The sequence below is a fragment of the Salvia splendens genome, chromosome 9 (genome assembly GCF_004379255.2).
Source record: "Salvia splendens isolate huo1 chromosome 9, SspV2, whole genome shotgun sequence".
Lineage (NCBI taxonomy): Eukaryota > Viridiplantae > Streptophyta > Magnoliopsida > Lamiales > Lamiaceae > Salvia > Salvia splendens.
In genome coordinates, this window is record NC_056040.1 from 22786245 (window position 1) to 22850384 (window position 64140).

General features: G+C 38.2%; 2 protein-coding genes and 1 long non-coding RNA gene across 3 annotated transcripts; 1 reads left to right on the forward strand and 2 right to left on the reverse strand.

The window, feature by feature from the left end:
• The first annotated feature begins 16610 nt into the window (after nt 1-16610).
• LOC121748392 lies at nt 16611-17502 on the forward strand. The gene is made up of 3 exons (XR_006039471.1): nt 16611-16620; nt 16694-16756; nt 17426-17502. It is a non-coding gene; the product is annotated as an uncharacterized LOC121748392 (long non-coding RNA).
• Nucleotides 17503-23291: 5789 nt separating this feature from the next.
• LOC121749315 (protein FAR1-RELATED SEQUENCE 5-like) lies at nt 23292-25824 on the reverse strand. The gene is made up of 3 exons (XM_042143895.1): nt 25148-25824; nt 23837-24717; nt 23292-23632 (listed from the first exon to the last, which is right to left on the reverse strand). The coding sequence occupies exons 1-3, from the start codon at nt 25822-25824 to the stop codon at nt 23292-23294; spliced, it is 1899 nt and encodes a 632-aa protein (XP_041999829.1).
• A 3049-nt stretch (nt 25825-28873) lies between these two features.
• LOC121747163 (SNF1-related protein kinase regulatory subunit beta-1-like) lies at nt 28874-36296 on the reverse strand. Its single transcript, XM_042141158.1, has 4 exons — nt 35968-36296; nt 33037-33212; nt 32778-32940; nt 28874-29545 (listed from the first exon to the last, which is right to left on the reverse strand). Exons 1-4 carry the CDS (start codon nt 36133-36135, stop codon nt 29228-29230), a joined length of 825 nt encoding a protein of 274 aa, XP_041997092.1. The 5' UTR covers nt 36136-36296; the 3' UTR covers nt 28874-29227.
• Nucleotides 36297-64140: the final 27844 nt, after the last annotated feature.

Sequence of the window (64140 nt, forward strand, 5' to 3'; positions counted from 1 at the left end):
ATATCAGTCGAATCCGGGCCAAGGGCATTGGACTGCCGTAAAGACCATACTCAAGTACCTTAAACGGACTAAGGACTATGCTCTAGTTTACAATGCAGCCGAGCTCTGTCCTTTGGGATATACTGACTCAGACTTTCAAGCTGATCAGGACTCGAGAAAATCTACTTCAGGATATGTGTTCACCTTAGGAGGTGGAGCCGTAATTTGGAAGAGTGTGAAGCAGAAATGCATCGCGGACTCGACCATGGAAGCCGAGTATGTGGCCGCTTCAGAGGCTGCAAAAGAGGCTGTATGGTTCAAGAACTTCCTTATGGATTTAGGTGTGGTTTCGAATCTGCCCAAGAGCATCACCATTTATTGTGACAATTCTGGTGCTGTGGCTAACTCGAAAGAACCTAGAGCTCACAAAGCGAGCGAACACATAGAGCGGAAGTATCATATCATTAGAGATATAGTGCAGAGAGGAGACATAAAAGTGGTCAAGATTGCGTCAGAGAACAACGTGACAGATCCTTTTACAAAGGCTTTGGCGGTGAAACCGTTCGACTGCCACGTTGAAGGGATGGGAGTTCGACTCATTCAAGACCTCAACTCGCTTTCAGTATAAGTGTGAGAAATTTAGACGTGTGCACTACCATTTTGTATACTCGAAAGCTGTTTTGAGTATAAGTGGGAGATTGTTAGGGTTTTGTATACTAGAAATCACCTTTCGAGTGATTGCATACTGTAAAACTCTAATGGTTATTTTCCAATAAATGCAACAGATTATTTTTTTCATAATGTTGTTATATTTTACATTTAATGGTTGTTTATTGCATATTTAAATGTATAAGCAAACGTAACAAAGTCTAAGTCTTTCTTTTAGTAGACCGGTTGTGGGCGTCGTCCAATTTAAGGTAACACGGTCAGTTCTAAATAATGAAAAATAAGAATTTCACAACCTAGATAGGCCTAGACTACCTATCGCGAAAGGTTGCAATGTCAGTCCGATTATTTCTAAGCCTTATTGAAATAAGATGACGTTGGTGTGGTATAGCACTGAATGGATCTAACAGCAAGACGAGTCTTTATGCTATCTACTGAAAGACGAGGTCTTGATAATTAATTTCTTAATCAATGTACGTTAGCATTGAGTATACGATATTAAGTATCCACTACTTTGACTTACCAAAGGTGCGGGTTTTTCGTAACCCAACGATCCAGGTATATTGGGTAGTGGTGATCATTATCTAGAGGTGCTAGGATTGCTATTATGTTGAAACGTGCGGGAGGAGAGTCTCGTTTGATAACATCCACAAGAGGAGCTCGAAATAAGGTTTTACTATTCGGAACCTAGCTAGTTGGAGTTTAATTACTCTATGAATAATAAATAACAGTTTCTTGTTAAGTCCACTCTTGGAGAATAAAATATGTTAATTAATTAAGTCCATAGCAGACAATAATTAATTAATGGATGTTTCTATCTTAAGCACGAGAAATAAATTGAACGCGAATAAAGGAAACCCAGAATACTTGTAATTTCGGATTTGGAAAGGCAGTGCAATATTACTTCTGTAGTAGCTGCTTGTAATATTCCAATATAAGCTTATATTAAATTGTGGGTTCAATTTAATTAGTAAAAAGTTAATTGGGTGAGGCCTGATCCAAATTCTTCCTTAGATCCCTGACTGTGCCCAATATGTGACTTATTTAAATAGGAGAATAAAGGAGACAAAAAACACATCTTTTTCCACTTACAAATTTTCGTCCACTCCTTTGAGAGAGAGAAATCGAAAATTGCCTTCCTCCGTGACCTGAGTCCTGTCTTCGTTATTCAAGTCCTAATACGTTGGTGAGATTTGCCCACACTAATATCGGCATATAGTCCGGGACACCAGTCAGAAGATCTGAGGTCTTGTATTGAAGATCTTCACATGGAGACGGAGCGAGCCATCATCGATTCTTGATTGAATCAACGAGGTAAATTGGCTAATTCCGTAGTAAGCATGTTTTAGGGATTTTATATGCTAAAGCATGTTTTAATTCAAGTTATGAGCATGATACATGTGAAAATTGCACGAATAGAATTTGTCTAAATAATCTGCTAAATAGATCAAATTCATGTGATCGGATATTGAACGCACGCTTCCGCTGCCAACCCCTTCAATTACCAGGCCCATGTTAATTTGATGGGGAGTTGGAATCCAGATGAGAGTTGGAATCAAGGGAGACAGAGGGATGCACCATGGAGAAACCATCCCAATTTTAGATGGTCTGACAATGACCCGACCCAACCACCTCGACAACAAAACACCCAGTTTACACAACAACCAGAGAGGCAGACTAACTGGTCTGGGAGAAATCAGGAGGGGCAGAACAACTGGAACAACCGGAATCAGGGCGATCATTCTAATTGGGGGAAAAGGAATCAAAATCACCAGGGGAGCTCTTACGTACAGCCACACCAAAGGAATTACCCAGGAAATTATCAGAACTTCCAACCTACTTACCAAGGGAATCAAGGGCCAGGAAATCAGTACAACAGCAGTTCAGGAGGTCAGGGATACTTTCACCAGAACCAAGGGAGTGGACCGAACCTGGGTCAAGGACCAAATCCCGGCCAACCCAATTCCAAGCCACAAAGGAATCTTGAGGATATGGTGCATGATTTAGTCAGTTCTTAACAGCATATACAAAATAACATGCAATCCAACAATCACATGGTGCATAAGCTTCAAGATGCTCAGTTGGAGCAGAAGGCAGCAATGGATATGTTGGCAAAGCAATTGTCCCAGATCGCAACTTCCTTGAACGAGATGCGGGGTAACGAAGGAAAGATTCCTGCCTCAGTAAGGCCACCAGATAAAGCTAACATCAGTCAAATCACTTTAAGATCTGGATGAGGTTATGAAGGTCCAGTGATGAAGATGAATGAAGAAACACCTTCCGAGGAAGGCAAGGAAGGGAAGAACTCAGTCCCTGAACCTGGAAATTCGACGATAGGGAGTACCTTAAGAGGAGATAACCTTCAGGAAGGTGATATGTGGAAACCGCTACCTAGTGTGGCTGAACCATTTTTCCTAGACCCAGAGCCAGAAGCGGAGAATGAAGAAGTGAGGAAGGAAACGGAAGAGCTTTCAGCTGGAGGGTCCACAGGTACAGGGAAACAATTGAAACCATTCCCGCACCGAGGAGAGGCTAAGAAGAAGAAGGATGAACCGGTGGATTTTATGGATATCTTTGGGAAGTTGGAGATAAACCTACCATTCTTACAGGCTTTGAAATTGCCGGTCTTCAGCAAATTCATAAAGGAGTTCATCGCTGGGAAGATAAGACCCAGTGGGAAGATACTGATTGGAGAGAACGTGTCAGCAGTGATTCAGAAACGCAGGATGCCTTCGAAACGCACTGATCCAGGTATGTTCACCTTACCTATTTCCATTGGTGATGTCAGAATTGAGCATGCTATGTACTCCCTCCGTCCCGAACTACTCGCACATTTCCTTTTCGGCACGGAGATTAAAGAATGAGTGTATAGAAAAGTCAACAATTGCGGCTGTAGGTGATAATTTTTACTAAAAATGGAAAGAGTGCAAATAACTTGGGACGCCTAGAAAGGAAATAAGTGCAAGTAGTCCGGGACGGAGGGAGTATGATTTAGGGGCATCGATAAATGTTTTACCGCTTTCCATATACAAAAAGTTGGTAGGAGTAGGAATGGTGGATACAAAAGTGGTGATCCAATTGGCGGATAGGTCGTGTATTTGTCCAGAGGGAGTTTTGGAAAATGTTATAGTCAAGGTCCATGATTTTCTGTATCCGGCTGATTTCCATGTTATTAAAATGAGTGATAATGAATCTGCTGAGTCTAGCGGCGTGCTCTTAGGAAAACCTTTTCTGCGTACCGCTAAAACCATTATCGATGTCTTTGATGGAACAATATGCTTGCACTATAATGAGGAGAAATATACATTTATCATAGATGAAGCAATGAAGAAACCTTTAGATGTTGAGAATTTGCATGCTGTCGATGTTATTAACCCCCTAGTCTAGGAATATCTTGAGACCGAGTTGATGCATGAGCAGATTGATAATTCAGAGTTAAGTCACTCTATTGACAGAGAGGTAGCTGGTTGGTGTGAGGCAATGCACATAAGGGAATTAACGGATGAAGAGTTAGCCGAAGCTATTTCAGAGTTTTGTAAAAATTCGGGGTCAGCCAGGTCAAGAGAATTAGCCCAAGTGGCTAGCATGGAAAATTCTTCTGGGTCTGCTAAGGGAATGATAAAAGATGTGACAGAAAAAAATCCCTTGCCCCAGGAAACAAGTACCCCCAAGAAGGAACTGAAAACACTCCTACCAGGCCTCAAGTATGCCTATCTGGAAGAGAATGAGACTTTCCCAGTCATCGTCAACAGCAACTTGACCGAGGAACAGGAAAGAGATCTACTGGAGGTAATCAGAAGGAACAAGAAGGCAATAGGATGGAATCTCTCAGACCTAGTAGGAATCAGTCCGGATCTCTGCATGCACCACATTAGGTTGGAAGACGGTGCGAAAGCCTATAGGGACCCACAACGCAAGCTGAATCCAAACATGAGGGAGGAAGTTCTGAAGGAAGTTTTGAAGCTGCTTGCCTTAGGCATCATCTATTCCATACCAGACAGTGAATGGGTCAGCCCAGTTCACATGGCACCCAAAAAGTCAGGAATTCAGGTAGTTAAGAATGACAAGAATGAATTGGTACCCAGTCGACTTGTCACTGGATGGAGGATGTGCATCGATTACAGGAAGCTGAATGAAGCGACTAGGAAGGATCATTTCCCATTACCCTTCATTGATCAGATGCTAGAGAGGCGGCTGGAAAGCAATATTTTTGCTTCCTTGACGGATACAGTGGATACATCCAGATCTATGTAGATCCCGAAGACCAAGAGAAGACTACATTTACTTACCCTTTTAGCACGTATGCTTATAGAAGGATATCGTTTGGGCTGTGCAATGCGCCAGACACTTTTCAACGCTGCATGATGAGTATCTTCTCGGATCTCCTGGAGGATTGTATCGAGATTTTCATGGATGACTTCACCGTATATGAGAACTCTTTCGATTCCTGTTTAGCTAGCCTGGACGTAGTATTGAGGAGATGTCAGGAAAAGAATTTGGTCCTTAACTTCGAAAAGTGTCACTTCATGGTACCCGAGGGAATCGTCTTGGGGCATGTAGTCTCGGAGAAGGGCATACAGGTGGACCAAGCAAAGGTCGATGTAATCTCGAAATTGCCCTACCCTACAAATCAGAAAGAAGTCAGGGGATTCCTAGGGCATGCAAGTTTTTATATAAGATTCATAAAGGACTTCGCGAAGATTGCCCAGCCGCTCACCCATCTTTTGCACAATGATGTGGATTTCGTCTTCAATGAAGAGTGTAAGAAGGCTTTTCAATTACTGAAAGATAAACTAGTATCTACCCCTATCATCAGGGCACCCGACTGGAGTCAGCCGTTTGAAATAATGTGACGCAAGCGACTTCGCAGTGGGGGCTGTACTAGGTCAAAGGATTGATGGAAAAAGTTACGTGATCTTCTATGCCTCGAAGACACTCAACCAGGCCCAGAAAAACTATGATACCACGGAAAAGGAAATGTTAGCAGTCGTGTATTCATTCGAGAAATTCCGACCATACTTACTGGGGTCGAGAGTGATAGTATTTACCGACCACGCGGCTATCAAGTACTTGCTGGTGAAGAAAGAATCAAAGCCAAGGTTAATCCGTTGGGTGTTACTCTTGCAAGAATTTGATTGGGAAGTGAGAGACAAAAATGAGACAGAGAATAAAGTGGCTGACCATCTTAGTCGGATTTTCCAGGGAGAAACGGAGGAAGCTATACCTGACGCATTCCCGGAGGAACATCTATACTACATAGGGAAATCTCCTAGACCTATCAGTTGAGAGAAAATAATGGCGATAATAGGTCCAGGAGATGCTGAAAAAGGAAAGTGTCGGTTGAACGCGGAACCATGGTTCGCAAACCTGGTAAATTATTTGGTCACATGAGAGGTGCCCAGTTCACAAAAAATTTCTCGGGCCCAGAAGATGAAGATTAAAAGCGAGGCTAAGTATTATTTCTGGGACGATCCTTACTTGTGGAGGATGGGAGCTGACCAGGTATTCAGGAGATGTATCCTTGAATGGGAGCAGAGGGATGTGCTTAATCATTGCCATGCGTTGGCGTGTGGAGGTCATTTTGGACCAAGGAAGACTGCGAGGAAAGTCCTAGACAGTGGATTTTATTGGCCTACATTACACAAGGACTCTTTTGAATTCTGTCAAAACTGTGAGAGATGCCAGCAAACTGGAGGAATTTCAAAGCGAGATGAGATGCCGCAAGTCCCAGTAATCGTCTGCAAAATCTTTGACGTCTGAGGGATGGATTTCATGGGCACATTCCCATCTTCGTACGGGAATACATACATCCTTGTGGCCGTAGATTATGTTTCAAAGTGGATAGAAGCCAATGCTACCACGTCTTGTGAAGCCAAAGAGGTGGCTAAGTTTCTTAGAGCTAACATTTTTAACAGGTACGGTGTGCCCCGAGCTATTATATCTGACCAAGGGACACATTTCCATAACCGAACCATAGAAGCTCTGATGAGGAAATATAGAGTCCACCACAGGCTTTCTACCCCGTACCATCCTCAGTCTAACGGGCAGACAGAGATCTCGAACAGGGAGATCAAGGCAATATTGGAAAAGACGGTGAACCCGTCAAGGAAGGATTGGAGCAAGAGGCTCGGCGATGCATTGTGGGCTTACAGGACTGCATATAAAACTCCTATTGGGATGTCGCCCTACAGGCTGGTGTTTGATAAGATGTGCCATTTGCCCGTGGGAGTGGAGCACATAGCATATTGGGTGGTGAAGGAGATTAATATGAGACCCCAGGCTTGTGAGGAAAAGAAAAAACTGCAACTTCAGGAGCTGGAAGAGTTAAGGCTGGAGTCGTATGAATCCGCAATGTGGTATAAAGAGAAGACAAAGCTCTGGCATGATAAAAATCTCCGGGTCAAGAAACTACAAGTGGTTCAGAAGGTTCTCCTTTTCCAATCCAGGCTCAAGCTGATGCCTGGGAAGCTGATGTCCAAGTGGATTGGGCCGTACACAATTATTGGCCTTCGAGCAAATGGAGCTGTGAAAATCCAGGGAAGTACCTCGAACTCTACTCCTTTCCTTGTTAATGGTCATAGAGTGAAAGTTTTTAGAGATAATTCGAAGTTGTGTGTGGTGGAGGAAGTGCCACTACGCGCACTCTCTATTATCGCCTAATCGGTATAGTGAGTAAGTGCTCTCGACGAATTCCTGGGTCAGGTAAATGAGAATGCATTTTTAATCTATACACTGAACCAGGGGATCTCGAGAGTACTCAATTGAAAGTGTAAATAGTTTAATTGCTTTCCAAAAAGTAAAAAATTACCAAACAAAGAAAAATCTAATATTCCAAAAATATTTTCGAAACAACAAACTTCTTAGGGAAATTGTTTTGTCACATATTGAATCCTTGACCTGGGAGTTTGTCGTTTCATTTTTGTTTTTCCAAGTGTGGTATTGCGGAGAATATCATTTACATGGGGGTGGAGAGATTTTCGGACCAAAATTTGGGAGGGAAGTTGTAAAATTTTCAAAATTCAAATTTTAACTTTATGGGAAGGCGTACGGTTGTTTACATCACGTCTGCAACCGTCCTGCAGCTGTGCCCTACCCTTACCTAAAATACCAATTTTCCTCCTTATTCTTCTTATTTTCCAATCTCCAAATTACCGAAATCTCTCTCTCCACTTTATTCTCCCCCAAATCTTTTTCTCTCGCAATACCCACATTCCGTCTAACCCTAATCACACAAATTCTTCCAAGTTCTTGTGTTTTTGCAGAATTAGAACATGTCGAAGGCACCTACTCACACCGAGAAGGCCGGGAACCCCCCACCTCCGCAGATTCCGACACGGTGGCGTTCATGGCGGATTTAACAAGGAAGTTTGGTAGTGCAGAGGAGGCGATGAAGGCCTTCGCCCTCTTCTTGGCGATGATGGAACATGCCAAACCTTCTGCAAAGACAATTGAAGCACCGCCACCGCCGACGATTCCAGAAGATTCAACGGCTCAACCCGCGATTTCGCATGCAGAAGCCGAGCCGACCGCCAAGGTGCCGGAGAAAGACGCAGCGGTGGGCGATGAACTGGAGGTCGAGGGTGGTTTGGCCGGAGAACTTGAGCGTATGGTGGTTGGTAAAGAGAGGACAACACATGTTGTTGAGGGGGAAACCCCTGTTACTGAGAAATTAGTTATCGAGAGGGAAAACCCTAATTTCGTTGGTGATTTGGAGGGGGAAACCCCTGTTGTTGACAGAACAGTTGCTGAGGGGGATATCCTGGAGAAGTTTGTGGGCGGAGAAGCCCTTGTTTTTGACCAGTTGGTTGCTGAGGGGGAAACCTCTGTTTATATTAGGGGGGACCCCTAGTTTGGAAGAGGAGGGGGAAGAGGCCCCCGTTCTTGCTGATATTTCGGTGCCCGAGGAAAGGGGCTGAAGTTGGTGGTAGATCTGGTAGAAAGTCTAGAGGATAAAGACTCGCCATTGGATCAGAGAGAGGCCAGGCGTAGGGCCGCCCAACCTACAGCAGAGGAATCCCTTGCCCCAGAGACAGGGGGCGGACAAGAGGAGGAGGCCACTTGGTCTAGCAGGGAGGAGGATGAGGCAGAAGAACGCCGCCTGGCTGCGGAACACAAAAGGAAAGGAAAGCATGCGGCTACCTACCAGACCAAGAAGGCCAAGAAGACCGCAACGGTCAAATCTGTTGAAGATCCACTTCCCGCCCCAACAAAAGTTCCTTTCGCTAAGAAGCAGGTTGGCCCTAGTCCGCCTAGTGAGTCTGAGGATGAAGCGATGGATGAGCAAGAGGAAGAGCTAAATTTCGAACCAGAGGAAGTCTGGGTGACAAAAGGGCTGTTAGAAGCGATGGGGAAGTTTGATGATCCAAAGAGGGCAGCAACCTACAAGGAGCGGAGCGGTTTTGGTAAGTTGGCGAAGTCTGAGAAGCAATACGATCCGGAAGAGCTGCGGGAGATTGACTCAGATGAGGAGTTCCGCCAGTATATTGGTGCTATTGGGTTTGATTGGCTATTGAAACATAGCACTGCGGAAGTGCCGGCAACGTTAGCACGAGAGTTCTTCTCGACATTCCGGCTGAAACCCACCACCGACCTTGACGCGGACTAGATCACCTTCCGGCTGTTTATTGAGGAGCACGAGATGAGTATCAGGGAGTGGTCCCTACGGATGGGGTTATTCACTCGCGCCGAGGATGATGAGGGCATTTGGAACGAGCGCATGGTAGGAGCTCCGAAGTACACCCCGGGGTTTAAGGCACAGTCGGCATGGGAATACGTTACCCACCCAAGGTGGGAACGTTTAAAACAAGCTATTGCAAGGGCTTCCATATTGAAAACCGCATTCTCCGTTTTGCCCAGACGTTTATAAGTTACAACCTGATGGGGACATCCAACTCTGCCTTGATCACGACAGACCTCTACTTTACTTGGTGCATGGCGAAAGGTGTAAAGGTACACCTGGGCTACTGGTTGGCTCAGGTTTGTCATCAGATGGCCGCCAACCCTTCTCGCCACACGTATACTTGTCATCTTCTCGGTGTTTACCTCCAGTGCAACACGATCATGAAGATCGCCAAGTTTGCACCCGGGGTAGTCATGTGCGAGCCCCCGGAGTTATTCAGCGTCGATTATTTTTTCAACAAGGGCCTACTTTACATGCACGGGAAGGATGTCTGTTTCTATGAAGTGGGAAGGATGGAACCCCTGGTGAAGATGGAGCAGGATGGTGTCGAAACAGTGACCAGCGTAGATAATGAAGAGATGAAAAAGGAGATGGGCATGATGCGGAAGGAGCTCGGTGGAGTCCGGGAGGAGATGATGGCCCTCAGGGGTAGTATCACCGACTTAGTGGGGAGGTCAACCGTGCAGTGCGATCGCATGGCGAAGCTGTTAAGCTGATGATGATGATGATGACCAATTGGCTGGAGAAAGTGTTTCCCCAGCCCCAGAAGAAGCTGCCCTCTGGACCCAGCAGCGTACCCACACAGCCAGGGCAGGGAAGCTCATCTCTCCAGCAACCCCCACCAGCGTCCAAGCCCCTGTTAGCCCCATCTGCGTCCAAGCCCTTGTCTGTGAAGAAGCACGTGTCAAAGCAAAGTGAGAAGGAAAAAGAGAAGCCGGCGGAAGAAAGTGAAGGTGACCCGCCCCTACGTTCCACCCCAGTTTGGCTCCCGCGGGGGCAGACCCCGAATTGAGACCCACCAATGACCAAGTAACTTTTACTTTTTCAGTTTTAATTTTCGTTTTCTTTCCGTTTTTATATGTTTACATGTTTGTCGTTCTAAGTTTGTGCTTTTGTGTTTGTTGTTCCAACATGCTTCGTTTTGTATATATGTGTATGTGTTTTCTCCCACTTAGCCCAATCTTTGGTCTAAGTGTGAGAAGTTTGTATTTTTCTGGCATGTTTTTGGTTTTTGTTTTGTTCTAATTTCTCCCACTTAGCCCGATGCTCGATCTAAGTGTGAGAAGACTGTCTTTTGTGTTTCTGTTTTGTTTGCATTAACTGCCTTTTCCCCCCCTTCACTAGGATAGCTTGGGGACAAGCTTGAGTGAAGTGGGAGGGGGATGGAGTTAGTGCAGTCTGTGTTTAATGTGAATATGAGTCTTTAGGTCTAGGTTTTATGTTTGTCGCATGAGCTAGTGAATACAATAAGACAAGATTCCCTTAGTAAGAGTAATTCAAGATAGGATACATGCCAACTTTGATACCTTTTTCCTTAATAAGCTGTGATCGGTTTGGATGAAGTAAGGACGATAGAGGATGCCTTAGATAACCTAGTTGTGAAGCCCCACTATAAAAGTGAGTTATGAGCCTATACACTTTGAGCTAACATGTATAATAAAAAAAGGGCCGCCACTGGATGTTTAGGGAGACTGCTAACATGTATAATAAAAAAGGGGCCGCCACTTGATGTTTAGGGAGAAGAGTCTGAAGGAGAAAAAAAATTGGGAAAAGGGTTCTGGAGGTATAAGCTCGACGAAGTCCAGGGGAGAAATAAAATAAATATTCGGAGGTATAAGCTGGACGAAGTCCAAGGGATATGAAAAATATATATATATATATATATATATATATATATAGGGAGATGATCAAAATAAGTATGTGTTTAAATCCAGAAATGCAGACCAAATCTCAGCCCTAGGATTAGATGATCTAATGGTTAATAATTAACCAAAAACACGGAAGGTCATAATTAAGCAATTTTAGGTCATATTATAATATTTGGATTTAATGTCATACTAAGATCGTTTTAGGTCATGCTTTGTTAGCATGACCTACAAATTACCTAATTATGACCTAAAAGTGCCCTAATTATGATATTGTTCTGCGTTTCTGTATTTAAATCCAGTTTTGCATAGATCAAAACCCTATATATATATATATATATATATATATATATATATATATATATATATATTGGGTAGTGATCTATGGCAAACACCCCTTAACCAAATAACTAGAGAACAAATCATAGCCACAAGATCAAGAAAATCAAGGGCTAGTATTAATATATGTAATTTTCTAATTTAAGGAGAAATTAGTTCCCTCAATCACAAATTTACTCCACAATAACAAGGCGGGGGTATAATTGTCACTTCACATACAAAATTGAAATGGCGTCGGTCGATCAATTCCAGGCCTTCTGGACGGCAGGAGATTTGCTTGGAATTTCAATTGGTGGAGCCATAACTGCAGGTGGCATAACAAGAAACTGATTAATGAAAGCTAACATGCTTGACAAAGAGTTCACTGAAACTCTGAAATGGATCTCGTCGACCTCCGGCACAGACAGATTCAGCCAATACTTCGCCCTAACCATCGCCGGCGACGGCGAATCGGCGTCATTGTCGGGGTCGTCTTCGATATCGATCACGTCGTTGTTCAGGATTGCGAAATTGAGCGTGGAGGCCTATTTCTCGCGAGTCCAGCTGCTACAATCGGCCTCGTCGGCGGCGGCATTATTGTTGGCGGAGGTCGTCGTCGTGGACGCCACCGAATCTGCAGCTGTCAACGTTGTATTTATCGTTGTTGTCTCATATTATAAGAAAACAAATTGTTCCATCAGTAGAAACGAAAGATGCTAATTTCAAATTAATCATTTTGTTCAATCAATTCCTCTCATCACAATTCACAACCACCACGTTTTATTTAATAATTATAGCATATCTAATTTTCTTTCATAATTATAATTTGAGTAGTAATTATTTTAGGCAGAATGAACATTTGATACTACACTACACTACAATGCACACTTGATGTGTTTTGTAAACAAGAGTGAAGTAAAATCATGCTAAGAGTGATGTGTTGTGTAAACAAGAGTGAAGTAAAATCATAATAAGAGTGATGTGTTTTGTAAACAAGAGTGAAGTAAAATCATGCTAAGAGTGATGTGTTTTGTAAACAAGAGTGAAGTAAAATCATGCTAAGAGTGATGTGTTTTGTAAACAAAAGTGAAGTAAAATCATGCTAAGAGTGATGTGTTTCGTAAACAAGAGTGAAGTAAAATCATGCTAAGAGTGATGTGTTTCGTAAACAAAGAGTGAAGTAAAATCATGCTAAGAGTGATGTGTTTTGTAAACAATAGTGAAGTAAAATCATGCTAAGAGTGATGTGTTTTGTAAACAAAGAGTGAAGTAAAATCATGCTAAGAGTGATGAGTTTTGTAAACAATAGTGAATTAAAATCATGCTAAGAGTGATGTGTTTTGTAAACAAGAGTGAAGTAAAATCATAATAAGAGTGATGTGTTTTGCAAACAAGAGTGAAGTAAAATCATGCTAAGAGTGATGTGTTTTGTAAACAAGAGTGAAGTAAAATCATGCTAAGAGTGATGTGTTTTGTAAACAAGAGTGAAGTAAAATCATGCTAAGAGTGATGTGTTTTGTAAACAATAGTGAAGTAAAATCATAATAAGAGTGATGTGTTTTGTAAATAAGAGTGAAGTAAAATCATGTTAAGAGTGATGTGTTTTGTAAACAACAGTGAAGTAACATCATGCTAAGAGTGATGTGTTTTGTAAACAAGAGTGAAGTAAAATCATGCTAAGAGTGAAGTAAAATCATGCTAAGAGTGATGTGTTTTGTAAACAAGAGTAAAGTAAAATCATGCTAAAAGTGATGTGTTTTGTAAACAAGAGTGAAGTAAAATAATGTTCCCTTTTCTTTTCTTTGTTAAACGAATTACGGTGCAAGAAATTACATTAATACTTCAATCCTACTTCGTCCGTATGCTCAACTATATATAGTACTAATAATTGAACTAACAAAATTATATTTACGAATTTCTTACGAAAAACTGATCCAAGCGATTGATTATTACTCGAATTTAAAAAAATTTATCTGTTTCGAGAAAATCAAATAACTACAAATGATACAATTCTAATGATCATAATTGATTTTCATAAATGACAAACAAATTCAATTCAAACAAAATGGAAAGAAAAGATGAAATAAAAAACTACTCCTACTAGCAATCTCATTAATATATAAGAACAAAAAAAAACCCGACAATTATGTGTGAATGATCACACGCCTCAAACGAAAAAAGCTACTACTATTAATTGAATGCACAATAATAAAAAACATAAATAAAGAAAACGATGAGGATAGTGGTTGATGCTTGAGCAGCAGTTGATGAAGACTGATCTTGATGTGGTGGCTTCCGGTAGTAATAGGGAAACCGCGGCACTATAGGCTCCGGCAGCGGCTGTGCGCCGCCGTAAGTAGAGGTTGGTGGTGGATCGTATGGGAAGATTCCGGCAGGAGGGGCTTAAATTTAAGTCAATAAATTTAAGATCGTTCCATATGCTGTTGGTGCAGCGTGATTGCAAGCAACAAGATCTCTTCATTCTCCTGATCAGGATACAGAAAACTCTTTTTTCGTAATGTAATTTCCAAAAATACCCTTGGCCTATTTTATATTATTAAAATAAATAATATTTGTCCCATTAAGATGTGTGGCTGAGATTTGTTCTCTAGTTATACACTTAAGATTAGTTATATCTTGATCACTACCCTATATATATATATATATATATATATATATATATATATATATATATATATATAGGGAGATGATCAAAATAAGTATGTGTTTAAATCCAGAAATGCAGACCAAATCTTGGCCCTAGGATTAGATGATCTAATGGTCAATAATTAACCAAAAATACGGAAGGTCATAATTAAGCAATTTTAGGTCATATTATAATATTTGAGTTTAATGTCATGCTAAGATCGTTTTAGGTCATGCTTTGTTAGCATGACCTAAAAATTACCTAATTATGACCTAAAAGTGACCTAATTATGATATTGTTCTGCGTTTCTGTATTTAAATCTAGTTTTGCATAGATCAAAACCCTATATATATATATATATATATATATATATAGGGGAGCGTTATTCTCCTTTTCACATCTTAGATCCTTTTTCCTTCTTAATATTACGCGTTAGATCTAAGGCATCAACGGATCAGATTGATTCTATAAAACTGGTTCCGTGTTGCATTATAGAATGTGGTTGTATGCATTACAGGGTTATTATTGACATTTGACGGAAAAGTAACTACCACATTTTGGTATCTGCGAATAATGCACCACATGGTCACGAGTAATGCATATAATTGACTATATAATGCACAATATGTGAACTGCAATGCATACGAATAAGATGTACCATGTTATGATGTTTGGACACACGTTTCTTGTTTCCCCTAAGGGTTTAATAAGCTTAGGGGCTAGGGTATAGTACGTAGACACGTATGTAATCTTCACATGGTAACGAGTAATAGATATAATTGACTATATAATGCACAATTTGTGAACTACAATGCATACGAACAAGATGTGCTTTGTTATGATGTTTGACACACGTTTCTTGTTTCCCCTAAGGGTTTAATAAGCTTAGGGGCTAGGGTATAGTATGTACGCATTAATAACAAATTATAAAACGATACGAATAATTCACCAAATTGTCACGAGTAATGGATGTTATTAACTATATAATGCACAATATGTGAACTGCAATGCATACGAATAAGATGTACCATGTTATGATGTTTGACACACGTTTCTTGTTTCCCTAAGGGTTTAATAAGCTTAGGGGCTAGGGTATAGTACGTAGACATTACTAACAAATTGTTGTTATTGGAATATACGTATGTGAATTATTTGGTTTAGGTAGTGCATTATGTAGCTGTTAATTGTCATTATCTCAGTATATTATGCATTATTAGAGGTATTGTGTATATGGGTTAATCAACGGATTGAAGATTACATACGTGTATTTAGTAATGTCTACGTACTATACCCTAGCCCCTAAGCTTATTAAACCCTTAGGGGAAACAAGAAACGTGTGTCAAACATCATAACATGGTACATCTTATTCGTATGCATTGCAGTTCACATATTGTGCATTATATAGTTAATAACATCCATTACTCGTGACAATTTGGTGAATTATTCGTATCATTTTATAATTTGTTATTAATGCGTACGTACTATACCCTAGCCTCTAAGCTTATTAAACCCTTAGGGGAAACAAGAAACGTGTGTCAAACATAATAACACAACACATCTTGTTCGTGTGCATTGCAGTTCACAAATTGTGCATTATATAGTCAATTATATGCATTACTCGTTACCATGTGAAGATTACATACATGTCTACGTACTATACCCTAGCCCTTAAGCTTATTAAACCCTTAGGGGAAACAAGAAACGTGTGTCAAACATCATAACACAGCACATATTGTTCGTATGCATTGCAGTTCACATATTGTGCATTATATAAGCAATTATATGCATTACTCGTGACCATGTGGTGCATTATTCGTAGCGGTTTCCAGCCTAGATTAGATTACTATTGTACCCTCATAATGCACAAAATAGGACAAATAATGCAACACGGGATTAATTACACAATGTTGATCTTGACCGTCCATTTCTCTAATCTAATGGCTGATATTAAGAAGGAAAAAGGAGGAAATATAAGAAAAGGAAATGAATACATCCCTATATATATATATATATATATATATATATATATATATATATATATATATATATATATATATATATATATATATATATATATATATATATGGTCATGATCTATGGCAAACACCCCTTAACCAAATAACTAGAGAACAAATAATAGCCACAAGATCAAAAAAATCAATGGCTAATAGTAATTTTCGAATTTGATGATATATTAGCTCTCTCAATCACAAATTTACTCCATAATAACAAGTCAGGGGTATTATTGTCATTACACCATCAAATTAAATCCAAAATTGTGTTAGTCATTCAGAAATTCGCGCCGATTCAATTCGTCTCTCTCGTTCTCCTCTGTTCAATCCGTCGAAAATCGCCGACTCAACCGCATTCAAGCCGTCGCCGTCGCCGATTAAACCGCATTCAACTCGTCAGCATCATCTACTTTGTCAAACAAATGGATACAAATCAAAATGATTTTTCGAAAAGTAAGTTTCCTACTGATTAACAATCATTTCTAGGTTTTATTTTATATCTGATTTAGATTTGTATTCTTTGTAGCTTTCGAACGAACAAAGAAAAAAACAACCGGAAGTTCCGTTTCACTTCACTCAGGCTCGAACCGTGAGTCATTCCTACTATTTATTAATTTTAATATACAATATCTTCGTTTGTTGTGAATATGAAAACCGTAGTTTCTGTGTTTAGATTTATAGTTGTTTCACTGATGTTAAGTGATTATGAAAACCGTAGTTTATGTAGTAAGATTTATAGTTGTTTCACTGATGTTTAGTGATTATGAAAACCATATGGCCTTTGTATTACGTTTACATGGTTAGATTTATAGTTGTTCTGCAAAAAAGAGTGAAGTGTTTTCTGAACAAGAGTGAAGTGTTTTCTGAACAAGAGTGATGTGTTTTGTGAACAAGAGTGAACTGAAATCAGAATAATAGTGATGTGTTTTTGTGAACAAGAGTGAAGTGTTTTCTGAACAAGAGTGATGTGTTTTTGTGAACAAGAATGATGTGTTTTTGTGAACAAGAGTGATGTGTTTTCTGAACAATAGTGAAGTTTTTCCTGAACAAGAGTGTAGTCTTTTCTGAACAAGAGTGATGCCTTTTGTAAACAAGAATGATGCGTTTTCTGAAAAAGAGTGAAGTGTTTTGTGAACAAGAGTGAAGTGTTTTATGAACAAAAGTGAAGTGAAATCAGAATAAGAGTGATGTGTTTTGTGAACAAGTGTGATGTGTCTGATTTTTTGCTATATTGATTTTTTTCCTCATATCCATGAAGTTGCTGCAGCCGGAAAAAGGTCTAAGATGCGTGAAGATAGACTGCTACAAAGTGCTGCACGTACAACTGAAATAAGCACAATAAATCAACAGGATGTTCTTCGAACAACAACTTATGCCGAAATAAGGTCAAAAAAGAAAAATGATATGCAGAAACCAGAGAGTGAGTTTTGTAATTATTTATGTATTGGGCATAGTTATTAATGTATAATTTTGAGCTATATTAAGTGTGTATTCATGAATTTGATCAAAAATCTTGTATGTATTCAGCCTCAAAGCGTGGGAGGTCACAATGCATCGTCAAACCAGAAATGCCTGCCAGAAAGAAACAGGCTAAAGCAAAGAGTGACAAATCTATTACTTGTAAAATCAGAAGACCTAAATTGGTCATTAAGATAGGGGTGAAAGTTCTGGTTGATGCCATTGAGAAAATGAACTCCAAACAAAAAGCTGCTCTGGAAGAGATGGGTTTCGGACAGCTTGTGCATTTGAAGATACGATGTATTCCTGCTGACATGGCATTTTCACTACTTGAAAATTTTAATCATGACAACTGCTCCAGAATAAAACTTGTTGATGATCAACCATTACACATCACTGAGGAGGATGTGTATGCTACGTTGGGACTACCAAGAGGAGAGTTGATGATTAAAAGAGAAAAGAAGCATGAAATGAATGATGTGATGAAGACCATTGTCAATGCTAAGAAGAACAAAGCAATAACCCCAGCTGATTTGCAAGAGCAGCTTGATAGTGATCTAGAAGGTGGTGAGTGGTTTAAGAAAATATTTCTTATTCTGTTGGACAATGTTCTGATCTCACCAACTGCCAACGGAAAATGTCTTGGCCGTATATTGGACGATATTGGCAACATTTCAAATGTGAGGCAGTACAATTGGTGCAGCTACGTCTTGGATACGCTAATCACAGCACATGATAGCTGGAAACTCAAGAACAAATCCACCCCATTCACTGGACCAATCACTTTCCTCTTGGTGAGTTTTCTATTTTAACCACTCCTTTATAGTGAAGTAAAAACATGCTTAGAGTGAAGTAAAATCATATTTAGAGTGATGTTTTTCACGGTTAAGTAGTAAATGCATGGTTAGAGTGATGTGTTTTTTATACATGAGTGAAATCAGAATAAGAGTGATGTGTTTTGCGAGTGAAGTAAAATGTAAATAAGAGTGAAGTGTTTTGTGAACAAGAGTGAAGTAAAATCAGAACAAGAGTGAAGTGTTTTGTGAACAAGAGTGATGTGTTTTGTGAACAAGAGTGAAGTAAAATGAGAATAAGAGTGAAGTGTTTTGTGAACAAGAGTGAAGTAAAATGAGAATAAGAGTGAAGTGTTTTGTAAACAAGAGTGAAGTAAAATCAGAATAAGAATGATGTGTTTTGCGAGTGAAGTAAAATGTGAATAAGAGTGAAGTGTTTTGTGAACAAGAGTGAAGTAAAATCAGAACAAGAGTGATGTGTTTTGTGAACAAGAGTGAAGTAAAATGAGAATAAGAGTGAAGTGTTTTGTGAACAAGAGTGAAGTAAAATGAGAATAAGAGTGAAGTGTTTTGTAAATAAGAGTGAAGTAAAATCAGAATAAGAGTGAAGTCCTTGTAATGCATTTTATTATTGATCTGTTTTTGCAGGCATGCTATGTAGATAGGGTTGTCTACAGAACAAGACTGGTGGTTAGAAGATTCCCAACAGAATTCATTCTTAAGGAGAGAGGACAGATGGAATTTGATAATGGAGGCACCATTGGAAGAGGAAGCATAGAAAGTATCATTGATCCTGTCTCCATTGAATCTTTATATGCCAACAAGGATTCAATAACTGTCACGACCTCTGTCCCTTCAACTGATGAAGCAACTTTACCTGTTGAAGCCCCCCTTCAACTGATCATGTTCCTTCGTCTGATGAAATTAAAAGTTCAATTAGGGAGGCTGCAGATGCAATTAGTAAAATGATGAGGTATATAAAGGTTGCTCCAGCAAATACCAATAACATCAATTGCTTCAAAGTTGCAGCTATAAATGCACTAAAGATGGTTGGTGTGGAGGTTGATCAAGGGGACCAAGCTGTGTCTAATCCAATTGAAAACATGACACAAGCTATGGAAGAGGATCAAGAAGATGATCCAGAATGGATTCAGCTTATGGAAAAACTGATGGAAATCCATGATGAAAATGCAAATTAGTGAATGAAGGCACAACAATTTTGCCTGATATTAACTTGGGAAAGAAACCAGTAAGTTCAAGATTTGGAACAGAAACCATGGATATTTTAAACAATTTGATTGTGGTCTGTTGTACTTTAACACTTGACATTTGATTCAGAGTGAACTAAAAACAATTTGTATTATGTTCTGTACTAATGCATAATATTTATTTACTTTTTTGACTTTTTATTCTTATGTTATATTGCATTTCACTATTTGCAGGAGACAAATGAATTTTATGAAGATGTAGCTAAACCAACATCACAAAACACACAGATGAAGGTATAAAAAAGTGCTTCGAGTGATGTGTTCCATTGTTAAGTGAGGTTTTTGTGTTGCATGTGTATAATGATGTGTTTGTTAACAAGAGTGAAGTGAATTCAGAATAAGAGTGATGTGTTTTGTGAACAAGAGTGAAGTGTTTTCTGAAAAGAGTGATGTGTTTTGTGAACAAGAGTGAAGTGTTTTCTGAATAAGAGTGATGTGATTTGTTAACAAGAGTGAAGTGAAATAAGAATAATATTGATTTGTTTTGTGAACAAGAGTGAAGTAAAATCGAAGTAAGAATGATGTGTGTTATGAACAAGAGTGAAGTGATTTCTGAACAAGAGTGATGTGTTTTGTGAACAAGAGTGAAGTGTTTTGTGAACAAGAGTGAAGTGAAATCTCAATAAGAGTGATGTGTTTTGTAAACAAGTGTGAAGTAAAAATCGTGTTGATAGTGATGTGTTTTCATTTCTTATTATGAAAATAGGACGACATTGTGGATGCCCAAATTGCATCTGCAATAGAAGCATGCATGGAGTTATATGCTGATGATGATTGTGTTCAATCAGAGTTAAATGTATCTGGCAAAAATCCTTCAACCGAAATAGTAGTTTACAATCCAGACATTGTAAGTGTTAAACAATGATATATCTCATCCATTCACCAACACTTTTAACAAACATCAAGTGAACTATATGTCTTATATAGTGATGTTTTCATATCATTCTTGCCCTGACAGGTAACTGCTAGGATTGAACAAATGGAGATACGTTCAAAAGCTGAGAAGAGAATATTAGCTGCATTGAAATCTCTATTCCATGAAAGAGTGGTTAAGGCTAAAACCAAGTTTACCTTGAAAGAGTCACAAGCCTTTTTGTGGATTATGACAACAAATGAATTAAATGAGTAAGATTTATATTATAGTTCTGATTTAGAAAAAAAACATACAAAAGATGTGCTAACACACACACACATGTTTGAACAGGGACACCATAGTGTATGATGATGATGTCATAATGGTAACAAAAAGAGAATTTTGTTCACTGTTGCCACATACGCTAATAGAAGTGGGTGTGATAAGTGCATGGGCTTCTTATTTAAATAACATGGAAGAATATAGGTCCCTATCTTCATCGAGGCGCCTCTTTTTCACAACATACCCAATGGTAAGAATAGAATAAATTTTGAACAGTATTGTGATTATGAAAACCGCAGTTTCTGTGGTAAGATTTATAGTTGTTTCACTGATTTTAAGTGATTATGAAAACCGTATGGCCTTTGTATTATGTTTACATGGTTAGATTTACGAGTGAAGTGTTTTGTGAACAAGAGTGAAGTAAAATCAAAGTAAGAGTGATGTGTTTTGTGAACAAGAGTGAAGTAAATTCAGAGTAAGAGTGATGTGTTTTGTGAACAAGAGTGAAGTAAAATCAAAGTAAGAGTGATGTGTTTTGTGAACAAGAGTGAAGTAAATTCAGAGTAAGAGTGATGTGTTTTGTGAACAAGGGTGAAGTAAAACAAAGTGAATTATTTCAATCCAAATTTAACTTGTCTCATCTTTCAGCTGTATACAGTTGTTCACCGGCTTGATGGGGTCGACCTCATGACCATAATTGATAGATTCTGTGACAATTTACAAACTGAGGTTGAACAAATTCCGCATTTCAAATGGGCCGACGTAGATTTGGTAAATACTGAACACAATTGATTCTTTATTATATTCTCTAGTTGTTTTTATTCTGAAATTATTATTATTATCTATGTAGGTGTTCTTTCCAATTTGTGCTGCGGAACATTACTATACCATATGCTTCAGATTTAGTACTAACAGTATAGTGCTGATTGACAATTCAAAGAATGCTGACGATGTGGACATAACAGTCAAATATGGTGGCATACCTGAAAATGTGGTAAGTATACACGATATACAGTGCAGTATTTTTGTGATTACAATGAATTATAGTTCTCTTTATAGTGAACTACATCTGATATTCATGATGATATATTGCAGAAATTATATTTTTGTCATTATTTGACAAAAATAGGGTATCACAACCAAAGCAAATCAATAAAGGATGTGAGGATAATAAGGCTCAAAATGCCTTGGAGAACAACATCAAATGTAGAAGATTGCGGAGTTTTTTTTATGCGACATTTGGAATGTTATCATGGTGAGCGCGAACAAGATTGGAAGTGTGGATTAACTACAAGAAGCAAAGGAATACTCCAAAGACTGAGAGCAAAGTATTGCAGCGCATTATTATTGTCGGAAAAAAACCATATGTCACTGAATATGTTGTCAGTAACATCAAAGCATTATAAAGAATATGGGAAAACCAATAACATAGATGTGGAAAAAATGATTGTAAACTTCAAGCGTTCATGAACTATTGTAGAAAACTTCATCAGTGAATTAACAAGTACTTATTTTACATTAATATCTTGTTTACTATTTAATTCACTGTTGTGTTTTGTAAACCACTAAATGATGTGTTTCGTGAAGAAGAGTGAAGTAAAATCAGAATAAGAGTAAAGTGTTTCATGAAGAAGAGTGAAGTAAAATCAGAATAAGAGTGATGTGTTTTGTGAACAAGAGTGAAACAAAATCAGAATAAGAGTGATGTGTTTTGTGAACACGAGTGAAGTAAAATCAGAGTAAGAGTTATGTGTTTTGTGAACAAGAGTGAAGTAAAATGACAGTAAGAGTGATGCGTTTGTGAACAAGACTAAAGTAAAATGACAGTAAGAGTGATGCGTTTGTGAACAAGAGTGAAGTAAAATCAGAGTAAGAGTGAGGTGTTCAATGAACAAGAGTGAAGTAAAATCAAAGTAAGAGTGATGTGTTTTGTGAACAAGAGTGAAGTAAAATCAGAGTAAGAGTGATGTGTTTTGTGAACAAGAGTGAAGTAAAATCAAAGTAAGAGTGATGTGTTTTGTGAACAAGAGTGAAGTAAAATGACTGTAAGAGTGATGCGTTTGTGAACAAGACTAAAGTAAAATGACAGTAAGAGTGATGCGTTTGTGAACAAGAGTGAAGTAAAATCAGAGTAAGAGTGAGGTGTTCAATGAACAAGAGTGAAGTAAAATCAAAGTAAGAGTGATGTGTTTTGTGAACAAGAGTGAAGTAAATTCAGAGTAAGAGTGATGTGTTTTGTGAACAAGAGTGAAGTAAAATCAAAGTAAGAGTGATGTGTTTTGTGAACAAGAGTGAAGTAAAATCAGAATAAGAGTGATGCGTTCTGTGAACAAGAGTGATGAACTTACTGGCACTTGAGCATTAGTACTCAAAAAATTCGCATTGAGATAAAATTCACTCAAAAGTGTAATAAAATGAATCATTAGTACTCTAAAAATACTACAATGTGAACTATTTCTATACAAATCCTCATTGCCTCTGATTTGACTTCTCATTAACCTTTTTGCAGTTCCTAGAATCATGGTGTCCAATCTCATGACAGTTTCCACACTTTCGGCCTGGTTTCATTGCTAACTTTATTGCTGACTCCCTCTTCGATTTCTTCCTACTTCCACTTCCCTTTGTACTAACAACCTCAGGAGAATGAACTTCAATATTGTTCGGGACATGTGAGCCATAGAAGTTCTCAATCATTGCTCTCTTCTGTGTGGAAGACAGAACAACATCTTCGCCAAGAAGCTGCTTCCTACCTTCTTCAATAATTGCAGCGAATGCATTGATTTGATCAATGTTCCCTTCAATGCTTTGTGCTGTTTCAATGAATAATCCATACAAGTTTTTAAATGCAATCTTCTTCTTGTCCACAGCAAGGTGTATTTCTTGATCATCACAAAAACCTCAATGTATTGGCTTCACAAACTGTGGCTTCAACCATCTTCCTCCATGCAACTTCTCGGGTATCAACTTAACAAAATTATGTTTCAACACACAAAATATATGGCTGCACAATAGACCAAGTCTTTCAAATTTTTTGCATCCACACAAATAGGTGTCATCACCAATGGAGTAAGTCACTGTCCATGAGTTTGAATCCTTGTCCTTTATGTCATATACTTCAATATCTGTATTGGTAGACACTCCTAGAGTTGCACAAGACAAAGAGAAACATGCATATACTATCTCTTCTTGAATTTCAGTATATGCACTACCACTATATATCGTCGATGCATGCTTCTCGATTTCCAATCCTGCTCGCAAAATAGGTACTTTTGTTGAATCATAGTATTCAAGCTTTGCACTATTACTTCTTTGAGTCTCCAGAGCATGATTATAGTTCATATAAAATTGCATAAGGTTAGCCCGAGACTTTGAGTACCTTTTGAAGAAGTTATTCTGTGATTCAGATATAGAAGTTGTCTTTATCAACGAACTCATCAGAAAATCACGGAAAAAGGCTGGAACCCAAAATTTTCTGGATGCAAACATTGATGAAAACCAGACATTATTGGTCAGCCCATATCTTTCCATTATAGCATGCCAAGTTTCCTCAAATGCATCAGGTTCTATCAACTCTGACCATACACATGCATTCAGTTCCTTCTTTAATTGTTCACTACCAAGCATGTTCTTTGGCAATTTGTCAGCAACTTTATTCATAACGTGCCACATACACCACCGGTGTCTTGTATTGACAAGGACCTCCTCAACAGCAACTTTCATTCCTAAGTCTTGGTCGGTTACAATGAGTTTGGGAGCCACACCCATACACTTTACAAATTGGTTAAATAACCATGAAAAGGAGTTGGCATTTTCCTTGGACAAAAGGCCAGCAGCAAATGTCACAGGGCGACCATGATTATCCTTGCCCGTAAAAGGAGCAAATATCATACAGTATCTGAAATGAAAAACAATTCACTATAAGCATGCAGAAAACACATCACTCTTTTTCACAAAATACGTCACTCTTGTTCAGACAATACTTCACTCTTTTTCACAATACACTTCACTCTTGTTATGATTTCAGAAAACACATCAATATAAGCATGCAGAAAAATACATCACTCTTTTTCACAAAACACGTCACTCTTGTTCAGACAATACTTCACTCTTTTTCACAAAACACTTCACTCTTGTTATGATTTCAGAAAACACATCAATATAAGCATGCAGAAAAATACATCACTCTTTTTCACAAAACACATTACTCTTGTTAAGAAAACACTTCACTCTTGTTCACAAAACACTTCACTCTTTTTCAGAAACACATCACTCATGTTATGATTTCAGAAAACAATTTAACAAAAGAGTAATTAGTGTGCACATACCTGTTTGTTGAGTATGTCGTATCAAACGAAACAATATCTCCATACAAATGGTAGTTTCTTCTGGCAGTAGGATCACACCAAAACAATCGTGTCATCCTATCCTTTGAGTTGACCTCATACTCATATGTAAATGCACTACACAACTCCTTCTTCCTTCGCAACTCATTCAATAACATTTGTGCATCAGCTCCTTCCACATATGCTCTAAGGTCACGTCTATAGTTGCGCACTTCTAAAACAGTACACCCTACATAATCTAATCCACCAAGCACTTCTTTAAGTAAGCTAAAACTTAAAGTTGGACCAATATTTGCATTAGCACAATCGAGGATGAATTTCTGATGGACTAAATCCAAATTACGGTTCAAATTCATAAAACGCTTATGGCGTTCCTCAACCATCTCGTGATTATGTTCTTCAACGAAACTTTGTATAACATAACCAACACCCATAATATACTTCCAAGACACTTTAGCATTACAATAGCACTTAATAGAAGAACGCTTTCGTTTCACCTCAGATTGTTCACTGTTTCTTTGCTTTGTACCTTCTCGGCTACACACCACGTAAATCCAAGTAGTGACATCTTTTTCCTTTTTCGATCCCTTTTTACGGGTGTCAAATCCAACATATCGAGCATAATTGTTGTAGAAGTCCAATGCACGATCAAGGGTCATGAAACTTTGTCCAATTTTTGGTTTCAATTCATCTGGGCATTTTGGTACGCAAACCACTGTAAAAAACACATCACTCTAATAATGAGATTACTGCACTCTTGTTCAGAAAAAGACTTCACTCTTGTTCACAATACACATCACTCTTATTCTGATTTTACTTCACTCTTGTTTACAAAACACATCACTCTTGTTCAGAATAAGAGTGATGTGTTTTGTGAACAAGAGTGAAGTGTTTTGTGAACAAGAGTGAAGTAAAATCAGAATAAGAGTGAAGTAAAATCAGAATAAGAGTGATGTGTTTTGTGAACAAGAGTGAAGTGTTTTCTGAACAAGAGTGAAGTAAAATCAGAATAAGAGTGATGTGTTTTGTGAACAAGAGTGAAGTAAAATCAGAATAAGAGTGATGTGTTTTGTGAACAAGAGTGAAGTGTTTTCTGAACAAGAGTGAAGTGTTTTGTGAACAAGAGTGAAGTAAAATCAGAATAAGAGTGATGTAAACACATCACTCTTATTCTGAGGGCATCACTCTTGTTCACAAAACACATCACTCATGTTCACAAAACACATCACTCTTGTTCACAAAACACATCACTCTTGTTCACAAAACACATCACTCTTATTCTGATTTCACTTCACTCTTATTTGCAAAACAACTGTAAATCTAACCATGTAAACATAATACAAAGACCATACAATTTTCATAATCACTTAACATCAGTGAAACAACTATAAATCTAATCACAAAAACTACGGTTTTCATAATCACAATACACGAAAATATTGTATATTAATAAATAGTAGGAATTGTTATAGAATTGAACAAGAGTGAAGTAATTGTTATAGAATTGAACGAATAATGATTACCTTTAGAAGTCTCAGCTTCCTCGCCCGAAGATGATGAATCGGAATCGAAATAATCTTCGTCCGACCTCATAATTGAATCCATTGATTTGAATCACGATGATTGATTTGAATCGCGATGAACGGATTGAATAACGAATTGAATCACGTCGAATTGAATTCAATCGCGATTTGAATGAAGTAATAAGATTTGGAACGAAATTTGGAAAAAATCGGATCGCAGGTTTGGAAGGAAAGAAAAGATCGCAGATTATGGAGTAATTTGATCGCAGATTTGCATGTTTTGATCCAGATTTAAATTAAGAAAGCAATTTCCAAAATTACCCTCAACATATTTTCTATAATTAAAATAAATAATATTTGTTCCATTAAGATGTGTGGCTGAGATTTGTTCTCTAGTTATACACTTAAGATTAGTTATACATTGATCACTACTCTCTCTCTCTCTCTCTCTATATATATATATATATATATATATATATATATATAAAAGGGGAAGAGAAGGAAAAGAAATCCAATGGCAGGGAGCAATAGTAACCTGGGACTATGGAAGGAGAAACTCTCATAACCCGAAGTATCAGTGGTGTGGCAATAACTTAAGAGTGAATCGATCCTAACATGAATGGTGAGGAATGAGTGATCGAGTGAATCCCACAATTGGGAAGTCAATAGGCTATCTTGACGAACTGAGGATTAAAAACATAACTTACTATATTCATCTTCTAAGACGAAAAAATCCAGCCGAGGATCTTGATAAGGCTAATTTCATGCATCGGTTAATGGGTTAAATTCAACAATTTACGGGGTCTAACGCATTTTTAAGCCAGGTGTGTGGAAGATATCGCCAGGCCAAGGAAGAAAGGAAGACAATTGCCTGGCGAAGGAAATTTGGCAATAAAGTGAACATTATGAAGTAAAAGTAGATCTGTTTACTTCCGAATATTTGGCAATCTGTTTACTTCGTCTAGTAGAAGTAGATCTGTTGGTTTCCGATTAATCGTCAGTTTCCGACGTCCGAATTATTATATTTTGTTTGAATCTCGTTATTTGCTCTGTTTTCTCCATGTTCGTGTTTGAATCAGGCAACGAGATGCAGATTGTGGTTTGTTAAATGCAGAGTTAGTTAGTTGCAGCTTTTCATACGTACCTTGCTTTTTCTGGAAAATGGTCCCCACTGCATGTTTACTTTCTGTCTAGCTAATTTAGGTAGTCGTTTACTAGGTCGAGGAAGTTTGTTTGAGGTATTAAAGTTACGAGTATGTTCGAAGTTTGCAAGATGTTCTCGGTTTCCTAGGTCTAGTGTTAGATTTTGTTCACAAGTCTAGTAATAGCTTTCCTCAACCCAAAATTGCGTGGCAGCAGCCAACCTCTTTTCCAGAGTCTCTTAAATGTCTTCTTACGCATCCATCTTCGTGGGATCGATCCCTACTTCCCTGTACTAATTCATAGTATAGCGGGTTGAGGCTTTTGAATGCGGAATTTGTGTGTCCGACGACCGAGACTTCCAGGATCCTCTGAGTTCCTAGACCTTGTGATCTAGTGGATTCTCTGGGTTTGCGAAGGTTGACCTAGCACAAAAGCACACACTAATCATTCCGAGCAGTTTCAGATCTTGGATATCCCAGGTTTCTTCTTCCACATCTATGACTTCCAGTGCATGTCTCGGTGGTGGTCGTCGTGGTGGCGGCTATGGCGGGGGTGTGGGTTCCTTTTTACGACGAGACGAATTCCATGATGACGATGCGCCTGAGGATCCAGCGCACTTCTGTTTTGGCGCTGTTCATGCAAGAGAGATTTTTACAGAGGGGAGCAGATAGAATGAAGAGTGAAAATAAGTTTGTGAAATTTTCGGGCGGGGTGGGAGAAACTGAAGACTGAAAATACTAGTTGTGAAATTTTTGAAATTTATTTGATAAATAACAAATGGAGTATTGTATACGTGGCGTGTATATGTGGTATAACTGCATACAAACCGCCGCTGACGCACAGACGTCAAATCTCGACAGGTTGCAGGCCGCCACTGCAGATTTCCGTTTGATATGACCATAATGCCCTTTTATGGCTGAAGGGTCTTTTAGTCAGAAAAAAACATGATATAGATTATGTTTAAGGTAAGAGTTTTGTGGCGATATTTTTTTTTGTCAAGGACCTGCGGATCTGAAGTGTCACAAATGGAAACGTCATAGACTTTTTATGTAGTTCACTCTATAAAATAAAGGCAATAGTTCAAACACGAATGTCGAAGATGAGGTGTTATTCACTCCTGAAAGCAGAAATTGGTGCCTATTCTTGCCATATAACAGTTACGCTCTGCTTGAGATGGGCTCAAGAAACAATCATATGTGATTGTCGTTGCCGATGCCATTGCCATTGCACGCTGCTTCTTCTTCTAACCAAATTTTTACAGCCAAGCAAATGCTCTTAGGTTGCTAATGTACAGCAAAACAAAACATTACAAGTTGAATTACATCAATGCAGGTTAAACTTATCGAACTGAAGTTACAGCACACAGTTACGCTGCGTGATGCAAAGGTTAGAGAGATCATCCTTTTAGCGGCTTGTAGAGGACGACAGTCACATATTTGGACTGGAATCGGTGAGTCAGGCCAAGGGCAACCACAGACTGGGTTGATCGTTCTTTCTCCATGAAGAGGTGGTTCAGCACTACATGCTGTGGCCTTGAAGCACTAGCATCTTTGTTGCTTTCTGAGCTAAGAACACTCGATGACAGTTGAGGTGGAACCATCAACGGATCCTTTGCAAAGTATTCGTCTCCTGGAAAATCCTGACCGTAACTTGACTCAGGTGACAGGGGAGCCTCAAATTCTGCCACACTATCAAGGTTTTCAGGAACATAGTCCTGCAGATTCCACAAACACTTTATTGGTCAGTAAATCTTAATAAAAACTCCGCTGTGTTCAAACTCTAACTTGCAAATTTGGTATAAACCGATATTCATCTGCACAATCAATGTAACTTGTTTTCTAGGACATCATGAGATCAAATCTATGATGTAGACTTGTTCTCAGCTTCACACTCCAAAAATGCTAAAGATGAAAACATATGCTACATTTGTTGAAGGAAACGGTTTGGCTATTTAGTTGAGGAAAATAATTTTCTGACTTTTAGGCATCCTGCAACCTAGATGGGGTGAAATATGCCAAAGAAGGGGCTGAGTTCTATACTATTTATAGAAAGAGCGACTAAAAGGTTGAGTACTGTGATATACTTTTCAGATGTTAGACTATTTTTGTTAAAAACAATGAAGGTTGTCTCTCTTAGCATTTTAGCCATTCAAAAACATACATCAACAGATAAAAATGAAAACTACTAATATCCCTAACCAATGTAAACATCAGCTGTCTAATATCTAGATCATAAACCAATCATCAATACTCTCTATTGTAAAGAAAATACGTGTTATGGTGTTCAGAGGCAGAGATGCTGGTGATTGAGAGGAAAGTTTGCTTGCAAGAGTAAATCTGTAAGAAGGGGCAGGATGGGATGCTGGTAATGGAAGAAATGGTAAAGAGGAATTTGAGGAAGGCAATGCCTTAGCTTGAATAGGTATGGGAACTGTTAAAGGGTGGAACAAGGTTCGTCTTGTTTTTCTTTTCTTTTATTTCTACTCTATATTTTATTTGCATAACTCTAAATATGGAGTATCTTTTATATAAGACATGACTACTTCACTCTCCTGCTATCAGTTACTACAGGTTTCACTGACCTTTTTTTTAATTTCTGATTTGAATTTTACTCATGTCTCATAGTCAGATATTCTCAAATTCACAAATTTTAAAAACTAAGTACTCTGGGTAATATTTATTTTTGTACTACTAAAAGTATATCCATTCATGCAAAAAACAAAATCACAAATCATAATAACTCACAAAGAACATAAAGACTTTGGTAAAGGATATACACAAACTGTGACTCAGAAAAATGCTAAGTCATTACTTACACATCCTTACATATTTATAACTGCACAAATAGCTTAGGGATGTCATTGTCCTGACACATTTCAACAGCAATAATGCAAGACAACTAAGATTTAAAGTCATTTCCAGCATAATGTAAGCAAATTTCATTGAAGTAATGAATAATAATGCAGATTGTAAGATGGAGACAAACATTGAGGGGGTTTAAAAAATTGGAAAGTAATAAGGCTAAACCTTTGGGGGTTAACTATGTCATTACTTCTTAACCTACAAAACAAATCCTTTTTTCTGAACTAACACATTGTACTGCATGATGCCCAGTAGGCAACCTAGATCGATAGATTGGGCCGGAATTCAGGTGACTATAAGAATCACATGCTGATTCTGAGGAAATCTAGATCTTTTCGCTTCAATCAGCAGAAACTACAATGAGATCTCAATTTTCAATTGGTCACTAGAACATATCTCGCTAAAATTTCAACTTTGAAACAATATAGTTGGTATACCTTATCAAGTATACTGATATCCCTAGGCACTGATTGTGAGAAAGACAAACAATTATGAATTACGGCAATGACTAAAGATTAGCTACAAATCTCATATATATATTTAATCTATATACCTATTAATCCATTATACATTGTTTAAGGTTTACAAAATTTGGTTTGCCTATAATATTTTTGTTATATAGTATACTGTATCTAATTTGAGGGAATTAGTGTAATATGGCATATTATGTTTAATAATTACAATTAGAAAATGTGTATTCCTACAAAGCTGATACCTATAACACCCTTAATTTACCTGTAAAGAATTATACTACACACACTCCCTACATCTCTTAAAAATATGAAATTTTGAAGGAGCACGACTTTTAATGCACAATTGGTAGAGTAAGAGAAAGATGGAAAGAAAAAGTGATTGAAGTATTGTTGATGGAGAATGGGTCCCACCTCATTAGAGAGAATTTTTTTTCATAAATTACAAAGTTCATAAATTTTAAGGGACAGAATGGAAATGAAATAGTCACATTTTTAAGGGATGGAGGGAGTATTTTATATATTTGATACTCCCTCTTCCCACTACCAATAATCTTAGTAGTGGACGACGCATATTTTAGTGCAAAATTGGTAAATTATGAGAAAGATAGAAAGAAAAAGTGGTTGAAGTATTGTTAGTAAAGAAAGAATCTCTCATTATAGAGAGAAACTTACTGAAATATAAAGGGAGTATATTTTGTGGATGGCCCAAAATAGAAAAACAAGACTAACGGTTGCGGACGGAGGGAGTACAAGATAAAAATCCTTTGTATATAATATACTCGGAATCGTGATGATTTTTATCTATTTATATATATCATTTAAAGTCCAATACTCTTTTGTGAGTCGCACGTAACATCGTGCTAGTACATAAAAAGCCTTTCAAAGAGGGAAAAATGGGAAAATGCATCTGTCTTGCAGAAAGAAAGATTTTGCCCCTATTGTTCTCACTCTAACTTTCTCCATGCTGACCTCCATAACCTCTTAGATAATATTTTCCTCATTTTTCTCTAATTTCCCCTTCCTGCTCTTAGCTTCACTGACAACCTACCCTACAGCTGTATACTACACATCAGCTCGCATCAACTAATCTTGACAACTCCAATACCAAAGTTCTAATAGCCCATATATACGTTTCTCCAATGATTTACCTATTGGGTGACTGAGTTTAGGGAGTCTCAGTAGAGGAGGCAACACAGTGAAGAGATAGGGTATATGGTCATGGAGCTGACAAAAATGTTGTAGATAGAGGAAGAGCAGGTGATGCAGGAGGGATTCCATGGCGGTTAGGAACTTCAAGAGTAAGTCTCCCCATTTCCCTCCTCTTATAGGTAACTTTATTAATTGAGTTGACTGTTTTCATCCACTAATACATAAATTTGTTTTCATCCACTAATACATAAACCTACTAAATACATACCTATGTTAAAAATACATATTGCATGTTAATTATGTCTCGTCTTTGAATTGAAGTTGCTATTGAAAAGGCCCAGAAAGGGGAAAAAACTCCAAACCATCAAGAGTCAAACTCCTAAACCCTAAACTCCAAACCATCAAGAGTCAAATTACCATGTCTTTGATTGAGATATATGCATTGGGTTAAGCATTTACTTACGTTGACATCAAGAAGATTACAAACATGGCCGCTCTGATCTGTTTCAGTTGGAAGATCGGGGATATATCTCACTTCACCATCCACGATAAATCTGTAACGAAATATGCCTGACGGCAGCACCAAAAGAATAGAATGATCCTTGCCTGTTCTTTGGAGCATTTTCCTGCAGGTAGAATTTATAGTGTAAAAAAAAAAAGCAAACAGCTCAAGAGAATGAGTGCATATATTAAGTAAATATTGCTGGAATGAGTAGATTCACCTTGTCCTCCAGTTGTCCCATGAACCCTCCACAACCACGCTATTTCCGCCAAAACTCCAAGTTATTATAGTTGGTATACCTTGTTCAAGGGGGTGATCGACAGCTCTTTGAGCTTCATTCTGCCTCAGTGGATTGAGTGACTGGCCATCATTTCTTTGCAAAGGAATTACAGGGGCCTGCCTAGGTATAGAAAAAATCAGGTACATAACACACTATAAAATTATTAAAGATGTCTTCCTGAACAAAAAGATACAGCAGAATTTACATTTAGGTGGTGATAGTGTTAAACGCACTTGAGGAAACCACTGATTAATACATTTGGTAAAATAATGCCAATATAGACAAACACCAGACAAGGGAAAATACGTAAATAGGTCTACTGTGCTAGATCTAATAGTACAATAAAAGATACTAATAATTTTTACATGCATCAAAATGAAGAATAAGGAGACTGACAGAGTATATTTTATAAGACAGACAACAACAGAGGACCAAGACGAGTGCAAATAGGACTCAAAACTTGAAGTCTTGAATTACTCAAGAATTAGCACAATTTTGAAGTTTTTTTAAATTCCTTTCTGATAACATTGTATCCAAGTTAATAATATCGTTAGAAACTAACCTAGCTTGTGCTATGCGTCAAATTCACCTTCTTCTAACCACTAAAGTCTACACAAGCTTAGGGTACAATGATCCTATCCCATATTGTCAATTAGATTCATGTCTACTTCCTCAAGTAAATTCTTTTAAATTTTTAATCATTTTCCACCTTTGGAGATCTAAATGGAATAGGTTAAAACAAATGTACCAACAAGGTACAAAGCCCTGTCAGAATCTGAATAATGGATCTAAAATTAAGAGATACAAAATTCTGGATACCAATAAATGGTTCTGGCTTGCTATTACTAGGTATTCCTTCTCAAGTTCACAATTTTGTTCCCCATATGCAGAGCTCCTATACTCATTCCTAATTCCAATTGAAGATCATGACCAAAATTTGCCCTGTGTCCCTATTTTCCTAGCATGGATATTGAGTATTAAAATAAATTCCCTGAGAACAGACTTTAGAATAATTTTCCTCTTCTGATGCTTTATGACCCACAAAGTTAACTACCTTAATTTCCTTTCAAGTTCAACCAAAATAAAACTGAAGACTCATGTAGATATTAACACTTGAAACATCTAATAACTGATATACATAAGTGAAATAGATAATAGATAATATAAATAACAAAGGTAAATATGAACTTATACATATGAATACTGATTACTGTGCATTCATAGACAAAATAAATTTATGATTAATTAGTCATAAATCATAATTACATTAGACAATGTTATATTATGTAATTTACATTCTGCATTTGGTAGCATGCATTCATATATCTGTGCATATCAAATATTAAAACATTCTCTGCGCATACAAAACAAAATATAAATCCATAAACACTTTACTTTGCACAATAATTCAGTTAAGTACTAGTCTTCTACTGATCAGATTTGAAATCTCATGATCCCATTTTCTTCTTTTCATTCTTCCTTTATTGGAGAATTGGACTATCCTGAAACTTTATATTCTATGATTTATTATTCTCGAAGAGCCGCAAATCAAACATCTTACTATCTCAAATCCAGCACTAATCAATAAAGCGAGATATTATCGGGATTCTGATATTACAATAGATGTCACAGATGATTAGATACAAGGAATCACATCCATTCTATTACTCCACTATACACTTCCACCTTTTCCTTGTGTACTAGACCGCCACATGATAACTTTGAGAAAAAGCCTAATGGTACAGATTCAGGAAAGTGAAATATTTGTAGGACTATCTGTGGCTCAAGTTCAACACAAACCTAATGGTACCAAATGCCACAGGTCAGGGATTATTAATAAGAATGCTTATGAAAGGACTTTAAACTTTTTTCCAAGACCAATAGCAGAGGACTTGAAGAATAATAATATGATGTCACATCAGATAAGAGACTGCATAAGTTCAACAGAAACTAATCATATGCATTTATTTGGGACCACTCATTTCAAGGCTGTATATTTGTTCAGCACAACAACCGACTCCAATGAACCACAGGAATTTAAAAGGACAAGACGTGCTAGATTCACTCCAAGACCACAACCATGTGTGATGACAATAAAACACGTCCCATGCCTAGATTTATTTCTTATTCCCACATTATTTAGAGTAAGTAAAAAACATTAAAATTAGTAAAGAGAGATCGCCACATCGGCTATATACATCCACATTGTAAGGATCCAGAGAAATGCATGCTCTCCCAGCGAAACAAGGTGTCATTAAGGGAATTAGGGATTGCACACATGCACTTGTACCCTAGAAACATACACTCTTACACACGGAAACAATTGAAAAGAAAATCAAAACAAATGTTAAAGAGGCCGATCATGAGATCTCTATAGGAAATTATCTTAGCATCCACTTAATGATTGGCTTGTCTAGCTACATATGTTCAGAAAGAGCTTTTGCATTCGGATCATATGTGAGCCTCGGTTCTCGAAAAGGATAATACAGTTCACATCAATTTCAACATCCGACAGTGACAATAATTGATAAGAATTGGCTTTGATCTATTGAATTACAAAGCTAGATATATGCTATTGATATTAGTATTTCACTTGCCACAATAAGTAAATGCAGAGTTGACCTGGCTCTAATGATTTCCAAGAGCACAATAGCGACACGATAGCAATTTGCAAAACCAGATCTCCGCAAGCAACAAATTAATAAGCATAGATTACTAACATCCGTGCAACATTCTTCAGCATTAGCCAAATAACGCTTACTAAAGCTGTACAAAATTATACCGATAAATCCAGCTGCAGTTGGATAAATAGCTGAGATCGACACAGAGGCACGGATAAATAGCATCTAGAAAGAGAATGGGAGACCTAACCTGCGACGAAAACAAGAGAGGAGCGCGAGACTGATGGGGATCACGCGGCGGAGAGCTCACCATTAGATCAGAGGAAGCAACTCGGATTGTCGGCGCGTGGTTCGAACCTTCGGAGACTTCGTCGCCGCCGCCATTTTCACAGCCTTCTTTTCCATTCGCATTTCCCATGCGAGTAACGCAAGTGCATGTGGGTGAATGCGTATTCTGCAGGTGTGGAGAGAGAGAGAGATAGAGAGGGAGATAGAGCACGGCAGGTGGTGAGGTGAGGGTTTTAGAGGGATCAAAAGGGCGGTGTTGGGGCGGAGGAGAGGGAGGCGGAGGGATAAAACTGGAAATATAAGCAATGTCAACTAAGCAGGAAATTGAGAGGATAGATCTGAGTACGTGGATTAATCCTGGTCGTCAACTTTGGATAAGAACTATTGTCGCTGTGAAATCCTCGTCGTTCAATTTCTGATCGACGAGTTCGATTGACTCACTTGCGTGTCAAATCATCAATTTCCTTGTTTAATCATTATCATTATAGTTTACTAAATCGAATGACACCAAAAAATAGAAAAAATACACTCCATTCGTCCCTCTTTAAAAAGACATTTTTAAAATCCAAGATTTTAAGAAAATTGTGTACTCCTACTAAATAAGTTAAGTGGAAAAAGTGAATCAATTAAATATCAATAAAATAAATAGATAAAAATTTAAAAAAATAAGAAAGAATAAAATAAAATAAATGAAGAGTATAAAATAAAGAAATAACTCAACTATGAACACTTACAATGTGAAGGACGAGTATTATATTTGCCACGCGTAAAGCGAAGCATTCCTATTTCAACACGTAATTCCATGTAACTGTGAGTTAAATTGAGAAAAAGTTAAATAGAGATGATGTTTTTATTTTAGAAAACATGTCATTTAAATAGAACAATCTATAAAAGAAAAATGTAACTACTTTAAAGAAAAAGTAATAAATTCTACTTCATCCATCCCAACCTAAGCGAGATGTTTAATTGTCGCATGTATTTTAGAAAAATGATATACTAATAAATAGTTAAATTGAAGCAAAAGTAAAGTAAGAGATAGAATATTGTAGAAGAAAGTTTCGTTTACATTATTATCTTTTTTACTTTACTTTCTCTTCACTTTAACTATTCATTACTATTATTTTTCCAAAATATGTGAGAAAATGAAACGTCTCGCTTAGACGGGGACTAAAGGAATACTATTAAAAAATTAATTTGATTAATTTTGTGAACGTATTAAATAACAGAACTTGGACGAAGGAAATATATACGTTTTGGATATTTAAATTCATTTTAAAATGGATAAGGTTACATGCATATTAGCTTTTATTTTATTTGATACTCTCTATAACTAATTTCTTTTTAATTAAAATTTTAAAATTATGGACTTTTTATTTGTGAAAATAATTTTTAAAAAGGGACTCATTCTCAACTAATAATATTTTAATTATTTTTTTAAATTTATTCTTATTTTATTCCTTTAAAAGTTTATATCTTTAAGTGGTGAAATAGAAGATAGTTACCCACATGCTCATATGACATATCATATCCAAATTAACAAATACTCCCTTTTATAAGAGCATCAATGTAGTCATTTTACTTCAACTATTTACTCTTAATATTTTATTAAAATAATCTCTTTTACAAGGAAGTATATCAATGATGTTTTTGCAATGATTGGGATAATAAAAGTGTTGTTTCTAATATTGAAAAGTACGGACTCTACCTCCCTTTTGTAGGAGCATTTTCACGATTTATACTAAATTCAAACTCATTTTAATGTAAATGTCATATCATATAGTATTGATTTTACTTTAACTATTTATACCATTCTAAAATTAAAAAGTTCATACTTTTTCACGGACAGACTAATAAAGAAATACGTTTCTATACTTTTCAGAGATGGAGGGTGTATTATTTGTGCAGCCCAGCGGGTCAACCCCAAGCCCTCCGGGTTTACCTGCTTAACCCGTCAGCCCGAACGGATTAGCCATATTTCTAATCGAGTTGTAATTTTTCAGTCATAACCCTCTTATTTAAGTGAGTTAATCAGGCCAAGCTCATCATGTTCGGATTGAACTGACATCCCTACATATATGTACAATAACTAATCGTTAAAAGTTACACCATACTAAGAACAATGAATGCTCCGAATATTTCATTTGTGTTGCAATCGTGCAAAGTCTTAACCGATGTTGTTAAGATATCAATGTTTTGTAGTTCCACACCATCACCAAACCGCTAAAATACTTAACCGTCAAAATCTAACCCCCTCGCCTTCGATTTGGAAGTGTTTACGTCTATTTATTTGATTAAATGATAAATTGATGTTAAGTGTACATATTAAGACAAATTGTAGCTAATATATATGAGGCATTCCATCCATCCGACTAACAAAGTTGGATTAACTAATCTCGTTATTATATTGGGATTCAAGTTTTGAGATAGTCATTAAATAGTAATTTGCGGCTACAAATTACTTAATCGTCCCAATTAAGTTTATGTAATGATTATATATATCTTCTCTTATATATTCGATTTTGAAATATGTTGAACTTAGTTATGTACCTAGACATATGCAAACTAGAGTGAACTCAAGGATACCAAAAATTATACCAAATCTCACCTTTTAAAATCACATTTGTCCATTCGGAAAAGGAGAAAGAAATGTTGACCTTTATTCTTTTATGTTTATCAATACACTTCAAAAGAACTAAAAGAGGACCGACCTATCTTTAAAGGGGATGGAAGACCATCAATTAATTTGTAGATAAAATACAAGCAATTAATGAGTAACAATATGAGATGTACAGTAATTAGGAGTATAAGAGAATGCTTTGTATCTTCGCATCTCACTAGGAATTAAGTTAGATGGATTTTGACGCAATATACTCCCGTCACGTTTAGAGCATCTTCAACTATTACACTAAACTCGAGAAATGATATACTACATACCTAAGTGAGCTCTTTATGTAAACATCATTCCCGTTTAATGTATATTTAGCGTTGTTCATTTCGATTTATATATTTAGTTTGAGTCTATTACGTTAAAAACTGTTATTGAAATTTTAATTTCACAAAATTTATAAAAATCAAAGCTCGATTTGCTCATTTTCTCTATAATTTCAAATAAATTAATAAAATAACAAATCAAACTTTATTTTTTTATGAATTTTGTGAAATTAAAAATTTCAATAACAAATTTTAATTTATTAGAATCAAACTAAATATATAAATCAAAACGAACAACGCTAAACGTGCGTCAAACGAGAGTGGTGCTCACATAAGATATGTAGCATATCATTCCTCCACTAAACTCAAACCCATTTAGTGTAAATGTCACACTAATTATTGATTTTATTCTAACCATTTACACTGAATTCAAACTCAAAAGAATATTCTCCACTCACTTACTATTCATACTTTTCAAATCATACCTATATATTTTAACTAAAATACACACTAATTTCATGACCCTTTATCAATAACTTAAATTAAATTAAATAATATATTAAAAATTAATGATTCTGCAAAATTTTTAAACTAATAAACAATTATTAATATTGAAAATTATGCATGCCTAGTATTAAGAATAATAGTGTACATTTCTCAAAAAAGAATAATAGTGTACGTGTAGCAGACTAGTAGTAGATTACTATTAATTTGACTTTTTCTCAACTATGTACGTGTAGTGTTATTAATAATATTAATTTAACTAATCATTTTTAATATTATACTAATAAGGGCCAGGCCAGCCTACTAATTAATAACTAATCAAATGCTACCAGAATTAAATTAGGTTATTGATAAGTCGTATTTTAGGCCTTGGTTACTGGTCAGTATAATGTGCATAAGTGGAATATATCTGCAAAACAGTTGCTAAAGTGTGCAGGGAAAGTGTTCTAGCCAGTATGAGAATGTTAGGAGAATTCAGGTGAAAAGGGCGTCAGGATGTTGCTATCCTGACCAGTATGCATGCTAAAAAGGCTCGAGATGGAGAAGAAGGATAGCTGGGAAGATTAGCAGCAAGCAAGGGGGCAAAAGAGTCATTTCATGTTTGAAGTCTACCCTAAAAATCAAGGGAGGCCTCCCTATAAAAGGAAGCCACTTGGAGAGAGAATCATCATCAATTAGTTCATCAACTCCTACACTTAGTTAGCAATCTCTCTTCGGTAGATCAATCCTTCAGCATTATCTTTCATATTCTCGTTCCTCGCCACAGCCATGGTCACTTGAAGAGCATCAGTTCGCCGGAGTTCCATTCTCTTGTTCCAGTCAGCACGCTTCGTAGTGTTAACAGTTTCATCGCCCGGAGTGGCAAAACAATCTTTATTGCTTTCTTAGTTAATCGCACTTTATTTTCTTACGTCGGATTTGTTGCACTTTCAATACTTGCTTACTTTGAAGTCTTAGTTGTGATCCAACGTTTCTAAGATATGAAGTTGTTTTTGTGCATCGGTTCTTGTTTGCTTACTCCAGCCCAGAATGTGCCCGAGAAAGACTCTTAGAACCCGCTTTCTAGCCATATATACCCAGATATAACCCCTAGCCCCTGGAATTGTGTGTGTGCAAGGCATAAGGCAAGGAGGCAACTGGCCAGAAGGACATACAATAAAGAAACCAACTAGAGCGAAAAGAATTGAGAAGCAAGGATAAAATCGACCAGGAAGTCATTCCAGGTCCAAAAAAAAATAAGAAGGAAAGAAGAAAAATGTGAAGAAAATGGTCGAAAACACTTGACCACACAAAAATGAGAAGGAATAAGGGTGGCGAAGCCACACGACGCTACTGACCAGTTGGGCATCAACATCAGAAAAAGTCCAGCCAAGCAGAGATGACGGCCAAGAGCCTGAGCGCACACAGCTCCCCCACATCGAAATAAGATAGAGATTTTTGAACCTTAGAGCCTTAAGAACAACCACCCAAACACTACAAGCCAATAGCCCCGTTACAAGCCTTAAAGACCTTCGGTAGCCGCACGTGAGATCTAAGTCCAAAGCATTTGTGGTGCAGCGCTATGAGAGAATACAGTCCTAACATCCCCAGTGAGGAGTGAGCGACTGAGAGAATCTAGTGTTAAGCCGAGAGTGTGGGTGATCTTGACAAGCGGATGTACTGACTGGGAAGGAAGGGGGGACGGTGGAAATTCAAGGCTATCTAAGGCCGGATTGCACCTAATCCCAAGGGGAGGGATGGTTGAAAATATAGCCCAATTACTTACTGTGTTTACGGTGTTAATGTGTTTAAGTGTTTTTAGTTCTGTTTATGTGTATGTGTCCGTGCTTATGTGTTTTTCTTTGTGTCATAGTTTAGGGTCTAGGTAGGATAGAGTCGGTGAGGGGAGTAACCAACCTAGAATTCGACTTACTTCTTTTGTTTGTTCTTCACGCTTGAGGACAAGCATGTGGTAAGTGTGAGCAGTTTGATAAGTTGTATTCTAGGCCTTGGTTACTGGTCAGTATAATGTGCATAAGTGGAATATATCTGCAAAACAATTGCTAAAGTGTGCAGGGAAGTGTTCTAGCCAGTATGGGAATGTTAGGAGAATTCAGGTGAAAAGGGCGTCAGGATGTTGCTATCCTGACCAGTATGCATGCTAAAAAGGCTCGAGATGGAGAAGAAGGATAGCTGGGAAGATTAGCCGCAAGCAAGGGGCAAAAGAGTCATTTCATGATTGAAGTCTACCCTAAAAATCAAGGGAGGTCTCCCTATAAAAGGAAGCCACTTGGAGAGAGAATCATCATCAATTAGTTCATCAACTCCTACACTTAGTTATCTATCTCTCTTCAGTAGATCAATCCTTCAGCATTATCTTTCATATTCTCGTTCCTCGCCACAGCCATGGTCACTTGAAGAGCATCAGTTCGCTGGAGTTCCATTCTCTCGTTCCAGTCAGCACGCTTCGTAGTGTTAACAGTTTCATCGCCTGGAGTGGCAAAACAATCTTTATTGCTTTCTTAGTTAATCGCACTTTGTTTTCTTACGTTGGATTTGTTGCACTTTCAATACTTGCTTACTTTGAAGTCTTAGTTGTGATCCAACGTTTCTATGATATGAAGTTATTTTTGTGCATCGGTTCTTGTTTGATTTCGTTCTTTTCTGCCTAGATAGCTTAGATCTAATAGTTACGGTAATTTCCAGTGTTGAATCGCTTGTTTTCATTTCTGTAGTTAATCTCTCTGAGTTTGCAAGTCTAGATAGCTGTTAGATTTAAGATCTGAAATGGTTAAGTGTGAAAGCCTAGTTTACGTGATTTCTGTCACCTTTCATGTCACCCAGTAAGTTTAGTTGCAATGTCGGTATTTGATCTTTTGATTTGAGGTTTTAATTGTAGATCTGTGTTCATGAAGTTGTTAATCTGTGTTTCTATGGTGATAATTCTGGATTTGCTGATCTGATTTGATTCATGTTGAAGAAGATAACATCTCCATCCAACTTTGGGACCACTTTTGCTTTTTTAACCACTTTTTATTTTTGTCATTTACTTTTCAGCTGTTACTTTTCAGATCTGTAGGCCTAGTCACCTAACTACCTTTTCCCTCTGATATTCCGTTTAGCCTTTTATAGTAAACTCGTACCTTCCACATATTCCTAAACATCATGTTCCTCACTCTCACGTACACAAATGCCTGTCAAACATCTTTCACACCTCCTAGTCAGTAGAGTACCATCTTAAATTCCAGCCTAGATAAGTCTCAACCCAAAGCGTGGTAGCTAACCAAACCTCTCTAGAATATCACCACAATTCCCAAAGCGCATTCATCTCTGTGGGATTCGACCCTTACGTCCACTATACTAGTCAGTAGAAGTGGGTTGAAGAATTATTGATACCAGGTTCAGGCATAGCTGGGGTTCCATCCTGATCAGTAGGATACATCATGTGCTCGACACGACACCTGACACAAACCTGCTCTTTCAGTTATTATTTCATACTCTTCTTCTGCTTCACAACGCTGCTTCTTCCTTTTAAGTTTTTCTATCTCCGTATTTTAATTTCTTTTCCTCCCATTTTTCTATTGTGATAATATAAATTGAATTGGACTTGAATGCAATAAATCAAAATCTGAAAAGTATTTTTGGTATACTTTTAGTGTAAACCTAAAGATAAGTATTTTTTCTTAAAAAACCTATAATAAGATTGGTTTTGCATATTTTTCTACTGCATTTTAAATTTACAGTACTATTGGAGATAGTCTCACAAATTCTCACTACTACATTTATTATAGGGAAAAACACAAATATGGTCCCATAATTTTTGGGCTTGTAACGCTATATTGGTAAAAAATTCCAACTTGTTAATTACTATGATCCTATCACTACAAAAGGTCAAAAATCCAACCTGTTAATTACTAGTATGATACTATCACTACAAAAACTTACTCCATATTTTTTAAGAACAAAAATATTAAGATGCAATTATTAATATTCAAAAATATTTAAAAATAACTATAATTTAGGATGCTTTTATTTAAAAATAACTATAATTTAGGACGCAAAAAAAGTCCTAGATGAAGGGGTTGTCAGCGGAAGCATGCGTTCTAACGGATCACATATACGGATCTATTTTGCAGATTATTTAGACAAATTCTATTCGCGTAATTATCACATGTATCATGCTCATAACTTGAATTTCAAACATGTTTTAGCACAAAAAATCCCTAAAACATACTTGCTACGGAGTTAGCCAATTTACCGATTTGATTCTCCAAAGAATCGCCGATTGCTCGCGCCTTCTCCACGATGATCTTCAATACTAGACCACGGATCTTCTGACTGGTGTCCCGAACTGTATTCCGACATCAGGGTGGGTTTGATCTTATCGAAACACTAGGACTCGAATAAAGAAGACAGAACTTTCTTACGGAGGAGGAGCTGAAAAACTCACGGAGGAGAGCTGAGAAATTTTCGTCCCCTACACTGTATATGTGAGGGACCAAATTTTCATCACATAAAAATTGTATCTCTTCTGTCTCCTTTATTCTCCTATTTATAATAGTTCATATTGGGCCCAGTCAGGGATCTATGGAAGGTTTTGGATATGGGCTCCCCCAATTAGCTTTTTACTAACTAAATTGAACCCACAATTTAATACAAGCTTATATTGGAATATTACGAGCAGCCACTACAGAAGTAATCAACTTCATCTTATTTATCGTACATTGATTAAGAAATAGATATTTATTAAGACCTCGTCTTTCAGTAGATAGCATAAAGACACGTCTTGCTGTTAGATCTATTCAGTGCTCTACCACACCAACGTCATCTTATTTCAATAAGGCTTAGAAATAATCGGACTGACATTGCAACCTTTCACGATAGGTAGCCAAAGCCTATCTAGGTTGTGAAATTCTTCTTTTTCTTTTGCGAAGCATTGCATAGAACCGACTGTAGTTACCTTAAAGTGGACGACGCCCACAACCAGTCTACTAAGCAAAAGACTTAGGCTTCGTTTACTTCTTATGCATTTAAATGTTTATAAAACATCTTATAAACGCACAAACAAACACAATGTAATAATATACTGATTCTATTCGTGCGAAATGCTCGAATAATACTGAATCAGGTCAAAAGTGGATTGTAGAGTTTTTCGGTACACAAGCAAGATTCTATTCGTGCGAAGTCGCTCGAAACGTGCTTTTCAGTATACTAACCCTAACACTAAGTTGAGGATATATTATCTTAATTTTTTGGTTTTTAGGGCGGTTGTATTTATATTCCCTAATTTTGGTTAGAACATCAACAATAAGGATACTTTATGAAGTATCGGTGTTATAATTAAATACACAAATTAGCATCCTTACTATCTTTATCCTTTCCATTTTGTTGTATACTATGTTTCATTTAATATGACAATCGTATACAAGTATACAATATATATCTATCACACTCTAATATCTTATTAGTTTCTTTAAAAAACAATATTCCATTTTTAAGACTTATATGTGGCATATATAAATGATATGTTATAAACCTTACGTGTGAGCATTATGTGTAGCATCTTTCTGGTTTACACCTAATTACTAACTAGCATTATTTGTTTTCTTTTTATATACTACTCCACATTTTTATTTTAATATATCAAAAGTTTGCTAATGTAATTATTTTTATATATTGCATAAAAACAAAAGCTCAATTTGTATGTTTCTCTATACTTTCAAATAAATCAGTAAAGGAATACATTAAAATTTGGTTTTATGCAATTTTTAAATTAATAATGTTAATAAAAACTTTTAAGGTATTAAATACAAACTTATATATAAAATAAAATAAATATAACTAGTGTGGACTAAACGAGAGCCATGTTCGGTTCACATAAATTATGTATTAGTAATTTCTCTCTAGATTTAGCATCCAAATTCCTGAGGTAGTAGTAGTAGTATGTATTATTACTTATTATTACTTAGTAACATATTATAAGTTTAATCATCAAACTGCGTTTTATAAATATAATTAATATCAACTATTACTTATTATTGATTCAATCATCAAACAAATTTTTTTGGAAAATGTATATGAGATTATAATATCGTACTAGTGTATAAGCTTACTAAATACTCTCACCGTTCCTGGTTAATTGATGCATTTTTTTGGCATGGAGATTAAGAATAATGTGTTAAGTGCACGGTGAATAATAAGTAAGAAAGATGGTTATTTTTTGTCAAAAAATAAATGACTCAATTAACTTAGAATTTCTCAAAATAGTAAAATGACTCAATTAACATTGCCCGGGGAGTAAATAGAATAGGCTTCGCTTCTCCTGTTGCGAGAAGGCCAGGAAAAACCCTTGGAATTGCGGACTAGCCTTGATTTCCCGTTGTTGTGATTCGATTTGCTGTTCAGTTCGGAACGGGAGGATAGCGCACGCCTACCCACGACTTTCAAGTAAACGAAGCGAGATGCAAGGGCTCTACTGTTGTTCCCATGCGCGGATGAATGCTATTAAGGCATTCCCCGCTTTCACTTGCGCGAGATTCTCGATTTGACCACATGGATGGATTGCTATCTTCCATACGAGATAGGAGGAGAGTTCGTTAACAAGGCATAGCCTGATCTCGCTCAATCCCGGGCACCACCGTCTCCCCGGTAAACTGATTCCATTCTGCTACTAGGGTTCCAAACCTTCCCCTTAGCTCTATAAAGACCTTTTCAACTCAAAAAAAAGATACTAAGCGGAGTGTTTCACGCGTTAGCTGGGCCCCTGATCCGCGTAGACCAAGGGCGAACACTCATCGTTTACGGCATGGACTCAAAGGCTACAACCAGCAAGAGGGTAACTACTATTCTGAGACATTCGGTCCAGTTATCAAGATGGCCACGGAGGATATAAAAGACGTTGCCCTGAGACAAATCATATGAATGGTGCTAATTCCCATGTTCTTTCTAGTCTCGTTTGGTTTCGAGAGCATCCCTCTCCCCGTCCCTTACTCGTTCTTTTGGAAAGCCGTCATCCTGGAAGCGAACCATCTCACACCGAACTGTATAACCTAGATCTGAGCTACCTGGATCAGTCCAGTCGGCCGGTAGTGGAATCAGAGTACCATTGATCAGTCATTCCCTCTTAATCATATCAAAGTGATTTTATTGAATGCTATACTGGATTTTATTTATTCAGGAAAGTCCATATTAACGTAATATATACAGGAATATTAATTATATTCCTTAACAAAACTAAACCTTATTGCCACTAATTTTTTTTGGAATAATCGTTTTTCTCTTAAAGTTTGAATGCTCTATTTGTTGCAACTTACAAGATGGGTATTGTATTTAGGTTATATAATTTCATAAAAAATATGTCCTTAAATAAGAACATATAAAGATCATTTCGAATTGATCTCTCACCTGCACCGCAGAAAGTGATTAGGGCATAAAATGCTTCATTGATCATTGAGTTCATTTTATTTTTGAAAGAATGTTAATTCAGCTCATCCAATATTATAAAACATTTAATCCCTAATAAAATCATATGAACATATGTATTATTTATATTTGTTAGATCGTTATATGTTTGGCAATGATGAAAAACGCGGTTGCTACTAATATACTGAAAGTCAGAAAGAGGGAAGAAGCAATTAAACTGTAAAAGCATATAAAATAAGCCCAAATCATTAAATAAGACAGCAAGAACCAATAAACCCTAACAATATCTCATCTTTTTCCCATCAAATTGAGATGAACCTCAATTTGACCAGCCAAAGATTTGAACAGCTTTTCTGAAGTACACTATAGAAGTAAAAATTAAAAATCAGTTCCATTTCCTTAATTTGGATGCTGCCTTGAATTTTTTTTTCTTCAAACAAATCCCACTAGAAATCCCATTTTGGAAGCTCATTGAGGTCAAAATCAAAGACTGGTTTTTTAGGCTGGTCACCTTTCCCCACCTCATCTCTGGCCTGGCCAGAAATCCCAGCAAACCCTTCAGATTGTTCTATATAGCGAGATGGTCCAAATTCATCGCCATGGTGGGACTTGGCACATATCTCACAAGAAAAAGAATTTTGTGATTCGATGATAGTGATTTTATGATGAAAATCACCCCTCTTGCCATTGACCGACAAGGGATCCTCACCCATGACCGATTTACCCCTGGTAACAGATATGAGGTCATGAGGAGGAGAGATTCCCTTGTGGTCAAGTGGCTGAGGAGAGCCCTCCGGGGGTGGAGGGGGCCTCATTCCCCTCCAGCCCCGGTCGGGGTGCTTCCTCATGTGGCAGTGCAACGACTTGTGGGTGGGGAAGGGTTGGTGGCAAACCGGGCAAGGAATGAGGGTTTTCTCACCAGTTTCCTCACCTTGGAGCTCCATGGATTCGTGATTCCTCTTGTTTTTCTTCTCCGCGTGGATCTTCGCGTGCCCTCCTAGCGCCTTCGGGCTGCTGAAAGACCGGGTGCAGGTAGAGCACTCGAAACGAACAGTATTCTTCTATTACTTCAGAATTTCATCAGAATCAACAGATAATTTTTGTTTCTTTTTTTTTTGCTGTATTGGCTTCCTTTCGAAATTATTAATATCATTTTTAATTCGTTGCTTTGATTTAAAGAATTGATAGTAGTACCTTTTTTTTTTGGTTGAGCTAATAGTTACTCGGAAAAAAAAAATCTCTCCATTCGCCAATCGGGTATCGAAATCCGGCTGTATTAATAGGAAAATAATTGGAGCCAAACGAAAAATATATTATTGTCCAAGTGGAGTACTTATCTTAACAGATTATCGCATGTTTCTATTTTACAATTTGCATAAATCAAAGCTGAATTTGTCGTTTTATTCATTTATTAGAAGTTAAAAAATAACAAATTAAACTTTGATTTTTATAAAATTTGTAAAATTAAAGTATATATTAACACATATAGGAATGTGATCAAATGCAAACTCTAAAATATTATACAAACTTCAAACTTTGATCTGGATCGTTAGAAAATATTAACAGATGATAAAATAATTACAACAAAAAATGTCAACACAATGTCAACGGTTGATGCCTGGAGGGACTAGGAAAGAGATCGAAAACACGAATAGAATGCGGATCAAGTTATATGGAGTGATAACCGAACCGATTGGATCAGTTAGCAAATGTCGTTGCCACTTAATCAATGCACTCTAGCTCTCGCCCTTTCCGCCTTGCCAAAGTAATTTATAACTCCCAATTTTGCATAACTTTAACAGTAAAGCGGCAAGTTCGGAGTCGATCCCACAGGGAAGTTGGTGTGTCGAGTGTGTGAGTAGTGAATAGGGGGTTGGCTGCTGCCATGCTTTAATTTGGGAGTTTTAACTACTGATTTTTACTCTAGACAGAATTTAAGTCACTAGCTTGATCAATGGAATTCTAACTATTGGGTCAAGTGATTTGCAGGAAATAAAAGAAAAGTAAATGCGCGGATTTAAAGCGAAAATAACTTGATTAAACTAAAAACTGATTACAGCGTGAAATTAAACTAAGCTAACACTTGGAATCTAGAAAAGCGATAAACTGAGAAGAATCTCAACGGGAAACTTAAGTCACGCTAACAGAAATGAGTATTCTGCAGCGACCATGCGCTCCCTATGGTCGCCCTTCTAACTAAGCTATCTAACTAAGCTAGAGAATTGAACTAAACTAAGCTAGAGAGCAGGACTACGTTAGATAACTATGCTAAACTAAACTAGGCGGAAAGTAAAGTGTCTCCTCTTTTCTTGTGGTGGCACGCCCTCTATTTATAAGCTCGATTCGGCCTCCAGCTGGATAACGATCTTGTCAGGGAATATTCACTCATTCTGAGAATGAGCGACTCATTGATTGCTACGTGCTGTTCTTCTAGAATGTCGACGCTTTTTGGTAATAAATTCGTGACTCAGCTTCGTCCTTGCGTCTCATATTCCATCACGTGTCCCCTTCTAGAACGTCGTCCTTGATAACAGAATGGTGTGCTGTATCCAGCTCATTTCCTCACGTGTTCTTCTTCCAGAAGCCCGTGGTCCCCTCCTAACTGCTTGATCGATCCCCTTGATCAACTCCCCCGATTCTGAGCCTTTTATCGCCTTTGTACTTGCTTGATCAGGTCGGCCTTTAAGCCTTGGTCAAGTGGTAATTCTGTACATTTAACACTTGTTTTGCGCGATAAACCGATCAAGTAGCATGAAATAAGCCCTATCAAACTGCTCACACTTAAATTTCAGGCATGGTTTATTTATTTTTTAAGTAAAAGAAAAGATGAAAAGAAAAACAAGACTTTAGATAAAGACACGTATTCACATGTATGCATTAGACCGAATAATTTTCCAACAATCATACCCGAGGTCGAGGTCAATCCATTTGTCAGTAGCTTGTGTTCATTCTCTTTCGCCTTTGCTTGATCAAGGTGTCAGCTTGTCAAGATTGCTCAATTCAAAAACCACTGTTGGATTCACTCAGTCACTCATTCCTTACCTGAGAAGTTAGGACTGTTCACTCGATGTTGCCATAAATTTAATACCTTGAATCGGACTGCACAAGATAGTTCCTTAAGGTCTTTGTTTTAAGGTTGTAACGAGACTCAAGGTTAGTAACGTATTAGGGTGGGGTCCTAGGGGTTCTAAGTTCAAAAATAAAAAATAAAAATTTTTAAAGAAAAATCACATGAGTCAAAAAGCCAAAGATTGCCTAGACTCGCTGGATCAGAATTGAGATATTTTTTTTTCTTTGGTGCTCCTTCTTGGTCAGATTTCGACCTTCAGCCTTATATTATTTTTTGTTTTTGATTTTCTGGGTCAGGTTACAACTATTTCATGCCCTTTTCTTACTTTTTTTTAAACCTTTTCATCATTTCCTTTTTATATGATCAATGATCAACCCGATTGTCTAACCTGATCAACCTGGTTGCCCCTCCTTTTTCTTGCTATCCCCCTTCGTTACCCTTGACAAACTCCATCTCTTTGACCCTCTTTCCTCATGTGATATGAAACTTTGAATTTGGTTTTAAGGCTTCAAAGAAAGGGAAAGAGTGTATAAGCTCGAATTGGCTAACTAGGGGGTGCCTTGACTAATGAGGCGGGTTTGTGGAACGAAGGAAGAACACGGCTCAAATGGTTAAGTCCTAATGCCTTTAGTCATTACTACTTGTGCAATTTTCATCTCAATATTAAAAATCAGCCTCTCATAATTTTTCTTTTGTAAAAATAGTAGAAAGTGTTCTACTTTTGGCTTGTAACTCACATATAGAGAGGCTTCACAGTTGGTTTAGAAATTGAGCGTTTCTATCATACTTGCGTCATTCAAATTGATCAAGCTTTTGCAATCAAGTTTTACATGTGAGCATACTGAATCATTTTTCTAATTCTCCCAAGAAGTAATCAAGTCTTCCATTTATCCAATTTCATGCATATTGCCTATTTTATTACTATCTGGAATTTGTTATTTTTCGAAAAAAAAATTTAGCATGTATGATTCTACTGTAACTAACCCGTCCCCCTCCCCACTGCATATGAACTCGTCCTCGAGGGGCTTGATGCAGTGGAAATAAGGGTTAGGCACATGCAACGGCATAACAACAATCAAGGGAAACTTCTCACACTTAGACCGAACACTGGGCTAAGTGTGAGAAAGTGCCAGCAATCAAAACATGCTAATAACCACATAGAAATAAAACAGATATAGGCAACACAGAAAATAACTTCCATAAACTTCTCACACTTAGTCCAGACACAGGACTAAGTGTGAGATTGGAGTACACAATTTACACAAAGAAACAAGGTTAAGGGTGATAGTACTGCCTTCTAGATAGCTGAATCAGGGGAATGTTGCGCTCCTTCCTTATTGCCTCCATTACACAGGCCTTCCTTATTGCCTCTACGGCTTCGTGCTTATCGAAGCTCCTCCTCCTTGGTATTTTTATTATTTTTCTCATTCGGGGAGGGGAAGCAAAAGACCTGCTGGCAGCTTTAGTAAGCCCCATACCTTAATTGGTATGGTGGCCCATATTAGGGGGAGGAAAGATACTTGCTTCCCCCTTCCTCTTGCTCACTTTCTCTGCTCTCACCTGGTTGCTCTCCACAGTCTTGCTTGCTTCAATGACTGCTCCGGTCTCTTGATTTTCTCCTCATCCACTTGTTGTCTTGAACCCTCAGCTTCAAGAAGCAGCTGGTTCATTGCCTGGTGGCGCGTTCTTCTTGGGATGGAGTCTTCTTCTGTGGTGATGAAAGGTTAAATTCTGCCTCCTTTCGTCGTAAAGGGAGATCACTGGGACGAGGCAGCCCCTCTGTTGGTGGTGGCGGAACAGGGTCCTTAGACCGAGAAATCCTTGGGCGAGCCTTTAGGGCGCTGTGAATCTCCACGGGAAACTTCTGAGTACGGAGTCCACACGTCTTATGTTAGCCGGGTCCACATATTGGAGTGGGCCGATGAATCTAGGAGGCGATAATGGGGTTCTGGTGGTTGGTGGACTCGGTGGTGAAAAGGATCTCTGATTATTACTGTCGAGACCGGCTCCTGAAGAAAACGAGGAAGTATTGGAGGTCTCGAGTTGATTGCCTTGCATTTCTTTCCGAATGAAGATAGCACAAATGTTCTGAAGATATTTGATGGAAAGTGAGATCCGGAAAACCCTCTTTTATACTCAAATTCCGACTGTTGAGATCCCCGCTTATTGATATCTCTGCGACCTTTCGTGTACCGGCGCGCCTTTTTAGAATGCCAGATGGCAAAGCTTCCCCGATACGCTTCCTTCCTCTCTCCAGAACGTCCTTTCATTTCAACAGTCGGCGCCGCCTGACACCTCTCTACTTACTGCACATGTCTCGTCATCACCCGCTCTTATCAACTCAATCACTGTTCCACTAATTAAATTCAAATTGCACTGATCACGTGAATCATTAAATCTCGATGACATCTCACGTTATTCCACTTGATCAGTTCCTTTCCTCCACTTCCGACTTTTGATTAACGAAAATAAAACTAAACACACTTAATAAAAAAACTATTTACAAGGATTTGACCGGGTTTCCTTGGAATGTTACTTGATCAGATTTAGAGATTTAGAAATTATTGCTTGATCAAGCAGACCATCCATGAATACCCGATCACTCCTTATACCTGTTTACTGGTACAAGCTAGGCATTAGTAGTGAAATGTCGTCCACTACAAACGCCTTCTTTTCGTTCCTTCCGGGTAGCTCGCTTTACTCCAAACCGTTGGTCCTTCCTGCGAACTTTGCCCTTTTAGGTTTACGTTGCTCCCAGTTTCTCTGTTTACCTTGATCAATCTCCTTTCCTAATGAATATTTATGTTTTCACATTTTTTTCTGTCAACTGCTTCCCATTCAAACTCCTGTAGAAGGAGTAACCATCTGATCAAATGCGGGTTTGATCCCTTCTTCGACGATAGGTATTTGATGGCCGCCTGGTTTGTATACACCGTCACCTTGGAACCGAGTAGGTGCTGCCTGAACGCCACAAATGCAAAGACTATCGATAACATTTCTTTTTCTGTTCCATTATAGTTCCTTTGCGCCTGACCCAATGCTTTTGACGCGTAGAGGAAAACATAACTTTTCCCTTGGATTTTCCGACTTAGTGTTGCTCCCACAGCACAGTTACTAGTCTCACACATCACCTCAAGGGAGTGATTCCAGTCAGGACCACGAATTATAGAATAACTCATCAATTGTTCCTTCAGGAATGGGAACGTGGCTTTGCAGTCATCAGAAAGTTTAAACTCCATGTCGTCCTGGGGAAGCTTTGTCAGGATCTGCGTTCCCCCGGCAAAATCCTTGATACGTCCTCCACGGCCCTTAGCGTGCCTTAACAAGATTCTGATATTCCCCTGGTTAATAAGGTACGGAAATTTTTCCACATGTGTGTGCCTTGCCATGACTGTCCCATGTTCCGGCCAGTTTGAATTTTGCTTCTTGGGCATCAGCCAGGGTTGATGTTGGAAGAGTAATTCTTCCTTTCTCTGCAATTGTGGTTTGACTGTCTTGTGATCTGTCTGATTGGACAGGTCCTTGATTGCCATCGGTGATGCTGGTACGGAAAATAGTTGCCTTGTAAACGAGGGATCCTTCTTCAGCATTTCTTTTAATGGAGCGGCTTAGTCAGGTGGTTTCTCAACCCTTCTTGGCTGAGTAATCTCTCTTGCCTCAGCTGGTTGTGACGGCTGGCAAAACTCCATAATTGCCCTTCCAATGGCTTGGCCATCCATTGCTTCAGCCATTGTCGTATCATACCATTCTGCTGCCTCTCTCTTCAGCTGTTCGTCTTCAGCGGAACCAGACGGTGGCTCTTTGAGGGATTCCCTTTTTGGATACTCCTTTTTTCGAGGGCTGATAGCGTTTACTATTTGTATGCTCTCTCTGTCCTGTGGCTCTCTTGCAGCTGCATTAATGCCGACTGTAAGTCGCTCTCCTTTAAACTCCAGATTAATTATCCCATGGCGGACGTCAATGACTGTGTTAGCGGTGGATAGGAAAGGTCTCCCCAAAAGGATTCCAATAGACTCCTCCGCTCCTGGTTCCGTCATTTTTATAACAAAGAAGTCAGCGGGATACATGAATCTATTCACCTTGACGATTTCATCTTCCAGAACTCCCTCGGGGTAGATGCAGGATCCGTCTGCTAGTTGTATTTCCATATTGGTTTGGACGAGCTTAGCGTTCTCCAGCTTCTTGTATATAGGATACAACATAATATTGATGGAAGCCCCTAGGTCGCACATTGCGTGCTTCATTTGAACGTTTCTGATAGAAATTGGGAGCGTAAATACTCCTGGGTCAGTTCTCTTTGAGGGAAGATCATCAGGTTGGATCTCACCGGTTACTTCCTCTGCTTCGACCCTCCTTATCTTTTCAGCACCATGTTCACATATGTTAGACTCTTCTTTCGCTGTGACTTGATCAGGGGCGCTGGATTCAAGGTTTTTACTAAGACTTGCCCTGGATGCTGGAAAACTTGCAGTTGAGCTCTGATAAACTCTTTCTGATTTCAGAGAGACTGTGTTAACATTCTCTCGCCTTGCTGGAGGTTGCACTGTAGCCGGAATCTTTCCATCATTACCTCTCAACTCACCTAGTGACATGGCGACCTGAGATAACTGCTTTGTAAGCATTTCTAATGCGGCTCTATGTTCCTTCTGGGCTTCCTGTATTTCCCGCACAGCATCATGAGGCTGATGTGGAACCATCATATCCCCTGGAACTTCATTTTGCTGCATGTTATTTCTCTGATTAAATCGGCCTCCTCCATGGCCTTGCTGGTAGAAACCGGAAGACCCATATTGCTCTGGTTGGTTCTGGGACAGATGGTTTTGTTGACTTCCTTGGTAGTACTGTAGGTTCCCTTGGGATTGCTGGGTTCCTCTGTGGTACTGCGGGACATAACTCACCATTTGATTACGTGGTTGCCTACCCTGGTTGCCATACTGATGAGCTTGGTGTTGGTACCCCCATTCTCCTTCTTGTTGTCGGTTTGACCAGTTAGGTTGTCCTCAACTTGACCAGTTCCCTTGAGGTCCACTTGACCATCCTGCCTGACCTCCCTGCGTTCTATTTCCTCCTGTGTTTGGTCTATCCAAGATTCGGGCTGGCCAGTTGGACTGCCCTTCGAAGGGTTGTACTTGTTGAGGTACGGTTAGTTGTGGCTAGATTTGATTCTGATTAGTCCATCTGAAGTTGGGGTGGTCCCTCCACGGAGCATCTCTCTGCTTCCCCTGGATCCAGTTGCCATTTGTGTTCCAGTGGCCTACTGCGTTCACTTGCTCTACCTCAGGGGGGAATTCACAGTAATAGTAATGATGTTCTTCTTGAGGTGACGGCTGCGGTACGTACTGTGTTTCCTTTGGTGCAGTTGGTGGCAGTGGTCTCATTTTTTCTACTGCTTCCAACAGTTTCTTCTCCATCTGCTCGAATCGAGCCTCCAGCTTTTCATCGTTGCGCGCCTCTGCTGCGTGCACTGCTCCTCTCCTGTACTTCCCTCGAGAGGTTTCATACGACCGCTTAGCCTCAATCAGCCTCTCCAAAATATTCTTAGCTTGGCTAAAAAGGGTTTTTGAGAAATCCCCTTGTGCTACGAGGTTGAGGTCGTTTTTGCTATCCACCGTGAGTCCGCCATAGAAAATCGAGTGGATTTCCTTCTCTCCCAATTTGTGGTTAGGGCATGCTTGAAGCAGCCCTTGGAACCTATCCCAGTACTGGACGAGGGGCTCGTCGTATTCCTGTCTGGCTTATGTAATTTCCCTTTTTAAGGCACTTGTTTTTGATGTTGGAAAGAAACGATCGAGGAATATCATGCGAAACTCAGCCCACGTTCTGATGGATCCTTCCGGCAGCCTTGACAGCCAGCCACCCGCGTCCCCCTTCAAGACAAAAGGAATAGCTTTGAGTCTGTAATCTTCGGATGTGGACCCAGCTGGCACGGGCTGAATATCACAGTACCGGCAGAATTCGTCCAGAAAGCATACGGACATTCCTTCGAAAGGCCATAGAAGTGGGACAAGACGGCCAGTACTCCTGATTTGATGGCAATGGTCCGCATCCCAGGAGTAGCGGTGATTGCATGCGTGGGCTCTCTCTCATCATGAGCATGTAGAGAACCGATCCCCGAGTCGTCGATGACAATGGCCATCTCTGCTTCCGTTCGTTTTGGGGGTGGTGGTTGTGTTTTCTGCTCGGTAGTTGCTGCTGCTTCTAATGCAGCTCTGCGACGAGTGATGACAATGTCGGCTTCCTGGACTCTCCACTGAGTGTTAGTTCTTCTGTATATCAAGGGATGATTCCAGTAATCGCCTTGGTGGTACCTTCTCATCAACAACAAAAACAAAAAATGAGAAACAAAATTATATACACCTACGCACTACGCACAAATATAAAGTAACACCATGCTTCCCCGACAATAGCGCCATTTTGGTGTGGCTAGGAAAAAGATCAAAAACGCGAATAGAATGCGGATCAAGTTAGATGGAGTGATAACCAAACCGATTGGATCAGTTAGCAAATGTCGTTGCCACTTAATCAATGCACTCTAGCTCTCGCCCTTTCCGCCTTGCCAAAGTAATTTATAACTCCCAATTTTGCACAACTTTAACAGTAAAGCGGCAAGTTCGGGGTCGATCCCACAGGGAAGTTGGTGTGTCGAGTGTGAGTAGTGAACCGGGGGGGGGGGGGGTTGGCTGCTGTCACGCTTTAATTTGGGAGTTTTAACTACTGTTTTAATCTAGACAGAATTTAAACTAGCTAGCTTGATCAACGAAATTCTAACTACTGGGTCAAGTGATTTGCAGGAAACAACAGAAAAGTAAATGTGCGGATTTAAAGCGAAAATAACTTGATTAAACTAAAAACTGATTACAGCGTGAAATTAAACTAAGCTAACACTTGGAATCTAGGAAAGCGGTAAACTGAGAAGAATCTCAGCGGGAAACTTAAGTCACGCTAACAGAAATGAGTATTCTGCAGCGCTCTCTTTGGTCGCCCTTCTAACTAAGCTAGATAATTGAACTAAACTAAGCTAGAGAGCTGGACTACGCTAGATAACTATGCTAAACTAAACTAGGCGGAAAGTAAAGTGTCTCCTCTTTTCTTATGGTGGCACACCCTCTATGTATAAGCTCGATTCGGCCTCCAGCTGGATAACGATCTTGTCAGGGAATATTCACTCATTCTGAGAATGAGCGACTCATTGATTGCTACGTGCTGTTCTTCTAGAATGTCGACGCTTTTTGGTAACAAATTCGTGACTCAGCTTCGTCCTTGCGTCTCATATTCCATCACGTGTCCCCTTCTAGAACGTCGTCCTTGATAACAGAATGGTGCGCTGTATCCAACTCATTTCCTCACGTGCTCTTCTTCCAGAAGCCCGTGGTCCCCTCCTAACTGCTTGATCGCTCCCCTTGATCAACTCCCCCGATTCTGAGCCTTTTATCGCCTTTGTACTTGCTTGATCAGGTCGGCCTTGAAGCCTTGGTCAAGTGGTAATTCTGCACATTTAACACTTGTTTTGCGCGATAAACCGATCAAGTAGCATGTATTTCACCCATAAACCGATGCATGAAATAGGCCCTCTCAATGCCGTGTTGAAATTGTGTTGACATCAAAATCTTGAAATTTTACACTGTGTTGACATTGTGTTGATATTATATTAAAAAGTTGGAATTTGTACAATATATGAGTTTGCATTTTATCACTGCCCTTAACATATATACCATATTTTAACTATATTAAAGTACTAAACTGTAGGGGCTATAATCCACTTAGCCCCTGTTCGGTTGCCCCGACAGAGTCTCGATTCGTATCTTTTCATGGACAATCTGTTGTTCGGTTGGCATTATTGTCATGCTCCGCCGGCCCGTCGGCCCGCGTCTTCTTTGTCTCGGCCCATCTCGGTGCAGCATTATTTACCTTAATCTCGCGACTGTCCATCTCTCCCCCACCCCTGCGACTAAACTTATCTGGCTTCTCCTACCTTTGCTAACTGTCGTCATGGATGTGGATGAGGTCGACAATTTGTTCTTGGGGTTGGGAAATTTTGGTTTTTGCATTTGGGGTTGGAGAATTTTTGGGATGTGGTTTTTTTATATGAACTTTTTTAAAAATGTCTAGTGGTTATCGACACATGTCAACCATGCACTATACAATAGTTATGCAATCCTAATATTTTGGTCACACGTACATAATTAAGATTAATCAATTTTAATTTTTTTTAAATTTTTAGAGATATAAATATAATTAACCTTATCAATCCAATATTTTATATTGAAAAAAAGATATCTTGGACATGATCTTGTAAACCAAACAAAAACATAAAATCTAATATTAAATGAGTTAATGTAATTAATCTTGTTTACCAATTATCAAACTAAAGTTATCTAAGATTAATCTAGTAAACCAAACCACAATCCTTAATTCAATATTAGTTTAATCCTAGATAAGGCCCATCCTAACCTATCTAATACTATATCTATGATTATTTAGTGTCGCCAACCGAACATGAACTCACTGAATTGCCTTAGAATGTTCGAGATAACATATATACATATTGTGTTTGGAATTTTTTATACTTTCTCCGTCCTCGAAAAGTATGAACTATTTTATTATTAGTTTGTTCTTAAAAAGTATAAACTTTTAAATTTTGAAATAGTTAAACAATACAATATCCTTACACATTATTTTATTTACAACTTATACTATTACACAATACTAGTAATGATGTGGAACATACTCTCCAGTAACACTATTTATAACACTATGTATCTCTCCCTCTTACTTTAACAATTATACTGTGTATATATTAAAATTTGTGTGGAACTAAATGTTCATACTTTCCATGGACGAAGATAGTAATATAGTTTTGTCACGTATAAACTAGGATTTCAAAAAAAGTATCTTACTTATTTAAATGATTGGGTGTCCAACATATTTCTACTTATCTCAAGTTAGGCAGCGAATTAGTTTTATCGAGGGTTGGACATTTATTTTTAAAAAAATGTCAAACTGTGAAAATATATCTTATGCATGATCTGTTAAATTATTTCAGAAAGCTGGTTATTATAGGCATGAAGTTGTTTGCTATATAAATATATCTAAATTAAAAATGGCATATATATTTGTTAATATAATCATCGCCTCCAATCAAATTCAGCCAAATCAGGCGTCGGCACATGCGAGACCAATGTATTAGCAGGTGGGGCATATTCCCCTAAATTTCCCCACATACATATAAATAACTATATTTTCACTACTATAATAGTACTATATATTTGTAAAATGCTAACAAATGCTAATGTACACCCAAGCTCATGCTGTCACGTGGAATGAAACATGCAATATTGTAAACACTAAAATGCAAAAATTTCCCCACATACATATAAATAGCTATATTTTCACTACTATAATAGTACTATATATTTATAAAATGCTAACAAGTGCTAACATACACCCAAGCTCGTGCTGTCACGTGGCACGAAACATGCAATATTGTAAACACTAAAATGCAAAAATTTCCCCACATACATATAAATAGCTATATTTTCACTACTATAATAGTACTATATATTTATAAAATGCTAACAAGTGCTAACGTACACCCATGCTCGTGTTGTCACGTGACACGAAACATGCAATATTGTAAACACTAAAATGCAACATACATTTGTAAAAGTGATAGATAGATTCCAGCAGATTGCAGATTGCATTTTTTATTGTTGAGTTTTACATTTTAGATATAGACTGTTTAATTTGCATTTTTTATTGTTGAGTTTTACATTTAAGATATAGACTGTTTAATTTGCATTTTATATATAGACGAATTGCGTTTATATTTAGTTTATTTTGTATTGTAGATAATGTTAAAATGCAAAACTCAACGATATAAATGCAATTTACCTATAACTAAAATGCAATCTGCAGAAATGCATATATAGCTTCACAAATGTATATTGCATTTTAATATTTACAATATTGCATTTTTCGTGTCACGTGACAACACGGGATTGGATGTACGTTAGCACTTTAATTAAGGATGTTTTGCCCCTTGAGGCTATTTCCTAGCTCCGCCCCGGTCGGAACAACTACAACCTTCATCATCGCTATTCTATAAACTCATCAAATTTCAAGTCATATTAAACAAATTAACCTTACATCAAATCCTCACATTCAGTCAAATAAAATAATAGAGAAATAAATCACACCGACAGTTGAAACAATCCAACACAAGCAACATAAGCAAAAAATATTTGAAACTGAAAGGAGAATTCTGGAGCAATACTTTTTAGATACTACATGATCCATTCCTTAAGCATGTTTGTGTACATATTTGTGTTTAATAATTGTGTGCTTTATGTTCAACTGTATTTTCCGTTTAACAATATGATTGTTTTTAAATCTTATGGCAAATTTAGTGATGAATATATCCTTATTGCAGTAAAAGTAGCATCCATCAACTTAAAACTACAAAAGAATTTAGACCCTAAGATCTATTGGATTGGATGATTTTATAATAAATAATTAGTGTCAAGTGGCATCTGTTCAGTGTGTTGAATGCTTGACTAATAGGAGTGCAGTTATTTTTTGCTATATCTTTCCAAGTAAATGGTTTCTTGGAATATTTAGAAGATTATTAAAAATGATAAAAGATATCAAGAAACTCCTCGAATGCTAGATAGCAAGAAACATGTACCGAGCAACAAGTCATTCGGCACCGTGATTGGGTTTGCAGCAGAAGATTTAGCAAAAATAACAAATTCGCATGATTGAATCTATTAACGTCGTTATTGGATTAACATAATTCGCGTTTGAAATCACAAGTTGCATGCAATGCATTGAACGCAAATAACTCATGTAAAGGAAATTTAAACCTTATATCATGAATTATACGGTTTAGAATTAATTATCGTTAATTAACTCTCCAAAGAATAGAAGGTGACTCGTGACTTCTCCACATGATGATTATGCATGCTCAACTGTAGTTCTTCTAATAGTAAAGGCCAATTTTGGCCCTAAACATATGACCAAAATACGAATTTGGTCCAAAACATTCACTTTTTAAAAAATAGGTCCATAACAAATGAAAATGTCGCCGAAGTAGTCCTTTTTTTATGGTTCAGTAAAAAACTAACAGTCAATGTTAATTGCACAGTGGCATGACCGTTAGTTTTTTGACGGAACCGTAAAAAAAAGACCACTCCGACAAGAATTTCATTTGTTATGGACCTGTTTTTCAAAAAGTGAATGTTTTGGACCAAATTCGTATTTTGGTTATATGTTTAGGACTAAAAATTGACCTTTACTCTTCTTCTAATTAGTTCCAGATATCAAAGTTTAATTATCGTGTGAAAAAAACTTATAAAACTAGAAAATGACTTGATCTAGAAAGAGACATAATTCTCTTTTGAATAGAGATGAAAATTTCAAATTCCCCATAGTATGGAATCCGAAAATTGCATCTTGGAGGCTAAGGTTTCTTAAATCTTTTGTCTCAGGTTGATGGGGTACGAACTAAACAAGCCCAAGGAGGAGTATGAGTTCGGCATTACCAAAGAGTTCGGAGGAGTTCGGCATTACCAAAGAGTTCGGCCTCAGCCTACAGCTCGGTAAAAGCCAACCAATCAAGCTCTGCTCTCAGGTCGGCATCAAGCTCTACTCTCAGATCGGCAACCAAAGCAGTTCGGTCTCAGTATTCGACCGAACAAGGAGTTAGTGGACCCATGCAGGATTTCCACAACTTCCAACACACCCACTACCACGTGGCGTCAACTCAGGCCACGATCTTAGGCCATGACCTACACGACCTCCACGACCTAGAGTGATGATGTAAGCCACGATCTTAGTTCAATGTATAAATAGAACTTAGATCTGATAGAAGAGGTGAGAATCTCTCTAGAGAAATAATCATATAGCAAGTCTGTGTTGTAAGCTGTAATTCGCAGATCAAGCAATACAAACCTGCCCCCATTTCTCCCCGTGGACGTAGATTTACCTCAGTAAATCGAACCACGTAAAATTCTCTGTGTCGTAATTTATTTTTACGAGCATTTATCATCATCAAAAATTCGCGGAATCATCACTGGCGCCGTCTGTGGGAAACAGAGAACCAAATTTGTGATAAAGCGAATTTTTGACCATTTTTTCAACCCAAAAAATGCATACCAAATCGCAGAGTACCCGTATTCCTGCCCGTGAGAACCAGGAGGAAGCCAATCCACCCCATAGGTCTGGAAAACAGCCTAGGGATAAATCCACCACCAGTTCTCATGGCGGAGGAACAAGCCGCTCCAAAAGCCGTCACACCGAGTCTTCCCAGCAGCCCGATTTGAACGAGGCTGTCAAGCTGTTTTTGGCTGAAAAGCAGGAGGAATTCTTAACCTTCCTGCAGAGAAGCCAAAAGCAGCCGGAGGCGAAAACGGCGGATTCTCCCTCTCCCTCCATACGAGACAGTCACTACCACAGTAGTATCATGTCTTCCAGAAGAAAGAATCCTCGGTACCGGAATCACAGGAGAACTCCATCTCCTCCATACCGAAGAAATGTCGGGTTCGCCATGTACGGAGCATTGAGGACTCCGTTCTCGGACGATATTACCCGAACTTCCCTACCACAGAACTACCGAACTCCGTCGATAACCTATGACGGACTCGTGGATCCTCATGATTTCTTGGGACGCTATCAATATAACATGGCGAACCAGGGTCTCAACGAGGTCCACATGTGCAAGCTGTTTCCCGAACTGCTTATCGGGAACGCAAGAAGGTGGTTCGATAGCCTCCCCAAAGGCAGCATTAGATCCTACCGAGATCTAATGGATGCTTTCCACAGGAGGTTCTTTCAGAAAGCGGAAGCCGGAAGCACTTCGGCTCAGCTGCTTTCTATACGTCAAGGTCGCGACGAAAAGATCAGCGATTTTATGACGAGATTCCACAAGGAATGCCTACAAGTAGATAATCTCAATGATCTACTTGTCATTTCGGCATTCCAAAATGGAATCCTGCCCGGAGCTCTCTACAGAAAGCTCGTGGAGTGCGGTCCGCAAACAGCTCAAGAGATGTGGGACATTGCGGACGAGTTTTCTCGTGCCGATGAGGCAGACCGTCGAAAACGGTCTTTAGACAGCTCATTTAGAGAAGACAAAAAGAAGCCCGGTCATAGCGATCAGAGGCATCCTCGCCGAACACCTTCTCCACTAAAGGAGAGATAGCGGTCATCCGAGGTGATCGAAAAAGAGCAAGTGTGTTCGCAGATTGCGCTTAAAAGTGCCGAGCAATCAGTTCGGCACCATCGAGCATAGCAATCACAGCAGCCGGAATCAGAGGCCGGCGAAATGACCGAAGTCACACCGGAGCCGAACTCGATGGTGTACGGCGCTGAAGCCGTGATTCGGTTGAGATCGGCATATCCAGTCCCCGAACTCAATTTCTCCTCAGAAATGAATGGTGACGGACTGAGAGCCGAACTAGATCTTGCCGAAGAAAGAAGAGAATTGGCCTGCCTAAAAGCAGCCAAGTACAAGGAGCAAGTAGCCCGGTATTACAACCAAAGGGTGAAGAAGCTGCAATTTCAAGTGGGAGATCTCGTCTTGAGAAACAACGAAGTAAGCCGAGCAGAAAAGCTGGGCGAACTCGAGCCCACATAGGAAGGTCCATATCGGGTGTCAGAAGTCCTCGGCAAAGGGTCTTAAAAATTGACTCACGCGTCAGGAGCACAAGTACCCCGAACATGGTACGTTTCCAACCTCAAGAAGTTCCATTTGTAAGAGACAGTCCGGTCAGTCAGTCTTATGTGTTTTCTTTGTTTTTTACTTGTTCTTGTCTCTACGTGCGTTGTGTCTGTCTATGTGAGTGTCGTCTCTTACAAATAAAACTGAGGTATCTCGTTCTTCAAAGGCTGATCCCCTTTTTAGAACATACAAGCCAACGATTGTGCGTCAAAGCTTCTAAAGAGGATACAAGACCACAATTCAGCTTAAACAAGCAGTTCGTCTGAAACGAGCTGCAACAAGCCCACGATTGTGTGTCAAAGCTTCTAAAGAGGATACAAGACCACAATTCAGCTTAAACAAGCAGTTCGTCTGAAACGAGCTGCAACAAGCCCACGATTGTGTGTCAAAGCTTCTAAAGAGGATACAAGACCACAATTCTGCTTAAGAATCAAGCACTTCGTCTGAAACGAACTGCAACAAAAGTCCGATTCTCGCGATAAAACTTGCCTGAATTAGGACAAGGGAAAGTC

Excerpts from the sequence above, each read along its gene's own strand:
- LOC121747163 (XM_042141158.1), bottom strand. The coding sequence starts at position 36,135 with ATGGGAAATGCGAATGGAAAAGAAGGCTGTGAAAATGGCGGCGGCGAC. Across the intron at positions 33,213-35,967 it reads CTCTCTTGTTTTCGTCGCAG|GCCCCTGTAATTCCTTTGCA; the intron begins GTTAGGTCTCCC and ends ATACCTAGGCAG. Across the intron at positions 29,546-32,777 it reads GTAATCTTCTTGATGTCAAC|GACTATGTTCCTGAAAACCT; the intron begins GTAAGTAAATGC and ends TGGAATCTGCAG.
- LOC121749315 (XM_042143895.1), bottom strand. The coding sequence starts at position 25,824 with ATGACCCTTGATCGTGCATTGGACTTCTACAACAATTATGCTCGATAT. Across the intron at positions 24,718-25,147 it reads ACGACATACTCAACAAACAG|ATACTGTATGATATTTGCTC; the intron begins GTATGTGCACAC and ends TTTTCATTTCAG. Across the intron at positions 23,633-23,836 it reads CAAAAAATTTGAAAGACTTG|CACAAAGCATTGAAGGGAAC; the intron begins GTCTATTGTGCA and ends TCATTGAAACAG.